The sequence below is a fragment of the Oncorhynchus kisutch genome, linkage group LG6 (assembly GCF_002021735.2).
Source record: "Oncorhynchus kisutch isolate 150728-3 linkage group LG6, Okis_V2, whole genome shotgun sequence".
In the NCBI taxonomy this organism is placed as follows: domain Eukaryota; kingdom Metazoa; phylum Chordata; class Actinopteri; order Salmoniformes; family Salmonidae; genus Oncorhynchus; species Oncorhynchus kisutch.
Genome location: NC_034179.2, coordinates 827,127 through 899,215, shown reverse-complemented (window position 1 = coordinate 899,215; position 72,089 = coordinate 827,127).

Genomic DNA, 72,089 nt, shown 5'->3' with positions numbered 1-72,089 from the left:
GCTCTAGTCTACATTCAGTCTACTGTTCTAGTCTACTGCTCTAGTCTACAGTCAGTCTCCAGCTCTAGTCTACAGTCAGTCTACTGCTCTAGTCTACAGTCAGTCTCCAGCTCTAGTCTAAAGTCAGTCTACTGCTCTAGTCTACAGTCAGTCTACTGCTCTAGTCTCCTGCTCTAGTCTACAGTCAGTCTACTGCTCTAGTCTCCTGCTCAAGTCTACAGTCAGTCTACAATGAGTCTACTGCTCTAGTCTACTGTCATTCTACTAGTCTAGTCTACAGTCATTCTACTGCTCTAGTCTACGGCTCTAGTCTACAGTCAGTCTACTGCTCTAGTCTACTGCTCTAGTCTACAGTCTGTCTACTGTCCTAGTCTACTGTCAGTCTACTGCTCTAGTCTACAGTCATTCTACTTTTCTAGTCTACAGTCATTCTACTGCTCTAGTCTACTTCTCTTTTCTACAGTCAGTCTACTGCTATAGTCTACTGCTCTAGTCTCCTGCTCTAGTCTACAGTCTGTCTACTGTTCTAGTCTACTTCTCTAGCCCATTGCTCTAATCTACTGCTCTAATCTACAACTCTAGTCTACTGCTCTAGTCTACAGTAAGTCTACAGCTACAGTCTACTGCACTAGTCTACAGTCAGTCTACAGCTACAGTCTACTGCACTAGTCTACAGTCAGTCTACTGCTCTAGTCTAAAGTCAGTCTACTGCTCTAGTCTACAGTCAGTCTACTGCTCTAGTCTCCTGCTCTAGTCTACAGTCATTCTACTGCTCTAGTTTACAGTCAGTCTACTGCTCTAGTCTACAGTCAGTCTCCTGCTCTAGTCTACAGTCAGTCTACTGCTCTAGTCTCCTGCTCTAGTCTACAGTCAGTCTACTGCTCTAGTCTACAGTCAGTCTACTGCTCTAGTCTCCTGCTCTAGTCTACAGTCAGTCTACTGCTCTAGTCTCCTGCTCTAGTCTACATTCAGTCTACTGCTCTAGTCTACAGTCAGTAAACTGCTCTAGTCTACAGTCAGTCTACTGCTCTAGTCTCCTGCTCTAGTCTACAGTCAGTCTCCAGCTCTAGTCTACAGTCAGTCTCCAGCTCTAGTCTAAAGTCAGTCTAATGCTCTAGTCTACAGTCAGTCTACTGCTCTAGTCTCCTGCTCTAGTCTACAGTCAGTCTACTGCTCTAGTCTACTTCTCTAGTCTACAGTCATTCTACTGCTCTAGTTTACAGTCAGTCTACTGCTCTAGTCTACAGTCAGTCTACTGCTCTAGTCTACAGTTAGTCTACTGCTCTAGTCTCCTGCTCTAGTCTACAGTTAGTCTACTGCTCTAGTCTCCTGCTCTAGTCTACATTCAGTCTACTGCTCTAGTTTACAGTCAGTCTACTGCTCTAGTCTATAGTCAGTCTACTGCTCTAGTCTCCTGCTCTAGTCTACAGTCAGTTTCCTGCTCTAGTCTACTGTCAGTCTACTGCTCTAGTCTCCTGCTCTAGTCTACAGTCAGTTTCCTGCTCTAGTCTACAGTCAGTCTACTGCTCTAGTCTACAGTCAGTCTACTGCTCTAGTCTACAATCAGTCTACTGCTCTAGTCTCCTGCTCTAGTCTACAGTCAGTCTACTGCTCTAGTCTACTGTCATTCTACTAGTCTAGTCTACAGTCATTCTACTGCTCTAGTCTATTGCGCTAGTCTACAGTCTGTCTACTGTTCTAGTCTACTGTCATTCTACTGCTCTAGTCTACGGCTCTAGTCTACAGTCAGTCTACTGCTCTAGTCTACTGCTCTAGTCTCCTGCTCTAGTCTACAGTCAGTCTACTGTTCTAGTCTCCTGCTCTAGTCTACAGTCAGTCTACTGTTCTAGTCTACTGCTCTAGTCTACAGTCATTCTACTGTTCTAGTCTACAGTCAGTCTACTGTTATAGTCTATTGCTCTAGTCTACAATCCGTCTACTGCTCTTGTCCACAGTCAGTCTACTGCTCTAGTCTCCTGCTCTAGTCTACAGCCAGTCTACTGCTCTAGTCTACACTGAGTCTACTGTTCTAGTCTACAGTCATTCTACTTGTCTAGTCTACAGTCAGTCTACTGCTCTTGTCTACAGTCAGTCTACTGCTCTAGTCTCCTGCTCTAGTCTACAGTCAGTCTACTGCTCTTGTCTCCTGCTCTAGTCTACAGTCAGTCTCCTGTTCTAGTCTACTGCTCTAGTCTACAGTCATTCTACTGCTCTAGTCTACAGTCAGTCTACTGCTCTAGTCTACAGTCAGAACTACTGCTCTAGTCTCCTGCCCTAGTCTACAGTCAGTCTACAGTCAGTCTACTGCTCTGGTCTACTGTCATTCTACTGCTCTAGTCTACTTCTCTTTTCTACAGTCAGTCTCCTGCTCTAGTCTATAGTCATTCTACTGTTCTAGTCTACAGTCATTCTACTGCTCTAGTCTACAGTCAGTCTACTGTTCTAGTATTTTGCTCCAGTCCACAGTCAGTCTACTGTTCTAGTCTCCTGCTCTAGTCTACAGTCAGTCTACTGCTCTAGTCTACAGTCAGTCTACTGCTCTAGTCTACTTCTCTAGTCTACAGTCAGTCTACTGTTCCAGTCTTCTGCTCCAGTCTACTGTTCTAGTCTCCTGCTCTAGTCTACAGTCAGTGTCCTGCTCTAGTCTACAGTCAGTCTACTGCTCTAGTCTACAGTCAGTCTACTGCTCTAGTCTACTTCTCTAGTCTACAGTCAGTCTACTGTTCCAGTCTTCTGCTCCAGTCTACTGTTCTAGTCTCCTGCTCTAGTCTACAGTCAGTGTCCTGTTCTAGTCTACAGTCAGTCTACTTATCTAGTCTCCTGCTCTAGTCTACAGTCAGTCTACTGCTCTAGTCTATTGCTCCAGTCGACTGTCCCAGTCTACTGCTCTAGTCTACAGTCAGTCTACTTTTCCAGTCTACTGCTCTAGTCTACAGTCAGTCTACTGTTCCAGCCTACTGCTCTAGTCTAACCCATTGAGCATGAATCATTTACGGAAATAGTTAACACTAGTTATTTAACGCAAACATAAGAAGTAAATACAGTAATATTGAAACTCTCATCTGTATATATTGTTGTCTTCGTACAGGAACTCTTGCACACTGTGCTTGACAGTATCCCCTGCATGTATTTAGCTTACTGTATGTATTGGCAAATGATGTGTGCATTATCATGAAATAATTCCAATGCATCTGCAACAGGCAAACCCAGACATGTGAGTGCTTTCCTTTTACCATTTTAACCCTAACCCATCCACCTACAGCATTTACCCTGTTTTCCTGACCGGAACATACTTGATCTTTATCCAGGCCTGTCTGTCTGTCCTGTCTGTGTCTGTCTGGTATTTTAACATCCTGTCTGTCTGTCTGTCTGTCTGTCTGTCTGTCTGTCTGTCTGTCTGTCTGTCTGTCTGTCTGTCTGTCTGTCTGTCTGTCTGTCTGTCTGTCTGTCTGTCTGTCTGTCTGTCTGTCTGTCTGTCTGTCTGTCTGTCTGTCTGTCTGTCTGTCCTGTCTGTCTGTCTGTCTGTCTGTCTGTCTGTCTGTCTGTCTGTCTGTCTGTCTGTCTGTCTGTCTGTCTGTCTGTCTGTCTGTCTGTCTGTCTGTCTGTCTGTCTGTCTGTCTGTCTGTCTGTCTGTCTGTCTGTCTGTCGTCTGTCTGTCTGTCTGTCTGTCTGTTCTGTCTGTCTGTCTGTCTGTCCTGTCTGTCTGTCTGTCTGTCTGTCTGTCTGTCTGTCTGTCTGTCTGTCTGTCTGTCTGTCTGTCTGTCTGTCTGTCTGTCTGTCGTCTGTCTGTCTGTCTGTCTGTCTGTCTGTCTGTCTGTCTGTCTGTCTGTCTGTCTGTCTGTCTGTCTGTCTGTCTGTCTGTCTGTCTGTCTGTCTGTCTGTCTGTCTGTCTGTCTGTCTGTCTGTCTGTCTGTCTGTCTGTCTGTCTGTCTGGTATTATAACATCCCTTTTGTCCTCTCCTGGCTTACGTCCAGCTCTGCCCTTTATTGCTGTGAAATTGATTTCCTCCCAGTGTCAATGTCACCCCAGACATGATGGTTTTCTGTTATAAAATCAGGGAAAGAGCTCTATTAGACTGAATACTGAGGATGATTATCAAATCACTGCTACCATTAGTCAGAATAGGTTGGAGGTTGGAATAGAACAGACTCAGACTCAGGAGAACTTTAAGTGCCTTTATGACGGGTATTAAGCTATTTCCTACTGGAGATTGTGTGTGTTGACATGTCAGCCTCAGGAGGCTAAACAAATTTGGCTTGGCACCTAAAACCCTCACAAACTTTTATATATGCACAATTGAGAGCATCCTGTCGGGCTGTATCACCGCCTGGTATGGCAACTGCACGACCCACAACCGCAGGGCTCTCCAGAGGGTGGTGCGGTCTGCAGGAAGGCCAAAAAGATCATCAATGACTATAACCACACGAGCCACGGCCTGTTCACCTCGCTATCATCCAGAAGGCGAGGTCAGTACATGTGCATCAAAGCTGGGACAGAGAGTCTGAAAAACAGCTTCTATCTCAAGGCCATCAGACTGTTAAATAGCTATCACTAGGCGGCTTCCACCCGGTTATGCTGCCCCATATACATAGACTTGAAATCACTGGCCACTTTAATAATGGAACAGGAGTCTAATATTTTTGCTTTACTCATGTCACGTTCTGACCATAGTTCTTTTGTGTTTTACTTGTTTTAGTGTTGGTCAGGACGTGAGCTGGGTGGGCATTCTATGTTGTGTGTCTGGTTTGTCTATTTCTATGTTTGGCCTGATATGGTTCTCAATCAGAGGCAGGTGTCTCTGATTGGGAACCATATTTAGGTAGCCTGTTTTGTGTTGGGTTTTGTGGGTGATTGTTCCTTGTCTTTGTGTCTATGCACCAGATAAGACTGTGTTCGGTTTTCACATTTATTGTTTTGTAGTTAGTTCATGTTAAGTGTCTCTTATTAAAGACCATGAACTCCCAGGAAGAAAGCCGTTACAGAATCACCCACCACAACAGGACCAAGCAGCGTGGTGACAGGCAGCGGCAGCAGGAGCAGCGCAAGGAGGAATGGACATGGGATGATGTGTTGGATGGCAAGGGTTGCTACACTTGGGAGGAGATCCTGGCGGGAAAGGATCGCCTCGAATGGGAAAAGGTGGAGGCAGCTAGGAGAGCAGAGGCAGCCGGAGAGAGGAGCCGGCAATACGAGGAAATATGGCTGGCAAGGAAGCCCGAGAGTCAGCCCCAAAAATGTCTTGGGGGGCGGCACACAGGAAGTGTGGCGAAGCCAGGTAGGAGACCTGCGCCAACTTCCTGTGCTTATCGGAGGGCGAGAGAGACCGGGCAGGCACCGTGTTATGCTGTGGAGCGCACGGTGTCCCCATTGCAGGTGCATAGCCCGGTGCGATACATACCAGCTCCGCGGATCGGCCGGGCTAAAGTGGGCATCGAGCCAGGTGTCATGAAGCCGGCTCTACGCATCTGGTCTCCAGTGCGTCTCCTTAAGGCCGGCGTACATGGCACCATCCTTGCGCATGGTGTCCCCGGTTCGCCTGCACAGCCCAGTGTGGGCTATTCCACCTCGCCGCACTGGCAGGGCGACCGGGAGCATTCAACCAGGTAAGGTTGGGCAGGCTCGGTGCTCAAGAGCTCCAGTGCGACTGCACGGTCCGGTCTATCCAGTACCACCTCCATGCATCAGCCCTCCGGTGGCAACTCCCCGCACTCGCCCTGAGGTGCTTGTCCTCTGCCCAGTACCACCAGTGCCGGCACCACGCACCAGGCCTACAGTGCGCCTCGCCTGTCCAGTGCTGCCAGAGCCTTCCTCCTCTCCAGCGCAGCCGGAGTCTCCCGCCTGTCCGGCGCAGCCAGAGCTTCCGCCCCTCAGTCCAGAGGCGCCAGAGCCCCTCAGTCCAGAGGCGCCAGAGCCCCTCAGTCCAGAGGCGCCAGAGCTCCTCTGTCCAGCGCTGCCAGAGCCTTACTCCTCTCCAGCGTTGCCTGAGCTGCCCATCTGCCCAGCGCCGCCTGAGCTGCCCATCTGCCCAGCACTGTCCAAAGCCGCTAGAGTCTCCCGTCTGTCCAGAGCCGCTAGAGTCTCCCGTCTGTCCAGAGCCGCTAGAGTCTCCCGTCTGTCCAGAGCCGCTAGAGTCTCCCGTCTGTCCAGAGCCGCTAGAGTCTCCCGTCTGTCCAAAGCCGCTAGATTCTCCCGTCTGTCCAGAGCCACTAGAGTCTCCCGTCTGTCCAGAGCCGCTAGAGTCTCCCGTCTGTCCAGAGCCGCTAGAGTCTCCCGTCTGTCTGAAGCCACTAGAGTCTCCCGTCTGTCCAAAGCCGCTAGAGTCTCCCGTCTGTCCAGAGCCGCTAGAGTCTCCCGTCTGTCCGAAGCCACTAGAGTCTCCCGTCTGTCCAAAGCCGCTAGAGTCTCCCGTCTGTCCAGAGCCGCTAGAGTCTCCCATCTCTCCAGAGCCGCTAGAGTCTCCCGTCTGTCCAGAGCCGCTAGTCTCCCGTCTGTCCAGAGCCGCTAGAGTCTCCCGTCTGTCCAGAGCCGCTAGAGTCTCCCGTCTGTCCAGAGCCGCTAGAGTCTCCCGTCTGTCCAGAGCCGCTAGAGTCTCCCGTCTGTCCAGAGCCGCTAGAGTCTCCCGTCTGTCCAGGGCCGCTAGAGTCTCCCGTCTGTCCAGAGCCGCTAGAGTCTCCCGTCTGTCCAGGGCCGCTAGAGTCTCCCGTCTGTCATCAGCCGCCAGAGCCGTCAGCATGGAGCCGCCAGAGCCGCCAGTCAGCCAGGATCCTCCAGAGCCGCCAGTCAGCCAGGATCTTCCAGAGCCGCCAGTCAGCCAGGATCCTCCAGAGCCGCCAGTCAGCCAGGATCCTCCAGAGCCGCCAATCAGCCAGAGCCGCCAGTCAGCCAGGATCCGCCAGAGCCACCAGTGAGCCAGGATCTACCAGAGCCAGCTCCGGACTGAGCTGCCCCTCAGTCCGGAGCTGCCCCTCAGTCCAGTGGGGCCCTTTGTTAGGGTTACTAGGCCAAGGTAGGTGGCGAGGGTCGCCACTCAATGGACGCTAAGGAGGTGGACAAAGACTATGATGGAGTGGGGTCCACGTTGGGTTTTGTGGGTGATTGTTTCTTGTCTTTGTGTCTATGCACCAGATAAGACTGTGTTCGGTTTTCAAATGTATTGTTTTGTAGTTAATTCATGTTAAGTGTCTCTTATTAAAGAACATGAACTCTAACAACGCTGCGTTTTGGTCTGCCTCTCCTTCCCAGGAAGAAAGCCATTACAACTCATCTCATACTGTATGTAGATACTGTATTCTATTCTACTGTATTTGAGTCTGTGCCACTCTGACATTGCTCATCCTAATATTTATATATTCCTTAATTCCATTCTTTTAGGTTGTGTGAAATTGTGTATATTGTTGTGAATTGTTAGATATTACTGCAGTGTTGGAGCTAGAAACACAAGCATTTCGCTACACCCGCAATAACATCTGCTAAATGTGTACGTGACAAATAAAATGTGATTTAATTTTGTCAGTAGTGTTATAGTGTTACATGTCAGTAGTGTTTGTGATGTTGTTTGTCAGTCAGATGACTGACGTCGTCAGCCAGTGAGTAGGGTCTGAGTTGACGTGAGGTATGTGGAGCTTTCGTGCTTTGTATCTGTATTAAGCCTGTTGATGTTTTTAATGTTATGAATATTCAGACCAGACATCGTTAAAACCAGTGGCCGCTGAGGGTAGGACGGCTCATAACAATGGCCGGAAAGGAGCAAATGGAATCAAATCAAATCAAATGTTATTTGTCACATGCTCAGAATACAACAGGTATTTCCGGCCTTAAAGTGACGTGCTTAAAACTTCTTTAGGATCGGTGTCCCTTCCACGGGACGGTTACGCTAACATAGGCTAATGCGATTAGCATGAGGTTGTAAGTAACAAGAACATTTCCCAGGACATAGACATATCTGATATTGGCAGAAATCTTAAATTTGTGTTTAACAGAAGCACTAATCAAGGTACTATGTGCATGGAGTCAATGTGACTATGCATAGATTATAAACAGAGAGTCGCAGCGGCGTAAAGAGAGTCTGGGTAGCCCTTTCATTAGCTGTTCAGGAGTCTTATGGCTTGGGGGTAGAAGCTGTTATTAAGGAACATTTTGTACCCAGAATTGGCACTCTGGTACCGCTTTCCGTGCGGTAGCAGAGAGAACAGTCTATGACTAGGGTGGCTGGAGTCTTTGACAATTTTTAGGGCCTTCCTCTGACACAGCCTGGTATAGAGTTCCTGCATGGCAGGAAGCTTGGCCCCAGTGATGTACTGGGCCGTACACACTACCCTCTGAAGTGCCTTGCGGTCGGAGGCCGAGCAGTTTCCATACCAGGCAGTGATGCAACTAGTCAGGATGCTCTCGATGGTGCAGCTGTAGAACCTTTTGAGGATCTGAGGACCCATGCCAAATCTTTTCAGTCTCCTGAGGGGGAATAGGTTTGTCGTGCCCTCTTCACGACTGTCTTGGTGTGTTTGGACCATGATTGAAAATGTCAGCAAAGACACTTGCCAGTTGGTCAGTGCGTGCTCGTAGTACATGTTCTGGTAAATCCATCTGGCCCTATTCCCCTCTGAATGGCACACATACACAATCCATGTCTCAATTAAACATTCTTCTTTAACCTGTCTCCTCCTCTTGTACACTGATTGAAGTGGATTTAACGAGTGACATCAATAAGGGGTAATACCTTTCACCTGGATTCACCTGGTCAGTCTACGTCATGGAAAGAGCAGGTGTTCCTAATGTTTTGTACAGTCAGTAAGTTGACAGAAGAGAAGCTGCATGTATTAAAGACAAGTTGACCAACAAATAGCCTCCCAAAATATCAGTCTATTCGCGGGTTAGGTTCGGATGCAGACCTCATATTTTCACTTTGTCACATGTAGTTTGGCCGTGGTGGCTGGTTTAGTAGCAATTGCGGGCGGGTGCGGGTGACCAAACAGATGACCCATGCACCACTAATGAGATCCACAGTGCTTACTTCACCCATACTCTACCAAGGTTGTCCAGCACACAGCTGTGACCTACTACAGTAGCTATGCTGGCCTATTGTACTGCAAACAATGTGTAGGCAGGTGCCTTACGATTCATACCCTCTTCAATCCATACTCTGCAGAGGAATAATAGATTTTACAGTGTCCTACTATTAAAATAATGTATATATATATATATATTTATCATTAGGCTGTATGTAATTTAAGATATAGGCCTATGGTAAATGTGTATTATTGTAGAGTCATCAACTTTATTGCTAAAAGAAATACAAATATACACAACTTTAAGCTCCATATTCATTTGACAGAGGCAATGAACTGCCCATTGATCAGCACAGCAATTGATAAAACAGGACCAAGTGTTTCTGAGTTTATATCAATATTACACAGGTAAGCTAATGGTTACAGAGATCAGGAATTGAGACAGGCTCTTGAGACAGGCTCTATAGTGACTGTGTTCACCACACCACCATATGGTGTTATGTTGGACACCTACTGACCAAAAAGTATGTTATGAAATAAAAGAAAAATTCTCAATGACAAGTATTGCTGAAATAAAGGTTTAAGGAAATGCAGGCAGGCACCACATTACTACAATACAAAACAGCTCAATCAATCCTGATGGTCTGGTAAGTAGAAAAGCTAAGCTTTCTTTCATTTAATTAAAAACAGCTTAAAAAGGTAGTGGAATGGGATTAGTGTGGTGTGACGAATCCAGTACACTCACTTGTATGTGGTACAAATCACATTATTGTGGAAGCACCTCCTCGAAGAGTGTGAATTAGCATGTTTCAGAAGATTTGAATCTTAAGCAACCTGAAAACATTGTAGGAAGTATAATAGACCAACATAGCTACTTTCTATTTTTATTCTGTACTTGTATTTATTCAGGGAAGCCCAATGAGACCAGGGTCTCATTTACAATGGTGCCCCGAGGACAACAATACAACACATTATGAATTATCCACACATGACAGAAACTACAGCTTCAAACACCACAAATACAATCCAAACATATTCAACATTGAAGTCCTAAACTGCCCTAGAGGCACCAGAGAGTCGAGATGTAGGGAGTTTGTAGGCTATTCCAAAAATGGGTGGCACTAAAACTGCAGATGTATCTAGATCAGTACGTACTAGTGGCACCTCCAGAGTTAACCATCCCTGTGAAGGTGTTGGGTGTATTGAATATTATTTTATTTTAACAGTGAAGAGAGGTAGGTTGGAAGCTTTTTCAGCAGAGCTTTGTAAACAAAAAGGGAGTAATGAAGTGATCTACTGGACTTTAAAGAGTACCAGCCAACCTTTTGATACAGGATGCAGAGCTACTGTAGTAGATAAAATATGTATGCTGGAAAACCTTGGTAGAACATGGTTGGAGAGGGCATTGTGGTGCTTGTGAATTTCCTCTCCTTTTCAGATTCAGATCAATGCCTACTTCTCACATAAAACAACGTTTTTAGTTTTGAATAGTATTTCATGGATGAGCGACCCTGTTTGGATTGGCTGCTCAACTGACTGAACTGTTCTCACAAATAGACAAACTGAAACTCTTCAGGCTCTGCTGTGAATAATGGATGCTCCTCACAGCACACAACTCTGACTACTGGCTGGAATAGAACAGTGTAACAGTAGAATATTCTGGAAGAGAACAAAATAGGACTAGAAGATTCTAGAATAGAACAGTAGAATAGAACAGAACAGTAGAACATTCTGGAATAGAACAGAACAGTATAACATTCTTGGAATAGAACAGTATAACATTCTGGAATAGAACAGTGGAACAGTAGACTAGAACAGTAGAACATTCTGGAATAGAAAAGTAGAAGCTCATTCAGTAACCTCTGCAGGGTTAGGCCCAGGCCAGGTGCTGTTTTATCCCTGCTATAAACACTATAACTCATATTGTAGGCTTCACTCAGCAGTTCACTAAAGTTGATCTACATCATACTGGCTGCCTTTTTCTCTTTTGAATAGGAGGATCCACCCCTCACAAGCTAACCTGATACAGATGTGTCTACCATTAGATCCTATCCTCTGTGAATGCAGCCATTCCTAACTCCCCAACATTTTTACTGCCTCTCCTTTATGTAGTCTTCAACTGCATTTTTATTGCTGAGGTAAGTGTTGCATTGGAGCGGATTTGGTCGTCTGAATTCCAGGGCTGGTAGATTGACTCCAGATGGAGGAGTGACACTGGTTAACATCGTAAATCTAGGCATTAAAACCTAGTGGTCCTTCATAAATTAGAGGTAACTATTTTAACACCATTTCTCCCTTTTTACCAAAGATTTATCATAAAAGACTTGAAGTTGTTTAAAGTTGCAAAGCTACACTGCCGCCGCAGTCTTACATCACACATCCTGCTGGTGTATATCATCCACATTACTCCTGTTAAAACCACTTCCTTCCCCTTCCCCCTCCTCCTCCACCTCCTCCTCCTCCTCACATGTGGGCCACTAGTGGTGTTCCTGTGACCCGGGATAGCAACAGATCCAGCATCATCTCCCTGGGGGATCCACAGCATCCCAAATTGCACCCTATTCCCTATTTAGTTCACAACTTTTGACCAGAGCCCTATGAACAAGTAGTGCATTATAGTAAATCAGGTTCCTAATGTCCCCGGTCACCTTTCCGTGTTTATAACTGAACTGAATGACATAGGGAATCAGGTTCCTCATGTCTCCGGTCACCTTGCCGTGATTATAACTGAACTGAATGACATAGTGAATCAGGTTCCTCATGTCCCCGGTCACCTTGCCGTGATTATAACTGAACTGAATGACATAGTGAATCAGGTTCCTAATGTCCCCGGTCACCTTGCCGTGTTTATAACTGAACTGAATGACATAGTGAATCAGGTTCCTCATGTCCCCGGTCACCTTGCCGTGTTTATAACTGAATGACATAGTGAATCAGGTTCCTCATGTCCCCGGTCACCTTGCCGTGTTTATAACTGAACTGAATGACATAGTGAATCAGGTTCCTCATGTCCCCGGTCACCTTGCCGTGTTTATAACTGAATGACATAGTGAATCAGGTTCCTCATGTCCCCGGTCACCTTGCCGTGTTTATAACTGAACTGAAAGACTACCGACCAGTAGCACTCACTTCCGTCATCATGAAGTGCTTCAAAATCCAGGTCATTGCAATGATGTTTTTTATATTTGGGTAGTAGATATATTTTCTTTCTTAGATAAATACATCGGCAAAAACTTCAACTTCAGTACATTAAATAACATCATAGTTGCTTTAACCAGCAGAATATCTATGTCTAAATTAATCCATGTCTGAATTCCTGTAGCACAGTGCTTTCCATGTCTTCCCTTTCTGGATATCGAGTTAAAAATCAGTTTTAAAATATATATGGCAAGGTAAACCATCCCGGATGAAATGAACACATCTACAAAGAGGTAAACTAGGAGAAGCCAATTGAAATTATATTTCCAGGCACTTGAATTTAGCACCATTCTAAATTGCTTTAGACATGATTCTTCTGCACCGTGTCTGAGCATAGAGATAAATATGGTGTCTCCAATACCCTGGAAGAGGTGGTCTCCACTGATATATCCCTTAAACAATGTAATATGGTGTCTCCTATTACCCTGGAAGAGGTGGTCTCCACTGATATATCCCTTAACCAATGTAATATGGTGTATTGTACTGGAAGAGGTGGTCTCCACTGATATATCCCTTAAATAATGTAATATGGTGTCTCCTATTGTCCTGGAAGAGGTGGTCTCCACTGATATATCCCTTAAAGAATGTAAATTATGCATTGGTTCTATAATAGCTCACACAATTTCTATTTATTGCAACATTTAAAAACAATGCAACGTGAATTCAAAATGGCATGCCCATACTAAAACTTTTCACAATAATGATTTTTACCTTTATTTAACTTGGCAAGTCAGTTAAGAACAAATTCTTATTTTCAATGACAGCCTAGGAACAGTGGGTTAAATGCCTTGTTCAAAAGCAGAAGGACAGGTTTTTGCCTTGTCAGCTCGGGGATTCAAACTTGCAACCTTTCGGTTACTGGCCCAACGCTCTAACCACTAGGTTAGGAGGGCGGCCCCAGTGGTCCAAATGTCCAAATCCGTACCCTTACCAATATCATGGACAATAATGGTTTGAGAACATTCCAACATTTGAAAGATACATACACATTACCAGACAATTTTCTACTTAATTAAGTCAGCAATGCAGGCCTATGAAGTCCCTTGGGAAACCCAACTACCGAAACCTCCAATGATGGGATTTCTAAATAAGGTGGATGGGGACTAAGGGGGAATGGGTCAGGGTTATCTTGGTATGCATTTATTAAAATAAATGATGTTGAAACAACGTTGATTCAATCAATGTGTCCTCCCTGTGACATGCTTAGCCCACTGGGGGAAAGAGCATTCAGCATTCCTGTGGGATCAGAGAGGAGCAGGGAAAAGACAGGGTTAAGCCAGCCAGCCAGCCGAATCTACATGGGCTGGCTACTTTATAAATGACCCTGTTCACAGGTGTTAGGGTTACGGTCCTGGGGTTAGTGGGGCTGTGGTTAAGGTTAGGGGGCTGGGGTTAAGGTTAGGGGCTGTGGTTAGTGGGGCTGTGGTTAAGGTTAGTGGGGCTGTGGTTAAGGTTAGGAGGTCTGGGGTTAATGGGTTAGGGGGCTGGGGTTAGTGGGGCTGGGGTTAAGGTTAGGGGGCTTGGGTTAATGGGTTAAGGAGCTGGTGTTAGGGGCTGGGGTTAGAGGGCTGTGGTTAAGGTTAGGGGGCTGGGGTTAAGGTTAGGGGGCTCGGGTTAATGGGGCTGTGGTTAAGGTTATGGGGCTGGGGTTAATGGGGCTGTGGTTAAGGTTAAGAGGTCTGGGGTTAAGGTTAGGGGGCTGGGGTTAGGAGGGCTGGGGTTAGGGGGCTGGGGTTAGGAGGTCTGGGGTTAGGAAGGCTGGGTTAGGAGGGCTGTGGATTTGAGGCTAGGGTTAGGAGGGCTTGGGTTACGGGGCTGGGTTTATGAGGGCTGGTGTTAGGAGGGCAGGGTTTATGAGGGATCGGTTAGGAGGGCTGGGGTTAGGAGGGTTGGGTTAGGAGGGCTGGGGTTAGGAGGGTTGGGTTTAGAAGGGCTGGGGTTAGGAGGGCTTGGTTAAATGGTCTGGAGTTAGGGTTTTGGGGTTAGGCTGGGGTTAGGGTTAGGAGGGCATGGGTTACGGGGCTGGGATTAGGAGGACTGGGTTTAGGAGGACTGGGTTTAGGAGGGCAGGGGTTAGGAGGACTGGGGTTAGGAGGGCTGGGATTAGGAGGACTGGGGTTAGGAGGGCTCAGGTTAGGAGGCTGGGGTTGGGTTTAGGAGGCTGGGGTTAGGGTGCTGGGGTTAGGGGGCTGGGTTTAGGGTTGGGAGGGCTGGGGTTACGGGGCTGGGTTTATGAGGGCTGGGGTTAGGGGGCTGGGGTTAGGGTTGGGAGGGCTGGGGTTACGGGGCTGGGTTTATGAGGGCTGGGGTTAGGGGGCTGGGGTTAGGGTTGGGAGGGCTGGGGTTACGGGCTGGGTTTATGAGGGCTGGGGTTAGGGGGCTGGGGTTAGGGTTGGGAGGGCTGGGGTTACGGGGCTGGGTTTATGAGGGCTTGGGTTAGGGGGCTGGGGTTAGGGTTGGGAGGGCTGGGGTTACGGGGCTGGGTTTATGAGGGCTGGGGTTACGGGGCTGGGTTTATGAGGGCTTGGGTTAGGGGGCTGGGGTTAGGGTTGGGAGGGCTGGGGTTAGGGTTGGGAGGGCTGGGTTAGGAGGGTTGGGGTTGGCGTTAGGTTTAGGGTTGGGGTTGGTGTGAGGGGTTGGGATTAGGGGTTGGGTTTAGGGTTAGGGGTTAGGGCTTGACATCACATGAAATGTTGAGAAACATCCTCAATAAGATATACAGCAGATCAATGACAGATGCAGAGAGAGGGCTCCATTCATCAACAGGGAGTAGTGTGAGTGTGGTTGTGAAAGTGCACTGGGCTTCAACTGGTTTCCAGGATGTTTTCACCTCAAATTAGAGAAAGTGCACTAGGCTTCAACTGGTTTCCACGGCCATGCAGTCCATTGTACTAGTGGTCTATTTGTCTGTTAAAACTCTAAAGAACAGCCTGACCTTTGACATATGATGTTGTGGAGGGTCAGGGAGAGAGTTGGAGAGAGTTTGGTGAGCCCAGGTCATTCACCAACCTCCTCCAGTGTGTTAGGTGTTGAGTGGTTTTCACAGACCTGTTCCTGGTTTCCACCGCTCTCCCCTCATGATTTAGGTTACGTACTAACCCAGTCAACAGCTGATGCTTGCTGTCTTTGCCCATACTTCCTCCAAAAAACTCTTCCCGTTTATTTCAGTTCCCTCCCTCCGTACTGCTGAATCTTTGTCCTCTGGCTCTGTCGATAAATATGTGCATAAAGCTCTGGTCAAAGGTAGTGCACTATACAGGGAATAGGGTGCCTTTTGGGACACAGTTTGGTAATAAGCTCCACTGTACATTTATATAATGCTATTGTCTTCTCCTCAGTATTGGCTGTTCTGTAGAGCTGCTATACCAGGCAGTTAGTCAGTCAGCCAGTCAGTCAGTCATTCCGTGAGTCAGTCAGTCAGTTAGCCAGTCAGCCAGTCAATCAGTGAACCAGTCAGTCAGTCAGCCAGTCAGCCAGTATGTCAGCAATCCTGCCAGACAGCCAGTCAGCCAATCAGTCAGTCAGAGCCAGTCAGTCATCAAGTCACTCAGCAAACCTGCCAGCCAGTCAGCCAGTCAGTCAGTCAGTCAGTCAGTAAGCCAGTAAGCCAGTCAGCCAGTCAGTCAGTCAGTTAGCCAGTCAGCCAGTCAGTCAGTCAGTTAGAACCAGTCAGTAACGCTTCTCCTCAATGTTCCAGCACCAGTCTAGAGCTGTAGCTATCTAGGTTCTGATTGATTCTCCTCCTGTTGACAGTGACACTGGGCTGCTATAACAGATGGCTCAGGTCTGAACTTACAGGCAGCACTCATTCATCAAATAAATACCGGACAACCAATCTATTCCCCGTTTCCTAAATGTGCTCTGGACACCCTCTGCCATAAGTGAAGATTTATTGAATTTCATATCAGTCCTTTTATTGAATGGGGCTGCAGATGGGGGAAGGAAGGTGTTCCTGATGAGACTAGCTGAACGTAGAAATACCAACCCTGACATTACTGCCTGTGTTTTATAGTACGTGAAGTGAACATGTCTGTTTCTGCATCTCTCCTCATCAATTTTCTAGCCTGGTACTGTAATTTAGTTTTTACTTGCAAGAGGAAATGACAACCATTACTCATAACAGTGAAATGCCGGGAGTGACTCTATCTGTGAATATTTCAGATTCAGTAGTAATGATGGAGGTCTATCTGTGACGACATTTCATATACAGTAGTAATGCTGGAGCTCTATCTGTGACTACATTTCATATTCAGTAGTAATGATGGAGCTCTATCTGTGACTACATTTCCTATTCAGTAGTAATGATGGAGCTCTATCTGTGACTACATTTCATATACAGTAGTAATGCTGGAGCTCTATCTGTGACTACATTTCATATACAGTAGTAATGTTGCAGCTCTATCTGTGACTACATTTCATATACAGTAGTAATGCTGGAGCTCTATCTGTGACTACATTTCATATACAGTAGTAATGTTGCAGCTCTATCTGTGACTACATTTCATATTCAGTAGTAATGCTGGAGCTCTATCTGTGACTACATTTCATATACAGTAGTAATGCTGGAGCTCTATCTGTGACTACATTTCATATACAGTAGTAATGTTGCAGCTCTATCTGTGACTACATTTCAGATTCAGTAGTAATGATGGAGCTCTATCTGTGACTACATTTAATATACAGTAGTAATGCTGGAGCTCTATCTGTGACTACATTTCATATACAGTAGTAATGTTGCAGCTCTATCTGTGACTACATTTCATATTCAGTAGTAATGCTGGAGCTCTATCTGTGACTACATTTCATATACAGTAGTAATGCTGGAGCTCTATCTGTGACTACATTTCATATACAGTAGTAATGTTGCAGCTCTATCTGTGACTACATTTCATATTCAGTAGTAATGCTGGAGCTCTATCTGTGACTACATTTCATATACAGTAGTAATGCTGGAGCTCTATCTGTGACTACATTTCATATACAGTAGTAATGTTGCAGCTCTATCTGTGACTACATTTCATATTCAGTAGTAATGCTGGAGCTCTATTTGTGACTACATTTCATATACAGTAGTAATGCTGGAGCTCTATCTGTGACTACATTTCATATACAGTAGTAATGCTGGAGCTCTATCTGTGACTACATTTCATATACAGTAGTAATGCTGGAGCTCTATCTGTGACTACATTTCAGATTCAGTAGTAATGCTGGAGCTCTATCGGTGACTACATTTCATAGACAGTAGTAATGCTGTAGCTCTATCTGTGACTACATTTCATATACAGTAGTAATGTTGGAGCTCTATCTGTGACTACATTTCAAATTCAGTAGTAATGCTGGAGCTCTATCGGTGACTACATTTCATAGACAGTAGTAATGCTGTAGCTCTATCTGTGACTACATTTCATATACAGTAGTAATGTTGGAGCTCTATCTGTGACTACATTTCAAATTCAGTAGTAATGCTGGAGCTCTATCGGTGACTACATTTCATATACAGTAGTAATGCTGGAGCTCTATCTGTGACTACATTTCATAGACAGTGGTAATGCTGAAGCTCTATCTGTGACCACAATTCATAGACAGTAGTAATGTTGCAGATCTATCTGTGACTACATTTCATAGACAGTAGTAATGCTGAAGCTCTATCTGTGACTACATTTTATATACAGCAGTAATGCTGGAGCTCTATCTGTGACTACATTTCATAGACAGTAGTAATGCTGGAGCTCTATCTGTGACTTCATTTCAGATTCAGTAGTAATGCTGGAGCTCTATCTGTGACTACATTTCAGATTCAGTAGTAATGATGGAGCTCTATCTGTGACTACATTTCAGATTCAGTAGTAAGGATGGAGTCTGGCAGTAAGAGCGGCCACACTGTAAAGGAACATTCAGACCTCATAAATAATACTTGCCAGATGCCCCGAAACAGCATGTTGTCAGTGAGAGCAGCTTTTCACATCCTACCATATGTGTCAGTCAGTGTTGGATTTCCTCTATATGATCTACTCATACATCATGCTGACATTAGACAGTCTCCTCCTCTATATGATCTATTCAGTCATCACGTTGGCAGTATCCTCCTCTATATGATCTATTCAGTCATCACGTTGGCAGTATCCTCCTCTATATGATATTCTGCAGTGGTAAATATTAATAGTGGGAGCTTTTGAAGAGGGATCTTCTGACTTCTGATATTATACAGGTTCTAGAAATCTCCTCTCATATCCACTGGCACTACGTAGTCTGTATGTTAATTTGATGTTAATCTGGAAAACATGTTGCAGAGATCCATGACATTACCAGAGGGCACAGAGCCTCATATAGACAGTTATTCAGGACAGTTATATGACCGAAATGGCTTACAGATGGAAGGATGCAGGGATTGATAGAATGTCATTGAGTTGATTCTGTAGACTGGAGGCAGCACAGCCAAGAGAGTTAGATTGGAGGCAGCACAGCCAAGAGAGTTAGATTGGAGGCAGCACAGCCAAGAGAGTTAGATTGGAGGCAGCACAGCCAAGAGAGTTAGATTGGAGGCAGCACAGCCAAGATAGTTAGACTGGAGGCAGCACAGCCAAGAGAGTTAGACTGGAGGCAGCACAGCCAAGAGAGTTCGACTGGAGGCAGCACAGCCAAGAGAGTTAGATTGGAGGCAGCACAGCCAAGAGAGTTAGACTGGAGGCAGCACAGCCAAGAGAGTTAGACTGGAGGGAGAACATAGTTAGACTAGAGGGAGAACAGAGTTAGCCTAGATGCAGAACTGAGTTAGACTGGAGGGAGAACTTAGTTAGACTGGTTGTTGTGGTATTATATAGTCCTGTTGGTTGTTGTGGTATTATATAGTCCTGTTAATTATTGTGGTACAGTATTATATAGTCCTGTTGGTTATTGTGGTATTATATAGTCCTATTGGTTATTGTGGTATTATATAGTTGTCATGATGTTGGCCTGGGGGTTAGGTTTATGACAGTCATAAATACCTCTTCCCCCCTTTTTCCTCTCTCTACCCTACTGAGGTTACATATGCAAAACCCCTTGGTTAACATATTGATTCTGGGAATGTCAGAATGTGGGGGGGAATGAACTATATTCTGGTATTCCGAACAATTGAACATATGCAGTGGGACTTAAGGCATATGATGTCAGTTCGGTTGTCATCTGAAACATTCTCATCAATGATAAGATGACATAAACTCTACAGTGGAAAGTCTACACATCAGAGTTATCGGATTCACATGGACTTGTTGTTCAATTTAAATGTTTGAATAGGAAATAATTTGTGATGGGATGAAATGTGATTTTAGCTTCTAAAATGAGAGATTTGGATTTTCATAAGATAGGGCTGCTCAATCAGTGGCCTGCCCTGTGAAGGGACATGGGGCGGCAGGGTAGCCAAGTGGTTAGAGCGTTGGACTAGTAACCGAAAGGTTGCAAGTTCGAATCCCCGAGCTGACAAGGTACAAATCTGTCGTTCTGCCCCTGAACAGGCAGTTAACCCACTGTTCCTAGGCCGTCATTGAAAATAAGAATGTGTTCTTAACTGACTTGCCTAGTTAAATAAAGGTAAAATAAAAAAATACAAATCTAACTTTTCAAACACGCCCTTCCTATATAAGCCCTTGACGACAACATAACTTCCTGTTCCGGGGAGGAAGGACAACGGTCCGATGTCAGAATGGTTCAAATAATAACTACAGAACGAACATCAGCGTGAGCTTTGGTTGCGAATGGTATGAACTTGGAACTCTTATTCACTACAGAAGTGATACCTCCTTGCCGTTGAGTTGGCGACCGCAGCTGCAAACGCAGGTTAGGAAGGAACAGACAGAGTATCCCATCTACCACACAATGACGTTAGTACAACATATCCAATTGACAACCAGAGACATTCTTCAAAGTACTCGGTTGGGCAACACGGTCTTCCATCTACCACCAACCTACTGAAGCGCAGCTCAGAGTAAATATTTATTGCATTTTCCTTTTCCAAATGGGTGGTAATTTAGAATGCATAAGGTACTGTATTTACGATAGCGCAGCTTCTCCCTGTGTTCCTCAGTCTTCCCGCTCTTTCACACAAACCCACCCCTTTTCCTTTGTTTAACAAGCTGTCATATCTGTTCCGCCCGCTAGGGACGTTTTCCTTTATGACGTCATTTGTACTCAAGTTATGATTAATTGTGTGTATGTGTAATTCTGTGTGATTAGTTAGGTATTTAATAAATAAATAATTAAACCCAATTTTGTATTGCTGATTCAAATTCTTAGCCAGGGTTCGTGCAGATAAAATGATGTACAACTTTCAGACGAGACTGAATTGAGGTGACGATTGATATTGACTATTGATGTAAAATATTACTAGGTCATTAAGAGTTTATTCGGAAGATAACAGCTCTATAAATATTATTTCGTGGTGCCCGACTCTCTAGTTAATTACATTTACATGATTAGCTCAATCAGGTAATAGTAATTACAGATAAATTATTTCATAGAATAGCATGTCATATCACTTAATCCGACATAGTCAAAGACACAACACAGTCCTGTTGGTTATTGTGGCATTACATTATCCTGTTGGTTGTTGTGGCATTATATAGTCCTGTTGGTTATTGTGGTATTATATAGTCCTATTGGTTGTTGTGGTATTATATAGTCATGTTGGTTATTGTGGTACAGTATTATATAGTCCTGTTGGTTATTGTGGTATTACTTAGTCCTATTTGTTATTCTGGTATTATATAGTCCTGTTGGTTATTGTGGTACAGTATTATATACTCATGTTGGTTATTGTGGTGTTATATAGTCCTATTGGTTATTGTGGTATTATATAGTCCTATTGGTTGTTGTGGTATTATATAGCCCTGTTGGTTATTGTGGTACAGTATTATATAGTCCTGTTGGTTATTGTGGTACAGTATTATATAGTCCTGTTGGTTGTTGTGGTATTATATAGTCCTGTTGGTTATTGTGGTATTATATTGTCCTGTTGGTTGTTGTGGTATTATATAGTACTGTTGGTTATTGTGGTACAGTTTTATATAGTCCTGTTGTTTCTTGTGGTATTATATAGTTCTATTGGTTATTGTGGTATTATATAGTTCTATTGGTTATTGTGGTATTATATAGTTCTATTGGTTATTGTGGTATTATATAGTCCTGTTGGTTATTGTGGTATTATATAGTCCTGTTGTTTCTTGTGGTATTATATAGTTCTATTGGTTATTGTGGTATTATATAGTTCTATTGGTTATTGTGGTATTATATAGCCCTGTTGGTTATTGTGGTATTATATAGTTCTATTGGTTATTGTGGTATTATATAGTCCTGTTGGTTATTGTGGTATTACTTAGTCCTATTTGTTATTCTGGTATTATATAGTCCTGTTGGTTATTGTGGTATTATATAGTCCTGTTGGTTATTGTGGTATTATATAGTCCTGTTGGTTATTGTGGTATTATATAGTTCTATTGGTTATTGTGGTATTATATAGTTCTATTGGTTATTGTGGTATTATATAGTCCTGTTGGTTATTGTGGTATTATATAGTTCTGTTGGTTATTGTGGTATTATATAGTTCTATTGGTTATTGTGGTATTATATAGTTCTATTGGTTATTGTGGTATTATATAGTTATATTGGTTATTGTGGTATTATATAGTTCTATCGGTTATTGTGGTATTATATAGTCCTATTGGTTATTGTGGTATTATATAGTCCTATTGGTTATTGTGGTATTATATAGTCCTATTGGTTATTGTGGTATTATATAGTCCTATTGGTTATTGTGGTATTATATAGTCTATAGGTTATTGTGGTATTATATATATTATATATTATATTATATATAAATGATGCAGATTAATCCATGCTTTTGTCACTTCTAGGTTAGACTACTGCAATGCTCTATTTTCGGCTACCCGGATAAAGCACTAAATAAACTTCAGTTAGTGCTAAATACGGCTGCTAGAATCCTGACTAGAACCAAAAAAATTGATCATATTACTCCAGTGCTAGCCTCTCTACACTGGCTTCCTGTCAAAGCAAGGGCTGATTTCAAGGTTTTACTGCTAACCTACAAAGCATTACATGGGCTTGCTCCTACCTATCTCTCTGATTTGGTCCTGCCGTACATACCTACACGTACGCTACGGTCACAAGACGCAGGCCTCCTAATTGTCCCTAGAATTTCTAAGCAAACAGCTGGAGGCAGGGCTTTCTCCTATAGAGCTCCATTTTTATGGAACGGTCTGCCTACCCATGTCAGAGACGCAAACTCGGTCTCAACCTTTAAGTCTTTACTGAAGACTCATCTCTTCAGTGGGTCATATGATTGAGTGTAGTCTGGCCCAGGAGTCGGAAGGTGAACGGAAAGGCTCTGGAGCAACGAACCGCCCTTGCTGTCTCTGCCTGGCCTGTTCCCCTCTTTCCACTGGGATTCTCTGCCTCTAACCCTATTACAGGGGCTGAGTCACTGGATTGCTGGGGCTCTCTCATGCCGTCCCTGGAGGGGGTGCGTCACCTGAGTGGGTTGATTCACTGTTGTGGTCATCCTGTCTGGGTTGGCGCCCCCCCCTTGGGTTGTGCCGTGGCGGAGATCTTTGTGGGCTATACTCAGCCTTGTCTCAGGATGGTAAGTTGGTGGTTGAAGATATCCCTCTAGTGGTGTGGGGGCTGTGCTTTGGTAAAGTGGGTGGGGTTATATCCTTCCTGTTTGGCCCTGTCCGGGGGTGTCCTCGGATGGGGCCACAGTGTCTCCTGACCCCTCCTGTCTCAGCCTCCAGTTTTTATGCTGCAGTAGTTTATGTGTCGGGGGGCTGGGGTCAGTTTGTTATATCTGGAGTACTTCTCCTGTCCTTTTCGGTGTCCTGTGTGAATCTAATTGTGCGTTCTCTAATTCTCTCCTTCTCTCTTTCTTTCTCTCTCTCGGAGGACCTGAGCCCTAGGACCATGCCCCAGGACTACCTGACATGATGACTCCTTGCTGTCCCCAGTCCACCTGGCCATGCTGCTGTTCCAGTTTCAACTGACCTGAGCCCTAGGACCATGACCCAGGACCACCTGACATGATGACTCCTTGCTGTCCCCAGTCCACCTGGCCATGCTGCTGCTCCAGTTTCAACTTCCACCTGACTGTGCTGCTGCTCTAGTTTCAACTGTTTATTATTCGACCATGCTGGTCATTTATGAACATTTGAACATCCTGGCCATGTTCTGTTTTAATCTCCACCCGGCACAGCCAGAAGAGGACTGGCCACCCCACATAGCCTGGTTCCTCTCTAGGTTTCTTCCTAGGTTTTGGCCTTTCTAGGGAGTTTTTCCTAGCCACTGTGCTTCTACACCTGCATTGCTTGCTGTTTGGGGTTTTAGGCTGGGTTTCTGTACAGCACTTTGAGATATCAGCTGATGTACGAAGGGCTATATAAATAAATTTGATTTGATTTGATTTGATAGTCCTGTTGGTTATTGTGGAAATATATAGTCCTGTTGGTTATTGTGGTACAGTATTATATAGTCCTGTTGGTTATTGTGGTATTATATAGTCCTATTGGTTATTGTGGTATTATATAGTCCTATTAGTTATTGTGGTATTATATAGTCATGTTGGTTATTGTGGTACAGTATTATATAGTCAGGTTGGTTATTGTGGTGTTATATAGTCATATTGGTTATTGTGGTATTATATAGTTATATTGGTTATTGTGGAATTATACAGTCCTTCTGGTTGTTGTGGTATTATATAGTCCTGTTGGTTATTGTGGTATAGTATTATATAGTCAGGTTGGTTTTTGTGGTGTTATATAGTCATATTGGTTATTGTGGTATTATATAGTTCTACTGGTTATTGTGGTATTATAAGGTCCTGTTGGTTATTGTGGTATTATATAGTCCTGTTGGTTATTGTGGAATTATATAGTCCTGTTGGTTATTGTGGTACAGTATTATATAGTCCTGTTGGTTATTGTGGTATTATATAGTCCTATTGGTTATTGTGGTATTATATAGTCCTATTGGTTATTGTGGTATTATATAGTCATGTTGGTTATTGTGGTACAGTATTATATAGTCAGGTTGGTTATTGTGGTGTTATATAGTCATATTGGTTATTGTGGTATTATATAGTTCTATTGGCTATTGTGGTATTATATTGTCCTGTTGGTTATTGTGGTATTATATAGTTCTATTGGTTATTGTGGTATTATAAGGTCCTGTTGGTTATTGTGGTATTATATTGTCCTGTTGGTTATTGTGGAATTATATAGTCCTTATGGTTGTTGTTGGTTCACCCCAGACCTGACTGCCCTCGACCAGCACAAAAACATCCTGTGGCGGACTGCAATAGCATCGAATAGTCCCCGTGATATGCAACTGTTCAGGGAAGTCCGGAACCAATACACGCAGTCAGTCAGGAAAGCTAAGGCCAGCTTCTTCAGGCAGAAGTTTGCATCCTGTAGCTCCAACTCCAAAAGGTTCTGGGACACCGTGAAGTCCATGGAGAACAAGAGCACCTCCTCCCAGCTGCCCACTGCACTGAGGCTAGGTAACACGGTCACCACTGATAAATCCATGATTATCGAAAACTTCAATAAGCATTTCTCAACGGCTGGCCATGCCTTCCGCCTGGCTACTTCAACCTCGGCCAACAGCTCCGCCCCCCCCACAGCTCCTCGCCCAAGCCTCTCCAGGTTCTCCTTTAACCAAATCCAGATAGCAGATGTTCTGAAAGAGCTGCAAAACCTGGACCCGTACAAATCAGCTGGGCTTGACAATCTGGACCCTCTATTTCTGAAACTATCTGCCACCATTGTCGCAACCCCTATTACCAGCCTGTTCAACCTCTCTTTCATATCGTCTGAGATCCCCAAGGATTGGAAAGCTGCCGCAGTCATCCCCCTCTTCAAAGGGGGAGACACCCTGGACCCAAACTGTTACAGACCTATATCCATCCTGCCCTGCCTATCTAAGGTCTTCGAAAGCCAAGTCAACAAACAGGTCACTGACCATCTCGAATCCCACCGCACCTTCTCCGCTGTGCAATCTGGTTTCCGAGCCTGTCACAGGTGCACCTCAGCCACACTCAAGGTACTCAACGATATCATAACCGCCATCGATAAAAGACAGTACTGTGCAGCCGTCTTCATCGACCTTGCCAAGGCTTTCGACTCTGTCAATCACCATATTCTTATCGGCAGACTCAGGAGCCTCGGTTTTTCGGATGACTGCCTTGCCTGGTTCACCAATTACTTTGCAGACAGAGTTCAGTGCGTCAAATCGGAGGGCATGCTGTCTGGTCCTCTGGCAGTCTCTATGGGGGTGCCACAGGGTTCAATTCTCGGGCCGACTCTTTTCTCTGTGTATATCAATGATGTTGCTCTTGCTGCGGGCGATTCCCTGATCCACCTCTACGCAGACGACACCATTCTATATACCTTCGGCCCGTCTTTGGACACTGTGCTATCTAACCTCCAAACAAGCTTCAATGCCATACAACACTCCTTCCGTGGCCTCCAACTGCTCTTAAACGCTAGTAAAACCAAATGCATGCTTTTCAACCGGTCTCTGCCTGCACCCGCATGCCCGACTAGCATCACCACCCTGGATGGTTCCGACCTAGAATATGTGGACGTCTATAAGAACCTAGGTGTCTGGCTAGACTGCAAACTCTCCTTCCAGACTCATATCAAACATCTCCAATCGAAAATCAAATCAAGAGTCGGCTTTCTATTCCGCAACAAAGCCTCCTTCACTCACGCCGCCAAGCTTACCCTAGTAAAACTGACTATCCTACCGATCCTCGACTTCGGCGATGTCATCTACAAAATGGCTTCCAACACTCTACTCAGCAAACTGGATGCAGTCTATCACAGTGCCATCCGTTTCGTCACTAAAGCACCTTATACCCCCCACCACTGCGACTTGTATGCTCTAGTCGGCTGGCCCTCGCTACATATTCGTCGCCAGACCCACTGGCTCCAGGTCATCTACAAGTCCATGCTAGGTAAAGCTCCGCCTTATCTCAGCTCACTGGTCACGATGGCAACACCCATCCGTAGCACGCGCTCCAGCAGGTGTATCTCACTGATCATCCCTAAAGCCAACACCTCATTTGGCCGCCTTTCGTTCCAGTACTCTGCTGCCTGTGACTGGAACGAAAAAGTTGGCGACTTTTATCTCCCTCACCAACTTCAAACATCAGCTATCTGAGCGGCTAACCGATCGCTGCAGCTGTACATAGTCTATTGGTAAATAGCCCACCCTTTCTCACCTACCTCATCCCCATACTGTTTTTATTTATTTACTTTTCTGCTCTTTTGCACACCAATATCTCTACCTGTACATGACCATCTGATCATTCATCACTCCAGTGTTAATCTGCAAAATTTTAATTATTTGCCTACCTCCTCATGCCTTTTGCACACATTGTATATAGACTCCCCCTTTGGTTTCTACTGTGTTATTGACTTGTTAATTGTTTACTCCATGTGTAACTCTTTGTTGTCTGCTCACACTGCTATGCTTTATCTTGGCCAGGTCGCAGTTGCAAATGAGAACTTGTTCTCAACTAGCCTACCTGGTTAAATAAAGGTGTTCTCAACCAGCCTACCTGGTTAAATAAAGGTGTTCTCAACTAGCCTACCTGGTTAAATAAAGGTGTTCTCAACTAGCCTACCTGGTTAAATAAAGGTGTTCTCAACTAGCCTACCTGGTTAAATAAAGGTGTTCTCAACTAGCCTACCTGGTTAAATAAAGGTGAAATAAAAAAAATAAAAAAAATAAAAATATAGTCCTGTTGGTTATTGTGGTACAGGTTTGTATAGTCCTGTTGGTTGTTGTGGCATTATATAGTCCTGTTATTCTTTCTGGTATTATATAGTCCTGTTGGTTATTGTGGTACAGGTTTGTATAGTCCTGTTGGTTGTTGTGGCATTATATAATCCTGTTATTCTTTCTGGTATTATATAGTCCTGTTGGTTATTGTGGTTTTATATGGTCCTGTTGGTTATTGTGGTATTATATTGTCCTGTTAGTTATTGTGGTATTATATAGTTCTGTTGGTTATTGTGGTATTATATAGTCCTGTTGGTTATTGTGGTATTATATAGTCATGTTGGTTATTGTGGTATTATATAGTCCTGTTGGTTATTGTGATATTATATAGTCCTGTTGGTTATTATGGTATTATATAGTCCTGGTGGTTATTGTGGTTACTTCATAAATACATTTGATTGATTGGTTGGTGGAGAAGAAACGAGACAAAGGGTTTCCAGGCAATCTCCTTCACCCTATCATGAACCCTGGTTAACACTTGAACCTCTTTAGGCCAATGGCCACTGACTTTGATTTTGTAAATAATCAAAATACCCCCTCCCCCATAAAAAGAAATGTCCTTCCCTGACTTTTCCTTAATGTTTGTATTTTTCTCTGCTCTGTCAGAATATAGAAATCACATACAGAAAATGATTTAGAGCCTTTTAACCTTTTCTTTGACACCTATTCCCATCTTAACCCACCAAGACAATGTGCTGTAAGACGTTGGTACCCAGCCAGGCTCCAAGACAATGTGCTGTAGGACGTTGGTACCCAGCCAGGCTCCAAGACAATGTGTTGTAGGACGTTGATACCCAGCCAGACTCCAAGACAATGTGCTGTAGGACGTTGGTACCCAGCCAGGCTCCAAGACAATGTGCTGTAGGACGTTGATACCCAGCCAGACTCCAAGACAACGTTCTGCAGGACGTTGGTAGCCAGACAGGCACTAACGTGTCTCTCTTTCCTCAGTGAATGAATGGCAAACGGATGAAAGGGCGATAATTGTGCACATTACTTTACAATTGAATTTAAATGAGGCCTAACTGAATGATAAGGATGGTGAAGAGGTTCTTTTAATTTACAAAGACAGTAGTGTAATGAGTTTGTGTTATTCCTGTATATCATCTTTGGTGCTCATGTTAATAATTTGACTTGGGAAACAAATAATGCTAGTCTGCCTGCACAGCCGGCCCATTGAAACTACACCTAAACTATACCAAAACTTATTCCAAACATAAAAAAGGTTTGCCTATACGCTTTAGTCATGCAGGTGCCATTTTGAAACGAAAGCGACCATTAGTGAGGTCGGGCTCTGATGTTGGGCGATTATAATCCTGGCTCGCAGTCAGCGTTCCAATTCATCCCAAATGTGTTCAATGGGGCTGAGGTCAGGGCTCTTTACAGGCCAGTCAAGTTCTTCCACATTGATCTCAACAAACCATTTCTGTATGGACCTCGCGTTGTCATGCTGAAACAGGTAAGGACCTTCCCCAAACTGTTGCCACAAAGCACAAAATTGTCTAGAATGCAATTGTACGCTGTACCTTTAAGATTTCCCTTCACTGGAAATAATGGGCCGGAACCATGAAAAACAGCCCCAGACCATTATTCATCCTCCACCAAACTTTACAGTTGGCACTATGCATTGGGCAGGTAGTGTTCTCTTGGCATCCGCCGGACTGCCAGTTGGAGAAGCGGAGAAGCGTGATTCATCACTCCAGAGTTTCCACTGCTCCTTAGTCCAATGGCGGCACCCTTTACACCACTCCAGCCGACACTTGGCGTTCTGCATGGTGATCTTAGGCTTGTGTTTGGCTGGTCGGCCATGGAAACCCATTTCATGATGCTCCCGACAAACATTTATTGTGCTGACGTTGCTTCCAGAGGCAGTTTGGAACTCAGTAGTGGGTGTTGCAACCGAGGAAAGACAATTTTTAGCACTCGGCGGCCCCATTCTGTGAGCTTGTGTGGCCTACCACTTTGCGGCTTAGCCATTGTTGCTCATAGACGTTTCCACTTCGCAATAAAAGCACTTACAGTTGACCAGGGCAGCCCTAGCATATATGCACAGTCACTTTAACTATACATTTATGTACATATGTACATCCGCACATTGGCTAACCGGGCTATCTGCATTGTGTCCCACCACCCGCCAACCCCTCTTTTACACTACTGCTGCTCTCTGTTCATCATATACGCATAGTCACTTTGACCATATCTACATGTACATACTACCTCAATCAGCCTGACTAACTGGTGTCTATATGTGGCCTCTCTACTGTATATAGCCTCGCTACTGTATTTAGCCTCTCTACTGTATATAGCCTCGCTACTGTATTTAGCCTCTCTACTGTATATAGCCTCTCTACTGTATTTAGCCTCTCTACTGTATATAGCCTCTCTACTGTATTTAGCCTCTCTACTGTATATAGCCTCTCTACTGTATATAGCCTCGCTACTGTATATAGCCTCTCTACTGTATATAGCCTGTCTTTTTACTGTTGTTTTATTTCTTTACTTACCTATTGTTCACCTAATACATTTTTTGCACTATTGTTGTTGTCTCACCTACAGTTTTAGCTACTGTTTTAGCTAGCTCTCCCAATTCAACACCTGTGATTACTGTATGCCTCGCTGTATGTCTCTCTCAACTGTCAATATGCCTTGTATACTGTTGTTCAGGTTAGTTATAATTGTTTTAGTTTACAATGGAGCCCCTAGTTCCACTCTTCATACCCCTGATACCTCCTTTGTCCCACCTCCCACACATGCGGTGACCTCACCCATTACAACCAGCATGTCCAGTGATACAACCTCTCTCATCATGACCCAGTGCCTGGGCTTACCTCCGCTGTACCCGCACCCCACCATACCCCTGTCTGCGCATTATGCCCTGAATATATTCTACCATACCCAGAAATCTGCTCCTTTTATTCTTTGTCCCCAACGCTCTAGGCGACCAGTTTTGATAGACTTTAGCCGCACCCTCATTCTACTCTTCCTCTGTTCCGCGGGTGATGTGGAGGTAAACCCAGGCCCTGCATGTCCCCAGGCACCCTCATTTGTTGACTTCTGTGATCGAAAAAGCCTTGGTTTCATGCATGTCAACATCAGAAGCCTCCTCCCTAAGTTTGTTTTACTCACTGCTTTAGCACACTCTGCTAACCCTGATGTCCTTGCCGTGTCCTGGCTCAGGAAGGCCAATAAAAAAAAAATTGCCTGCAAAGTAATGTCATACTTTCCAGGTCCATACCTGGAAAGTATGGTCCATAACAGTTTGAAATACAAATTTTGAAAATGACTCTCTCCAGAAATAAGTCTCTCACTGTTGCCGCCTGCTACCGACCCCCCTCAGCTCCCAGCTGTGCCCTTGACACCATTTGTGAATTGATCGCCCCCCATCTAGCTTCAGTTTGTTCTGTTAGGTGACATAAACTGGGATATGCTTAACACCCCGGCAGTCCTACAATCTAAGCTAGATGCCCTCAATCTCACACAAATCATCAAGGAACCCACCAGGTACAACCCTAAATCTGTAAACAAGGGCACCCTCATAGACGTCATCCTGACCAACTGGCCCTCCAAATACACCTCCGCTGTCTTCAACCAGGATCTCAGCGATCACTGCCTCATTGCCTGTATCCGCTACGGAGCCGCAGTCAAACGACCACCCCTCATCACTGTCAAACGCTCCCTAAAACACTTCTGTGAGCAGGCCTTTCTAATCGACCTGGCCCGGGTATCCTGGAAGGACAGTGACCTCATCCCGTCAGTTGAGGATGCCTGGTCATTCTTTAAAAGTAACTTCCTCACCATTTTAGATAAGCATGCTCCGTTCAAAAAATGCAGAACTAAGAACAGATATAGCCCTTGGTTCACTCCAGACCTGACTGCCCTCGACCAGCACAAAAATATCCTGTGGCTGACTGCAATAGCATCGAACAGTCCCGCGATATGCAACTGTTCAGGGAAGTCAGGAACCAATACACGCAGTCAGTCAGGAAAGCTAAGGCCAGCTTCTTCAGGCAGAAGTTTGCATCCTGTAGCTCCAACTCCAAAAAGTTCTGGGACACTGTGAAGTCCATGGAGAACAAGAGCACCTCCTCCCAGCTGCCCACTGCACTGAGGCTAGGTAACATGGTCACCACCGATAAATCCATGATTATCGAAAACTTCAACAAGCCTTTCTCAACAGCTGGCCATGCCTTCCGCCTGGCTACTCCAACTTCGGCCAATAGCTCTGCCCCCCCCGCAGCTACTCGCCCAAGCCTCTCCAGGTTCTCCTTTACCCAAATCCAGATAGCAGATGTTCTGAAAGAGCTGCAAAACCTGGACCCGTACAAATCAGCTGGGCTTGACAATCTGGACCCTCTATTTCTGAAACTATCCGCTGACATTGTCGCAACCCCGATTACCAGCCTGTTCAACCTCTCTTTCATATCGTCTGAGATCCCCAAGGATTGGAAAGCTGCAGCAGTCATCCCCCTCTTCAAAGGGGGAGACACCCTGGACACAAACTGTTACAGACCTATATCCATCCTGCCCTGCCTATCTAAGGTCTTCGAAAGCCAAGTCAACAAACAGGTCACTGACCATCTCGAATCCCACCGTACCTTCTCCGCTGTGCAATCTGGCTTCCGAGCCGGTCACGGGTGCACCTCAGCCACGCTCAAGGTACTAAACGATATCATAACCGCCATCGATAAAAGACGGTACTGTGCAGCTGTCTTCATCGACCTTGCCAAGGCTTTCGACTCTGTCAATCACCATATTCTTATCGGCAGACTCAGTAGCCTTGGTTTTTCGGATGACTGCCTTGCCTGGTTCACCAATTAATTTGCAGACAGAGTTCAGTGTGTCAAATCGAAGGGCATGCTGTCCAGTCCTCTGGCAGTCTCTATGGGGGTGCCACAGGGTTCAATTCTCGGGCCGACTCTTTTCTCTGTATATATCAATGATGTTGCTCTTGTTGCGGGCGATTCCCTGATCCACCTCTACGCAGACGACACCATTCTATATACTTCCGGCCCGTCCTTGGACACTGTACTATCTAACCTCCAAACGAGCTTCAATGCCATACAGCACTCCTTCCGTGGCCTCCAACTGCTCTTAAACGCTAGTAAAACCAAATGCATGCTTTTCAACCGTTCGCTGCCTGCACCCGCACGCCTGACCAGCATCACCACCCTGGATGGTTCCGACCTTGAATATGTGGACATCTATAAGTACCTAGGTGTCTGGCTAGACTGTAAACTCTCCTTCCAGACTCATATCAAACATCTCCAATCGAAAATCAAATCAGGAGTCGGCTTTCTATTCCGCAACAAAGCCTCCTTCACTCACGCCGCCAAACTTACCCTAGTAAAACTGACTATCCTACCGATCCTCGACTTCGGCGATGTCATCTACAAAATTGCTTCCAACACTCTACTCAGCAAACTGGATGCAGTGTATCACAGTGCCATCCGTTTTGTCACTAAAGCACCTTATACCACCCACCACTGCGACTTGTATGCTCTAGTCGGCTGGCCCTCGCTACATATTCGTCGCCAGACCCACTGGCTCCAGGTCATCTACAAGTCCATGCTAGGTAAAGCTCCGCCTTATCTCAGTTCACTGGTCATGATGGCAACACCCATCCGTAGCACGCGCTCCAGCAGGTGTATCTCACTGATCATCCCTAAAGCCAACACCTCATTTGGCCGCCTTTCGTTCCAGTTCTCTGCAGCATTTCACTGTGAGGTCTACTACACCTGTTGTATTCAGCATTTCACTGTGAGGTCTACTACACCTGTTGTATTGAACATTTCACTGTAATGTCTACTACACCTGTTGTATTCAGCATTTCACTGTGAGGTCTACTACACCTGTTGTATTCAACATTTCACTGTAAGGTCTACTACACCTGTTGTATTCAGCATTTCACTGTGAGGTCTACTACACCTGTTGTGTTCAGCATTTCACTGTGAGGTCTACTACACCTGTTGTATTCAACATTTCACTGTAAGGTCTACTACACCTGTTGTATTCAGCATTTCACTGTGAGGTCTACTACACCTGTTGTATTCAGCATTTCACTGGAAGGTCTACTACACCTGTTGTATTCAGCATTTCACTGTAAGGTCTACTACACCTGTTGTATTCAGCATTTCACTGTGAGGTCTACTACACCTGTTGTATTCAGCATTTCACTGTAAGGTCTACTACACCTGTTGTATTCAGCATTTCACTGTGAGGTCTACTACACCTGTTGTATTCAGCATTTCACTGTAAGGTCTACTACACCTGTTGTATTCAGCATTTCACTGTGAGGTCTACTACACCTGTTGTATTCAGCATTTCACTGTGAGGTCTACTACACTTGTTGTATTCAGCATTTCACTGTGAGGTCTACTACACCTGTTGTATTCAGCATTTCACTGTGAGGTCTACTACACCTGTTGTATTCAGCATTTCACTGTGAGGTCTACTACACCTGTTGTATTCAGCATTTCACTGTGAGGTCTACTACACCTGTTGTATTCAGCATTTCACTGTGAGGTCTACTACACCTGTTGTATTCAGCATTTCACTGTGAGGTCTACTACACCTGTTGTATTCAGCATTTCACTGTGAGGTCTACTACACCTGTTGTATTCAGCATTTCACTGTGAGGTCTACTACACCTGTTGTATTCAGCATTTCACTGTAAGGTCTACTACACCTGTTGTATTCAGCATTTCACTGTAAGGTCTACTACACCTGTTGTATTCAGCATTTCACTGTAAGGTCTACTACACCTGTTGTATTCAGCATTTCACTGTAAGGTCTACAACACCTGTTGTATTCAGCATTTCACTGTGAGGTCTACTACACCTGTTGTATTCAGCATTTCACTGTAAGGTCTACTACACCTGTTGTATTCAGCATTTCACTGTAAGGTCTACTACACCTGTTGTATACAGCATTTCACTGTAAGGTCTACTCCACCTGTTGTATTCAGCATTTCACTGTAAGGTCTACAACACCTGTTGTATTCAGCATTTCACTGGAAGGTCTACTACACCTGTTGTATTCAGCATTTCACTGTAAGGTCTACTACACCTGTTGTATTCAGCATTTCACTGTAAGGTCTACAACACCTGTTGTATTCAGCATTTCACTGGAAGGTCTACTACACCTGTTGTATTCAGCATTTCACTGTAAGGTCTACTACACCTGTTGTATTCAGCATTTCACTGTGAGGTCTACTACACCTGTTGTATTCAGCATTTCACTGTGAGGTCTACTACACCTGTTGTATTCAGCATTTCACTGTAAGGTCTACTACACCTGTTGTATTCAGCATTTCACTGTAAGGTCTACTACACCTGTTGTATTCAGCATTTCACTGTAAGGTCTACTACACCTGTTGTATTCAGCATTTCACTGTAAGGTCTACTACACCTGTTGTATTCAGCATTTCACTGTAAGGTCTACAACACCTGTTGTATTCAGCGTTTCACTGGAAGGTCTACTACACCTGTTGTATTCAGCATTTCACTGTAAGGTCTACTACACCTGTTGTATTCAGCATTTCACTGTAAGGTCTACACCTGTTGTATTCAGCATTTCACTGTAAGGTCTACACCTGTTGTATTCAGCATTTCACTGTAAGGTCTACAACACCTGTTGTATTCAGCATTTCACTGTGAGGTCTACAACACCTGTTGTATTCAGCATTTCACTGTAAGGTCTACAACACCTGTTGTATTTGGCGCACGTGACAAATAAACTTTGATTTGATTTGAATACAGTCACACAGGTTGGATGGGAGGGAAAGGTGTGTGTGTGTGTGTGTGTGTGTGTGTTTGTGTAGGTAAGTAAAGAAATAAAACAACAGTAAAAAGACATTTGAAAAAAGAGTAACAGAGCTATATACAGACACCTGTTAGTCAGGCTTATTGAGGTAGTATGTAGATATGATTAAAGTGACTATGCATATTTGATGGGCAGAGAGTAGCAGAAGCGTAAAAGAGGGGTTGGCGGTTGGTGGGACACAATGCAGATAGCCCGGTTAGCCAATGTGTGGGAGCACTGGTTGGTGTGGCCAATTGAGGTAGTATGTACTTGAATGTATAATTAAAGTGACTATGCATTTCAGATAAACAGAGAGTAGCAGCAGCGTAAAAGAGGGGTTGGCGGTGGGCACACAATGCAAATAGTCCGGGTAGCTGTCCAGGAGTCTTATGGCTTGGGGGTAAAAACTGTTCGGAAGCCTTTTTGACCTAGACTTGGCGCTCCGGAACCGCTTGCCGTGCGGTAGCAGAGAGAACAGTCTATGACTGGGGTGGCTGGAGTCTTTGACAGTTTTTAGGGCCTTCCTCTGACACCGCCTGGTGTAGAGGTCCTGGATGGCAAGCAGCTTTGCCCCAATGATGTACTGGGCCGTACGCACTACCCTCTGTAGTGCCTTGCGGTCGGAGGCCGAGCAGTTGCCATACCAGGCAGTGATGCAACCAGTCAGAATGCTCTCGATGTTGCAGCTGTAGAACCTTTTGAGGATCTCAGGACCCATGACAAATCTTTTTAGTTTCCTGAGGGGGAATAGGCTTTGTCGTGCCCTCTTCACGACTGTCTTGATGTGTTTGGACCAATCTAGTTTGTTGTTGATGTGGACACCAAGGAATTTGAAGCTCTCAACCTGCTCCACTACAGCCCCGTCGATGAGAATGGGGACGTGCTCGGTGCTCCTTTTCTTGTAGTCCACAATCATCTCCTTAGTCTTGGTTACGTGGAGGGATAGGTTGGGGGCGGCCTGTCAGGAAGTCCAGGATCCAGTTGCAGAGGGAGGTGTTTAGTCCCAGGATCCTTAACTTAGTGATGAGCTTTGAGGGTACTATGGTGTTGAACGCTGAGCTGTAGTCAATGAACAGCATTCTCACATAGATGTTCCTTTTGTCCAGGTGGGAAAGGGCGGTGTGGAGTGCAATAGAGATTGCATCATCTGTGGATCTGTTTGGGCAGTATGCAAATTGGAGTGGGTCTAGGGTTTCTGGGATAATGGTATTGATGTGAGCCATTACCAGCCTTTCAAAGCGCTTCATGGCTACAGACGTGAGTGCTACGTGTCTGTAGTCATTTAAAGGGTAGTTTAGCGGAAGGAATAAGGTAGCCCAGGTTGGATGGGAGGGAAAGGCTAGTTTAGAGGAAGGAATAAGGTAGCCCAGGTTGGATGGGAGGGAAAGGCTAGTTTAGTGGAAGGAATAAGGTAGCCCAGGTTGGATGGGAGGGAAAGGCTAGTTTAGTGGAAGGAATAAGGTAGCCCAGGTTGGATGGGAGGGAAAGGCTAGTTTAGTGGAAGGAATAAGGTAGCCCAGGTTGATGGGAGGGAAAGGCTAGTTTAGTGGAAGGAATAAGGTAGCCCAGGTTGGATGGGAGGGAAAGGCTAGTATAGTGGAAGGAATAAGGTAGCCCAGGTTGGATGGGAGGGAAAGGCTAGTTTAGTGGAAGGAATAAGGTAGCCCAGGTTGGATGGGAGGGAAAGGCTAGTTTAGTGGAAGGAATAAGGTAGACAGCTTTTTAAGAAGGCCTCTGGAATCAGTTGATGCATTACTCTTTATTCTAACTCAGCAATGGACACAAAGGGGTTTTATTGACAGTGTAAGTAAAAGGTAGCTGAATGGTAGGAATTGTCCAGTAAGGAAAGGGTTTCGCATTTCAGATAAATTAAATACTGGACCCAGGCCTATAGTGTAGGGGGAGAGAGAGGGAGAGGTGGGGGGAGAAAGGGGGAGAGGTGGGGGGGAGAGAGAGGGAGATTCTGGGGGGAGAGAGAGGGAGAGCTGGAGTGAGAGAGAGGGAGAGGTGGGGGGAGAGAGAGGGAGATCTGGGGGAGAGAGAAGGAGAGCTGGGGGAGGAAGAGGGAGAGGTGGGGGGAGAAAGAGGGAGATCTGGGGGAGAGAGAAGGAGAGCTGGGGGAGGAAGAGGGAGAGGTGGGGGGAGAGAGAGGGAGATTCTGGTAGGAGAGAGAGGGAGATCTGGGGGAGAGAGAATGAGAGCTGGGGGAGGAAGAGGGAGATGTGGGGGGAGAAAGAGGGAGAGGTGGGGGGAGAGAGAGGGAGATTCTGGGGGGAGAGAGAGGGAGAGCTGGAGCGAGAGAGAGGGAGAGGTAGGGGGAGAGAGGGAGAGAGAGGGAGAGCTGGGGGGTGAGAGAGAGGGAGAGCTGGGGGAGAGAGAGGGAGAGCTGGGGGGAGAGAGAGGGAGATCTTTGGGGAGAGAGTGGGAGAGGTCGGGGGAGAGAGAGGGAGAGGTGGGGGGAGAGAGAGGGAGATCTTTGGGGAGAGAGTGGGAGAGGTCGGGGGAGAGAGAGGGAGAGGTGGGGGGAGAAAGAGGGAGAGGTGGGGCAGAGAGAGGGAGAAGTGGGGGGAGAGAGAGGGAGATTCTGGGGGAGAGAGAGGAAGAGGTGGGGGGAGAGAGATGGAGACCAGGGGTGAAAGAAAGGTAAAGGTGGGGGTAGAGAGAGGGAGAGGTGGGGGGAGAGCGAGGGAGAGCTGGGGGAGAGAGAGGGAGAGGTGGAGGGAGAGAGAGGCAGAGCTGGGGGGAGAGAGAGGGAGAGCTGGGGGATAGAGAGGGAGAGCTGGGGGAGAGAGAGGTAGAGGTGGGGTGAGAAAGAGGGAGAGGTGGGGGAGAGAGAGGGAGAGGTGGGGGGAGAGAGAGGGAGATTCTGGGGGGAGAGAGGGAGAGGTTTGTCAGAGAGAGGGAGAGCTGGGGGGAGAGAGAGGGAGAGCTGGGGGGAGAGAGAGGGAGAACTGGGGGGAGAGAGAGGGAGAACAGGGGGAGAGAGAGGGAGAGTTGGGGGAGAGAGGGGGAGAGAGAAGGAGCTGGGAGAGTCTATGGCTTTTACCTCCAGTCCCTACAGTATGGTTAAGCAGGAGTTGGCATAAAGAGATTCATGTTCAATTTCACAGAGAGCAGCCAGTGCTCTAGAACCATTTTAACACTCCAGATAAATATATTGATTATAATAAACCATCAGTCATTAAAGATTGTCTCATGGGAAAAGCCTTTTAGTCTCCTGGTAGAATATATTTTCATATGGCAGAATAACTCCACAGTTCATCGAGGAGTCTAAGATGTGAAACTCATTTGTTTTACTGTTCAGGGAAAATGGTCTGGTTCCACTGGAATAACTAGAGATTATGTAATCAGATGTTATTCATGGTACTTCTGGACTGTAAGAAACAAGAAACCGGGCTTAAAGGACAAAAAGGTCTGGGACCTGGGCTAAAGGACAAACAGGTCTGGGACCTGGGCTAAAGGACAAACAGGACTACTGATCTGATTTGGTTAGGTAGTGAGGAGGACAAATCAAATCAAATTTATTTATATAGCCCTTCGTACATCAGCTGATATCTCAAAGTGCTGTACAGAAACCCAGCCTAAAACCCCAAACAGCAAGCAATGCAGGTGTAGAAGCACGGTGGCTAGGAAAAACTCCCTAGAAAGGCCAAAACCTAGGAAGAAACCTAGAGAGGAACCAGGCTATGTGGGGTGGACAGTCCTCTTCTGGCTGTGCCGGGTGGAGATTATAACAGAACATGGCCAAGATGTTCAAATGTTCATAAATGACCAGCATGGTCGAATAATAATAAGGCAGAACAGTTGAAACTGGAGCAGCACAGTCAGGTGGAAGTTGAAACTGGAGCAGCAGCATGGCCAGGTGGACTGGGGACAGCAAGGAGTCATCATGTCAGGTAGTCCTGGGGCATGGTCCTAGGGCTCAGGTCAGTTGAAACTGGAACAGCAGCATGGCCAGGTGGACTGGGGACAGCAAGGAGTCATCATGTCAGGTAGTCCTGGGGCATGGTCCTAGGGCTCAGGTCCTCCAAGAGAGAGAGAAAAAAAGAGAGAATTAGAGAGAGCATATGTGGGGTGGCCAGTCCTCTTCTGGCTGTGCCGGGTGGAGATTATATCAGAACATGGCCAAGATGTTCAAATGTTCATAAATTACCAGCATGGTCGTATAATAATAAGGCAGAACAGTTGAAACTGGAGCAGCAGCACGGCCAGGTGGACTGGGGACAGCAAGGAGTCATCATGTCAGGTAATCCTGGGGCATGGTCCTAGGGCTCAGGTCCTCCGAGAGAGAGAAAGAAAGAGAGAAGGAGAGAATTAGAGAACGCACACTTAGATTCACACAGGACACCGAATAGGACAGGAGAAGTACTCCAGATATAACAAACTGACCCTAGCCCCCCGACACATAAACTACTGCAGCATAAATACTGGAGGCTGACTGATGTGGTGAGGTAGTGAGGAGGACTACTGATCTGATCTGATGTGGTGAGGTAGTGAGGAGCACTACTGATCTGATGTGGTGAGGTAGTGAGGAGCACTACTGCTCTGATGTGGTGAGGTAGTGTGGAGGATTACTGATCTGGACTGATGTGGTGAGGTAGTGAGGAGGACTACTGATCTGATCTGATGTGGTGAGGTAGTGAGGAGGACTACTGTTCTTATCTGTTGTGGTGAGGTAGTGAGGAGAACTACTGATGTGGTGAGGTAGTGAGGAGGATTACTGATCTGATGTGGTGAGGTAGTGAGGAGGACTACTGATCTGATGTGGTGAGGTAGTGAGGAGGTCTACATATCTGATCTGATGTGGTGAGGTAGTGAGGAGGACTACTGATTTGATCTGATGTGGTGAGGTAGTGAGGAGGACTACTGATCTGACGTGGTGAGGTAGTGAGGAGGATAACTGATCTGATTGGATGTGGTGAGGTAGTGAGGAGGACTACTGATCTGGACTGACGTGGTGAGGTAGTGAGGAGGACTACTGATCTGATCGGATGTGGTGAGGTAATGAGGAGGACTACTGATCTGATGTGGTGAGGTAGTGAGGAAGACTACTGATCTGATGTGGAGAGTAGGTGAGGAGGACTATTGATCTGATCTGATGTGGTGGGGTAGTGAGGAGGACTACTGATTTGGACTGATGTGGTGAGGTAGTCAGGAGGACTACTGATCTGATGTGGTGAGGTAGTGAGGAGGACTACTGATCTGATGTGGTGAGGTTGTGAGGAGGACTACTGATCTGATCGGATGTGGTGTGGTAATGAGGAGGACTACTGATCTGATGTGGTGAGGTAGTGAGGAGGACTACTGATCCTATCTGACCTAGTGAGGAGGACTACTGATCTGATGTGGTGAGGTAGTGAGGAGGACTACTGATCTGATGTGGTGAGGTAGTGAGGAGGACTATTGATCTGATCTGATGTGGTGTGGTAATGAGGAGGACTACTGATCTGATGTGGTGAGGTAGTGAGGAGGACTACTGATCCTATCTGATCGAGTGAGGAGGACTACTGATCTGATGTGGTGAGGTAGTGAGGAGGACTACTGATCTGATGTGGTGAGGTCGTGAGGAGGACTATTGATCTGATCTGATGTGGTGAGGTAGTGAGGAGGACTACTGATCTGATGTGGTAAGGTTGTGAGGAGGACTACTGATCTGATGTGGTGAGGTAGTGAGGAGAACTACTGATCTGATCGGATGTGGTGAGGTAGTGAGGAGGACTACTGATCTGATGTGGTGAGGTAGTGAGGAGGACTACAGATCTGGACTGATGTGCTGAGGTAGTGAGGAGGACTACTGATCTGATCTGATGTGGTGAGGTAGTGAGGAAGACTACTGATCTGATGTGGTGAGGTAGTGAGGAGCACTACTGATCTGATGTGGTGAGGTAATGAGGAGGATTACTGATCTGGACTGATGTAGTGAGGAGGACTACTGATGTGGTGAGGTAGTGAGGAGGATTACTGATCTGATGTGGTGAGGTAGTGAGGAGGACTACTGATCTGATGTGGTGAGGTAGTGAGGAGGTCTACATATCTGATCTGATGTGGTGAGGTAGTGAGGAGGACTACTGATCTGATCTGATGTGGTGAGGTAGTGAGGAGGACTACTGATCTGACGTGGTGAGGTAGTGAGGAGGATAACTGATCTGATTGGATGTGGTGAGGTAGTGAGGAGGACTACTGATCTGATCGGATGTGGTGAGGTAATGAGGAGGACTACTGATCTGATGTGGTGAGGTAGTGAGGAAGACTACTGATCTGATGTGGAGAGTAGGTGAGGAGGACTATTGATCTGATCTGATGTGGTGGGGTAGTGAGGAGGACTACTGATTTGGACTGATGTGGTGAGGTAGTCAGGAGGACTACTGATCTGATGTGGTGAGGTAGTGAGGAGGACTACTGATCTTATCGGATGTGGTGAGGTAATGAGGCGGACTACTGATATGATGTGGTGACGTAGTAAGGAGGGCTAATGATCTGATCTGGTGTGGTGAGGTAGTGAGGAGGACTACAGATCTGGACTGATGTGCTGAGGTAATGAGGAGGACTACCGATCTGATGTGGTGAGGTAGTGAGGAGGACTACTGATCTGATGTGGTGAGGTTGTGAGGAGGACTACTGATCTGATCGGATGTGGTGTGGTAATGAGGAGGACTACTGATCTGATGTGGTGAGGTAGTGAGGAGGACTACTGATCCTATCTGACCTAGTGAGGAGGACTACTAATCTGATGTGGTGAGGTAGTGAGGAGGACTACTGATCTGATGTGGTGAGGTAGTGAGGAGGACTATTGATCTGATCTGATGTGGTGTGGTAATGAGGAGGACTACTGATCTGATGTGGTGAGGTAGTGAGGAGGACTACTGATCCTATCTGATCGAGTGAGGAGGACTACTGATCTGATGTGGTGAGGTAGTGAGGAGGACTACTGATCTGATGTGGTGGGGTAGTGAGGAGGACTATTGATCTGATCTGATGTGGTGAGGTAGTGAGGAGGACTACTGATCTGATGTGGTGAGGTAGTGAGGAGGACTATTGATCTGATCTGATGTGGTGAGGTAGTGAGGAGGACTACTGATCTGATGTGGTAAGGTTGTGAGGAGGACTACTGATCTGATGTGGTGAGGTAGTGAGGAGAACTACTGATCTGATCGGATGTGGTGAGGTAGTGAGGAGGACTACTGATCTGATGTGGTGAGGTAGTGAGGAGGACTACAGATCTGGACTGATGTGCTGAGGTAGTGAGGAGGACTACTGATCTGATCTGATGTGGTGAGGTAGTGAGGAAGACTACTGATCTGATGTGGTGAGGTAGTGAGGAGCACTACTGATCTGATGTGGTGAGGTAGTGAGGAGGATTACTGATCTGGACTGATGTAGTGAGGAGGACTACTGTTCTTATCTGTTGTGGTGAGGTACTGAGGAGAACTACTGATGTGGTGAGGTAGTGAGGAGGATTACTGATCTGATGTGGTGAGGTAGTGAGGAGGACTACTGATCTGATGTGGTGAGGTAGTGAGGAGGTCTACATATCTGATCTGATGTGGTGAGGTAGTGAGGAGGATTACTGATCTGATCTGATGTCTTGAGGTAGTGAGGAGGACAACTGATCTGATGTGGTGAGGTAGTGAGGAGGACAACTGATTTGATTGGATGTGGTGAGGTAGTGAGGAGGACTACTGATCTGGACTGACGTGGTGAGGTAGTGAGGAGGACAACTGATCTGATGTGATGAGGTAGTGAGGAGGACTACTGATCTGATCGGATGTGGTGAGGTAATGAGGAGGACTACTGATCTGATGTGGTGAGGTAGTGAGGAAGACTACTGATGTGATGTGGTGAGTAGGTGAGGAGGACTATTGATCTGATCTGATGTGGTGAGGTAGTGAGGAGGACTACTGATTTGGACTGATGTGGTGAGGTAGTCAGGAGGACTACTGATCTGATGTGGTGAGGTAGTGAGGAGGACTACTGATCTGATCGGATGTGGTGAGGTAATGAGGCGGACTACTGATCTGATGTGGTGAGGTAGTGAGGAGGACAACTGATCTGATCTGATGTGGTGAGGTAGTGAGGAGGACTACTGATATGATGTGGTGACGTAGTAAGGAGGGCTAATGATCTGATCTGGTGTGGTGAGGTAGTGAGGAGGACTACAGATCTGGACTGATGTGCTGAGGTAGTGAGGAGGACTACTGATCTGATGTGGTGAGGTAGTGAGGAGGACTACTGATCTGATGTGGTGAGGTTGTGAGGAGGACTACTGATCTGATGTGGTGAGGTAGTGAGGAGAACTACTGATCCTATCTGATCTAGTGAGGAGGACTACTGATCTGATGTGGTGAGGTAGTGAGGAGGACTACTGATCTGATGTGGTGAGGTAGTGAGGAGGACTACTGATCTGATGTGGTGAGGTAATGAGGAGGACTACTGATCTGATGTGGTGAGGAAGTGAGGAGGACTACTGTTTTGGACTGATGTGGTGAGGTAGTGAGGAGGACTACTGATCTGATGTGGTGAGGTAGTGAGGAGGACTACTGATGCTATCTGATGTAGTGAGGAGGACTACTGATCTGATGTGGTGAGGTAGTGAGGAGGACTACTGATCTGATGTGGTGAGGTAGTGAGGAGGACTATTGATCTGATCTGATGTGGTGAGGTAGTGAGGAGGACTATTGATCTGATCTGATTTGGTGAGGTAGTGAGGAGTACTACTGATCTGATGGATGTGGTGAGGTAATGAGGCGGACTACTGATCTGATGTGGTGAGGTAGTGAGGAGAACTACTGATCCTATCTGATCTAGTGAGGAGGACTACTGATCTGATGTGGTGAGGTAGTGAGGAGGACTACTGATCTGATGTGGTGAGGTAATGAGTAGGACTACTGATCTGATGTGGTGAGGTAGTGAGGAGGACTACTGATTTGGACTGATGTGGTGAGGTAGTGAGGAGGACTACTGATCTGATCTGATGTGGTGAGGTAGTGAGGAGGACTACTGATCTGATCTGATGTGGTGAGGTAATGAGGAGGACTACTGATCTGATGTGGTGAGGTAGTGAGAAGGACTACTGATTTGGACTGATGTGTTGAGGTAGTGAGGAGGACTACTGATCTGATGTGGTGAGGTAGTGAGGAGGGCTACAGATCTGATCTGATGTGGTGAGGTAATGAGTAGGACTACTGATCTGATGTGGTGAGGTAGTGAGGAGGACTACTGATTTGGACTGATGTGGTGAGGTAGTGAGGAGGACTACTGATCTGATCTGATGTGGTGAGGTAGTGAGGAGGACTACTGATCTGATCTGATGTGGTGAGGTAATGAGGAGGACTACTGATCTGATGTGGTGAGGTAGTGAGAAGGACTACTGATTTGGACTGATGTGTTGAGGTAGTGAGGAGGACTACTGATCTGATGTGGTGAGGTAGTGAGGAGGGCTACAGATCTGATCTGATGTGGTAAGGTAGTGAGGAGGACTACTGATCTGATGTGGTGAGGTAATGAGGAGGACTACTGATCTGATGTGGTGAGGTAGTGATGATGACTACTGTTTTGGACTGATGTGGTGAGGTAGTGAGGAGGACTACTGATCTGATGTGGTGAGGTAGTGAGGAGGACAACTGATCTGATGTGGTGAGGTAGTGAGGAGGACTACTGATTTGGACTGTTGTGTTGAGGTAGTGAGGAGGACTACTGATCTGATGTGGTGTGGTAGTGAGGAGGACTACTGATCCTATCTGATGTAGTGAGGAGGACTATTGATCTGATGTGGTGAGGTAGTGAGGAGGACTACTGATCCTATCTGATCTAGTGAGTAGGACTATTGATCTGATATGGTGAGGTAGTGAGGAGGACTACTGATCTGATGTGGTGAGGTAGTGAGGAGGACTATTGATCTGATCTGATATGGTGAGGTAGTGAGGAGGACTACTGTTCTTATCTGTTGTGGTGAGGTAGTGAGGAGAACTACTGATCTGATGTGGTGAGGTAGTGAGGAGTACTACTGATCTGATGTGGTGAGGTAGTGAGGAGTACTACTGATCTGATGTGGTGAGGTAGTGAGGAGGACTACTGATCCTATCTGATGTAGTGAGGAGGACTACGGATCTGATATGCGAAGGTAGTGAGGAAGACTACTGATCTGATGTGGTGAGGTAGTGAGGAGGACTACTGATTTGGATAGATGTGGTGAGGTAGTGAGGAGGACTACTGATCTGATGTGGTGAGGTAATGAGGAGTACTACTGATCTGATGTGGTGAGGTAGTGAGGAGGACAACTGTTTTGGACTGATGTGGTGAGATAGTGAGGAGGACTACTGATCTGATGTGGTGAGGTAGTGAGGAGGACTACTGATGCTATCTGATGTAGTGAGGAGGACTACTGATCTGATGTGGTGAGGTAGTGAGGAGGACTACTGATCTGATGTGGTGAGGTAATGAGTAGGACTACTGATCTGATGTGGTGAGGTAGTGAGGAGGACTACTGATTTGGACTGATGTAGTGAGGAGGGCTACAGATCTGATCTGATGTGGTAAGGTAGTGAGGAGGACTACTGATCTGATGGGGTGAGGTAATGAGGAGGACTACTGATCTGATGTGGTGAGGTAGTGAGGAGGAACACTGTTTTGGACTGATGTGGTGAGGTAGTGAGGAGGACTACTGATCTGATGTGGTGAGGTAGTGAGGAGGACTACTGATGCTATCTGACCTAGTGAGGAGGACTACTAATCTGATGTGGTGAGGTAGTGAGGAGGACTACTGATCTGATGTGGTGAGGTAGTGAGGAGGACTATTGATCTGATCTGATGTGGTGTGGTAATGAGGAGGACTACTGATCTGATGTGGTGAGGTAGTGAGGAGGACTACTGATCCTATCTGATCGAGTGAGGAGGACTACTGATCTGATGTGGTGAGGTAGTGAGGAGGACTACTGATCTGATGTGGTGAGGTAGTGAGGAGGACTATTGATCTGATCTGATGTGGTGAGGTAGTGAGGAGGACTACTGATCTGATGTGGTGAGGTAGTGAGGAGGACTATTGATCTGATCTGATGTGGTGAGGTAGTGAGGAGGACTACTGATCTGATGTGGTAAGGTTGTGAGGAGGACTACTGATCTGATGTGGTGAGGTAGTGAGGAGAACTACTGATCTGATCGGATGTGGTGAGGTAGTGAGGAGGACTACTGATCTGATGTGGTGAGGTAGTGAGGAGGACTACAGATCTGGACTGATGTGCTGTGGTAGTGAGGAGGACTACTGATCTGATCTGATGTGGTGAGGTAGTGAGGAGGACTACTGATCTGATCTGATGTGGTGAGGTAGTGAGGAAGACTACTGATCTGATGTGGTGAGGTAGTGAGGAGCACTACTGATCTGATGTGGTGAGGTAGTGAGGAGGATTACTGATCTGGACTGATGTAGTGAGGAGGACTACTGTTCTTATCTGTTGTGGTGAGGTACTGAGGAGAACTACTGATGTGGTGAGGTAGTGAGGAGGATTACTGATCTGATGTGGTGAGGTAGTGAGGAGGTCTACATATCTGATCTGATGTGGTGAGGTAGTGAGGAGGATTACTGATCTGATCTGATGTGGTGAGGTAGTGAGGAGGACAACTGATCTGATGTGGTGAGGTAGTGAGGAGGACAACTGATTTGATTGGATGTGGTGAGGTAGTGAGGAGGACTACTGATCTGGACTGACGTGGTGAGGTAGTGAGGAGGACAACTGATCTGATGTGATGAGGTAGTGAGGAGGACTACTGATCTGATCGGATGTGGTGAGGTAATGAGGAGGACTACTGATCTGATGTGGTGAGGTAGTGAGGAAGACTACTGATGTGATGTGGTGAGCGGTGAGGAGGACTATTGATTCTGATCTTGATGTGGTGAGGTAGTGAGGAGGACTACTGATTTGGACTGATGTGGTGAGGTAGTCAGGAGGACTACTGATCTGATGTGGTGAGGTAGTGAGGAGGACTACTGATCTGATCGGATGTGGTTGAGGTAATGAGGCGGGACTACTGATCTGATGTGGTGAGAGTAGTGAGGAGGACAACTGATCTGATCTGATGTGGTGAGGTAGTGAGGAGGACTACTGATATGATGTGGTGACGTAGTAAGGAGGGCTAATGATCTGATTCTGGTGTGGTGAGGTAGTGAGAGGACTACAGATCTGGACTGATGTGCTGATGGTAGTGAGGAGGACTACTGATCTGATGTGGTGAGGTAGTGAGGAGGACTACTGATCTGATGTGGTGGGTTGTGAGGAGGGACTACTGATCTGATGTGGTGAGGCAGTGAGTAGGACTACTGATCTGATGATGTGGTGAGGTAATGAGGAGACTACTGATCTGATGTGGTGAGGAAGTGAGGAGGACTACTGTTTTGGACTGATGTGGTGAGGTAGTGAGGAGGACTACTGATCTGATGTGGTGAGGTAGTGAGGAGGACTACTGATGCTATCTGATGTAGTGAGGAGGACTACTGATCTGATGTGGTGAGGTAGTGAGGAGGACTACTGATCTGATGTGGTGAGGTAGTGAGGAGGACTATTGATCTGATCTGATGTGGTGAGGTAGTGAGGAGGACTATTGATCTGATCTGATTTGGTGAGTAGTGAGGAGTACTACTGATCTGATTGGATGTGGTGAGGTAATGAGGCGGACTACTGATCTGATGTGGTGAGGTAGTGAGGAGAACTACTGATCCTATCTGATCTAGTGAGGAGGACTACTGATCTGATGTGTGAGGTAGTGAGGAGGACTACTGATCTGATGTGGTGAGGTAATGAGTAGGACTACTGATCTGATGTGGTGAGGTAGTGAGGAGGACTACTGATTTGGACTGATGTGGTGAGGTAGTGAGGAGGACTACTGATCTGATCTGATGTGGTGAGGTAGTGAGGAGGACTACTGATCTGATCTGATGTGGTGAGGTAATGAGGAGGACTACTGATCTGATGTGGTGAGGTAGTGAGAAGGACTACTGATTTGGACTGATGTGTTGAGGTAGTGAGGAGGACTACTGATCTGATGTGGTGAGGTAGTGAGGAGGGCTACAGATCTGATCTGATGTGGTAAGGTAGTGAGGAGGACTACTGATCTGATGTGGTGAGGTAATGAGGAGGACTACTGATCTGATGTGGTGAGGTAGTGAGGAGGACTACTGTTTTGGACTGATGTGGTGAGGTAGTGAGGAGGACTACTGATCTGATGTGGTGAGGTAGTGAGGAGGACAACTGATCTGATGTGGTGAGGTAGTGAGGAGGACTTACTGATTTGGACTGTTGTGTTGAGGTAGTGAGGAGGACTACTGATCTGATGTGGTGTGGTAGTGAGGAGGACTACTGATCCTATCTGATGTAGTGAGGAGGACTATTGATCTGATGTGGTGAGGTAGTGAGGAGGACTACTGATCCTATCTGATCTAGTGAGTAGGACTATTGATCTGATATGGTGAGGTAGTGAGGAGGACTACTGATCTGATGTGATGAGGTAGTGAGGAGGACTATTGATCTGATCTGATATGGTGAGGTAGTGAGGAGGACTACTGTTCTTATCTGTTGTGGTGAGGTAGTGAGGAGAACTACTGATCTGATGTGGTGAGGTAGTGAGGAGTACTACTGATCTGATGTGGTGAGGTAGTGAGGAGTACTACTGATCTGATGTGGTGAGGTAGTGAGGAGGACTACTGATCCTATCTGATGTAGTGAGGAGGACTACGGAACTGATATGCGAAGGTAGTGAGGAAGACTACTGATCTGATGTGGTGAGGTAGTGAGGAGGACTACTGATCTGATGTGGTGAGGTAGTGAGGGAGGACTACTGATCTGATGTGGTGAGGTAATGAGGAGGACTACTGATCTGATGTGGTGAGGTAATGAGTAGGACTACTGATCTGATGTGGTGAGGTAGTGAGGAGGACTACTGATTTGGACTGATGTAGTGAGGAGGGCTACAGATCTGCATCTGATGTGGTAAGGTAGTGAGGAGGACTACTGATCTGATGTGGTGAGGTAATGAAGGAGGACTACTGATCTGATGTGGTGAGGTAGTGAGGAGGAACACTGTTTTGGACTTATGTGGTGAGGTAGTGAGGAGGACTACTGATCTGATGTGGTGAGGTAGTGAGGAGGACTACTATGCTATCATGATGAGTGAGGAGACTACTGATCTGATGTGGTGAGGTAGTAGGAGGACTACTGATCTGATGTGGTGAGGTAGTGAGGAGGACTATTCTGATCTGATGTGGTGAGGTAGTGAGGAGGACTATTGATCTGATCTGATGTGGTGAGGTAGTGAGGAGGACTATTGATCTGATCTGATGTGGTGAGGTAGTGAGGAGGACTACTGATCTGATTGGATGTGGTGAGGTAATGAGGCAGACTACTGATCTGATGTGGTGAGGTAGTGAGGAGAACTACTGATCCTATCTGAATCTAGTGAGGAGGACTACTGATCTGATGTGGTGAGGTAGTGAGGAGGAACTACTGATCTGATGTGGTGAGGTAATGAGGAGTACTACTGATCTGATGTGGTGAGGTAGTGAGGAGGACTACTGATCCTATCTGATGTAGTGAGGAGGACTACGGATCTGATATGCGAAGGTAGTGAGGAAGACTACTGATCTGATGTGGTGAGGTAGTGAGGAGGACTACTGATTTGGACAGATGTGGTGAGGTAGTGAGGAGGACTACTGATCTGATGTGGTGAGGTAATGAGGAGGACTACTGATCTGATGTGGTGAGGTAATGAGTAGGACTACTGATCTGATGTGGTGAGGTAGTGAGGAGACTACTGATTTGGACTGATGTAGTGAGGAGGGCTACAGATCTGATCTGATGTGGTAAGGTAGTGAGGAGGACTACTGATCTGATGTGGTGAGGTAATGAGGAGGACTACTGATCTGATGTGGTGAGGTAGTGAGGAGGAACACTGTTTTGGACTGATGTAGTGAGGAGGGCTACAGATCTGATCTGATGTGGTAAGGTAGTGAGGAGGACTACTGATCTGATGTGGTGAGGTAATGAGGAGGACTACTGATCTGATGTGGTGAGGTAGTGAGGAGGAACACTGTTTTGGACTGATGTGGTGAGGTAGTGAGGAGGACTACTGATCTGATGTGGTGAGGTAGTGAGGAGGACTACTGATGCTATCTGATGTAGTGAGGAGGACTACTGATCTGATGTGGTGAGGTAGTGAGGAGGACTACTGATCTGATGTGGTGAGGTAGTGAGGAGGACTATTGATCTGATCTGATGTGGTGAGGTAGTGAGGAGGACTATTGATCTGATCTGATGTGGTGAGGTAGTGAGGAGGACTACTGATCTGATTGGATGTGGTGAGGTAATGAGGCAGACTACTGATCTGATGTGGTGAGGTAGTGAGGAGAACTACTGATCCTATCTGATCTAGTGAGGATGACTACTGATCTGATGTGGTGAGGTAGTGAGGAGGACTACTGATCTGATGTGGTGAGGTAATGAGGAGTACTACTGATCTGATGTGGTGAGGTAGTGAGGAGGACTACTGATCCTATCTGATGTAGTGAGGAGGACTACGGATCTGATATGCGAAGGTAAGTGAGGAAGACTACTGATCTGATGTGGTGAGGTAGTGAGGAAGGACTACTGATTTGGACAGATGTGGTGAGGTAGTGAGGAGGACTACTGATCTGATGTGGTGAGGTAATGAGGAGGACTACTGATCTGATGTGGTGAGGTAATGAGTAGGACTACTGATCTGATGTGGTGAGGTAGTGAGGAGGACTACTGATTTGGACTGATGTAGTGAGGAGGGCTACAGATCTGATCTGATGTGGTAAGGTAGTGAGGAGGACTACTGATCTGATGTGGTGAGGTAATGAGGAGGACTACTGATCTGATGTGGTGAGGTAGTGAGGAGGAACACTGTTTTGGACTGATGTGGTGAGGTAGTGAGGAGGACTACTGATCTGATGTGGTGAGGTAGTGAGGAGGACTACTGATGCTATCTGATGTAGTGAGGAGGACTACTGATCTGATGTGTGAGGTAGTGAGGAGGGACTACTGATCTGATTGGGTGAGGTAGTGAGGAGGACTATTGATCTGATCTGATGTGGTGAGGTAGTGAGGAGGACTATTGATCTGATCTGATGTGGTGAGGTAGTGAGGAGGACTACTGATCTGATTGGATGTGGTGAGGTAATGAGGCAGACTACTGATCTGATGTGGTGAGGTAGTGAGGAGAACTACTGATCCTATCTGATCTAGTGAGGAGGACTACTGATCTGATGTGGTGAGGTAGTGAGGGAGGACTACTGATCTGATGTGGTGAGGTAATGAGTAGGACTACTGATCTGATGTGGTGAGGTAGTGAGGAGGACTACTGATTTTGGACTGATGTGGTGAGGTAGTGAGGAGGACTACTGATCTGATCTGATGTGGTGGGGTAGTGAGGAGGACTACTGATCTGATCTGATGTGGTGAGGTAATGAGGACGACTACTGATCTGATGTGGTGAGGTAGTGAGAAGGACTACTGATTGGACTGATGTGTTGAGGTAGTGAGGAGGACTACTGATCTGATGTGGTGAGGTAGTGAGGAGGACTACTGATCTGATGTGGTGAGGTAGTGAGGAGGACTACTGTTTTGGACTGATGTGGTGAGGTAGTGAGGAGGACTACTGATCTGAGTGGTGAGGTAGTGAGGAGGACTATTGATCTGATCTGATGTGGTGAGGTTAGTGAGGAGGACTACTGATCTGATTGGATGTGGTGAGGTAATGAGGCGGACTACTGATTTGATGTGGTGAGGTAGTGAGGAGGACAACTGATCTGATGTGGTGAGGTAGTGAGGAGGACTACTGATTTGGACTGTTGTGTTGAGGTAGTGAGGAGGACTACTGATCTGATGTGGTGTGGTAGTGAGGAGGACTACTGATCCTATCTGATGTAGTGAGGAGGACTATTGATCTGATGTGGTGAGGTAGTGAGGAGGACTACTGATCCTATCTGATCTAGTCAGTAGGACTATTGATCTGATGTGGTGAGGTAGTGAGGAGGACTACTGATCTGATGTGGTGAGGTAGTGAGGAGGACTATTGATCTGATCTGATGTGGTGAGGTTAGTGAGGAGGACTACTGTTCTTATCTGTTGTGGTGAGGTAGTGAGGAGAGAACTACTGATCTGATGTGGTGAGGTAGTGAGGAGGATTACTGATCTGATGTGGTGAGGTAGTGAGGAGTACTACTGATCTGATGTGGTGAGAGGTAGTGAGGAGGACTACTGATCCTATCTGATGTAGTGAGGAGGACTACGGATCTGATGTGCGAAGGTAGTGAGGAAGACTACTGATCTGATGTGGTGAGGTAGTGAGGAGGACTACTGATCTGATGTGGTGAGGTAATGAGGAGGACTACTGCTCTGATGTGGTGAGGTAGTGAGGAGGACTACTGTTTTGGACTGATGTGGTGAGGTAGTGAGGAGGACTACTGATCTGATGTGGTGAGGTAGTGAGGAGGACTACTGATGCTATCTGATGTAGTGAGGAGGACTACTGATCTGATGTGGTGAGGTAGTGAGGAGGACTACTGATCTGATGTGGTGAGGTAGTGAGGAGGACTATTGATCTGATCTGATGTGGTGAGGTAGTGAGGAGGACTATTGATCTGATCTGATGTGGTGAGGTAGTGAGGAGGACTACTGATCTGATGTGGTGAGGTAATGAGTAGGACTACTGATCTGATGTGGTGAGGTAGTGAGGAGGACTACTGATTTGGACTGATGTGGTGAGGTAGTGAGGAGGGCTACAGATCTGATCTGATGTGGTAAGGTAGTGAGGAGGACTACTGATCTGATGTGGTGAGGTAATGAGGAGGACTACTGATCTGATGTGGTGAGGTAGTGAGGAGGACTACTGTTTTGGACTGATGTGGTGAGGTAGTGAGGAGGACTACTGATCTGATGTGGTGCGGTAGTGAGGAGGACTACTTATGCTATCTGATGTAGTGAGGAGGACTACTGATCTGATGTGGTGAGGTAGTGAGGAGGACTATTGATCTGATCTGATGTGGTGAGGTAGTGAGGATGACTATTGATCTGATCTGATGTGGTGAGGTAGTGAGGAGGACTACTGATCTGATTGGATGTGGTGAGGTAATGAGGCGGAATACTGATCTGATGTGGTGAGGTAGTGAGGAGGACTACTGATCTGATGTGGTGAGGTAATGAGTAGGACTACTGATCTGATGTAGTGAGGAGGACTACTGATTTGGACTGATGTGGTGAGGTAGTGAGGAGGACTACTGATCTGATCTTATGTGGTGAGGTAGTGAGGAGGACTACTGATCTGATCTGATGTGGTGAGGTAGTGAGGGAAGACTACTGATCTGATGTGGTGAGGTAATGAGGAGGACTACTGATCTGATGTGGTGAGGTAGTGAGGAGGACTACTGATGCTATCTGATGTAGTGAGGAGGACTACTGATCTGATGTGGTGAGGTAGTGAGGAGGACTATTGATCTGATCTGATGTGGTGAGGTAGTGAGGATGACTATTGATCTGATCTGATGTGGTGAGGTAGTGAGGAGGACTACTGATCTGATCTGATGTGGTGAGGCATGAGGAGGACTACTGATCTGATGTGGTGAGGTAGTGAGGAGGACTACTGATTTGGACTGATGTGTTGAGGTAGTGAGGAGGACTACTGATCTGATGTGGTGAGGTAGTGAGGAGGGCTACAGATCTGATCTGATTGTGGTAAGGTAGTGAGGAGGACTACTGATCTGATGTGGTGAGGTAATGAGGAGGACTACTGATCTGATGTGGTGAGGTAGTGAGGAGGACTACTGTTTTGGACTGATGTGGTGAGGTAGTGAGGAGGACTACTGATCTGATGTGGTTGAGGTAGTGAGGAGGACTATGATCTGATCTGATGTGGTGAGGTAGTGAGGAGGGACTACTGATCTGATTGGATTGTGGTGAGGTAATGAGGCGGACTACTGATCTGATGTGGTGAGGTAGTGAGGAGGACAACTGATCTGATGTGGTGAGGTAGTGAGGAGGACTACTCATTTGGACTGTTGTGTTGAGGTAGTGAGGAGGACAACTGATCTGATGTGGTGTGGTAGTGAGGAGGACTACTGATCCTATCTGATGTAGTGAGGAGGACTATTGATCTGATGTGGTGAGGTAGTGAGGAGGACTACTGATCCTATCTGATCTAGTGAGTAGGACTATTGATCTGATGTGGTGAGGTAGTGAGGAGGACTACTGATCTGATGTGGTGAGGTAGTGAGGAGGACTATTGATCTGATCTGATGTGGTGAGGTAGTGAGGAGGACTACTGTTCTTATCTGTTGTGGTGAGGTAGTGAGGAGAACTACTGATCTGATGTGGTGAGGTAGTGAGGAGGACTACTGATCTGATGTGGTGAGGTAGTGAGGAGGACTACTGATCTGATGTGGTGAGGTAGTGAGGAGGACTACTGATCTGATGTGGTGAGGTAGTGAGGAGGACTACTGATTTGGAGATGTGGTGAGGTAGTGAGGAGGACTACTGATCTGATGTGGTGAGGTAATGAGGAGGACTACTGATCTGATGTGGTGAGGTAGTGAGGAGGACTACTGTTTTGGACTGATGTGGTGAGGTAGTGAGGAGGACTACTGATCTGATGTGGTGAGGTAGTGAGGAGGACTACTGATGCTATCTGATGTAGTGAGGAGGACTACTGATCTGATGTGGTGAGGTAGTGAGGAGGACTACTGATCTGATGTGGTGAGGTAGTGAGGAGGACTACTGATCTGATCTGATGTGGTGAGGTAGTGAGGAGGACTACTGATCTGATCTGATGTGGTGAGGTAGTGAGGAGGACTACTGATCTGATTGGATGTGGTGAGGTACGAGGAGGACTACTGATCTGATGTGGTGAGGTAGTGAGGAGAACTACTGATCCTATCTGATCTAGTGAGGAGGACTACTGATCTGATGTGGTGAGGTAGTGAGGAGGACTACTGATCTGATGTGGTGAGGTAATGAGTAGGACTACTGATCTGATGTGGTGAGGTAGTGAGGAGGACTACTGATTTGGACTGATGTAGTGAGGAGGGCTACAGATCTGATCTGATGTGGTAAGGTAGTGAGGAGGACTACTGATCTGATGTGGTGAGGTAGTGAGGAGGACTACTGATCTGATGTGGTGAGGTAATGAGTAGGACTACTGATCTGATGTGGTGAGGTAGTGAGGAGGACTACTGATTTGGACTGATGTAGTGAGGAGGGCTACTGATCTGATCTGATGTGGTGAGGTAGTGAGGAGGACTACTGATCTATCTGATGTAGTGAGGAGGACTACTGATCTGATGTGGTGAGGTAGTGAGGAGGACTACTGATCTGATGTGGTGAGGTAATGAGTAGGACTACTGAACTGATGTGGTGAGGTAGTGAGGAGGACTACTGATCTGATGTGGTGAGGTAGTGAGGAGGACTACTGATTTGGACTGATGTGGTGAGGTAGTGAGGAGGACTACTGATCTGATGTGGTGAGGTAGTGAGGAGGACTACTGATCTGATGTGATGTAGTGAGGAGGACTACTGATCTGATGTGGTGAGGTAGTGAGGAGGACTACTGATCTGATGTGGTGAGGTAGTGAGGAGGACTACTGATCTGATCTGATGTGGTGAGGTAGTGAGGAGGACTACTGATCTGATGTGGTGAGGTAGTGAGGAGGACTACTGATCTGATGTGGTGAGGTAGTGAGGAGGACTACTGATCTGATGTGGTGAGGTAGTGAGGAGGACTACTGATTTGACTGATGTGGTGAGGTAGTGAGGAGGACTACTGATCTGATCTGATGTGGTGAGGTAGTGAGGAGGACTACTGATCTGATCTGATGTGGTGAGGTAGTGAGGAGGACTACTGATCTGATGTGGTGAGGTAGTGAGGAGGACTACTGATTTGGACTGATGTGGTGAGGTAGTGAGGAGGACTACTGATCTGATGTGGTGAGGTAGTGAGGAGGACTACTGATCTGATCTGATGTGGTGAGGTAGTGAGGAGGACTACTGATCTGATGTGGTGAGGTAGTGAGGAGGACTACTGATCTGATGTGGTGAGGTAGTGAGGAGGACTACTGATTTGGACTGATGTGGTGAGGTAGTGAGGAGGACTACTGATCTGATGTGGTGAGGTAGTGAGGAGGACTACTGATCTGATGTGGTGAGGTAGTGAGGAGGACTACTGTTTTGGACTGATGTGGTGAGGTAGTGAGGAGGACTACTGATCTGATGTGGTGAGGTAGTGAGGAGGACTACTGATGCTATCTGATGTAGTGAGGAGACTACTGATCTGATGTGGTGAGGTAGTGAGGAGGACTACTGATCTGATGTGGTGAGGTAGTGAGGAGGGACTATTGATCTGATCTGATGTGGTGAGGTAGTGAGGAGGACTATTGATCTGATCTGATGTGGTGAGGTAGTTGAGGAGGACTACTGATCTGATTGGATGTGGTGAGGTAACGAGGCGGACTACTGATCTGATGTGGTGAGGTAGTGAGGAGAACTACTGATCCTATCTGATCTAGTGAGGAGGACTACTGATCTGATGTGGTGAGGTAGTGAGGAGGACTACTGATCTGATGTGGTGAGGTAATGAGTAGGACTACTGATCTGATGTGGTGAGGTAGTGAGGAGGACTACTGATTTGGACTGATGTATTGAGGAGGGCTACAGATCTGATCTGATGTGGTAAGGTAGTGACGGAGGACTACTGATCTGATGTGGTGAGGTAATGAGGAGGACTACTGATCTGATGTGGTGAGGTAGTGAGGAGGAACACTGTTTTGGACTGATGTGGTGAGGTAGTGAGGAGGACTACTGATCTGATGTGGTGAGGTAGTGAGGAGGACTACTGATCTATCTGATGTAGTGAGGAGGACTACTGATCTGATGTGGTGAGGTAGTGAGGAGGACTACTGATCTGATGTGGTGAGGTAGTGAGGAGGACTACTGATCTGATCAGATGTGGTGAGGTAGTGAGGAGGACTACTGATCTGATGTGGTGAGGTAGTGAGGAGGACTACTGATCTGATGTGGTGAGGTAATGAGGAGGACTACTGATCTGATGTGGTGAGGTAGTGAGGAGGACTACTGATTTGACTGATGTGGTGAGGTAGTGAGGAGGACTACTGATCTGATCTGATGTGGTGGGTAGTGAGGAGGACTACTGATCTGATCTGATGTGGTGAGGTAGTGAGGAGGACTACTGATCTGATGTGGTGAGGTAGTGAGGAGGACTACTGATTTGGACTGATGTGGTGAGGTAGTGAGGAGGACTACTGATCTGATGTGGTGAGGTAGTGAGGAGGACTACTGATCTGATCTGATGTGGTGAGGTAGTGAGGAGGACTACTGATCTGATGTGGTGAGTCTGATGTGGTGAGGTAGTTAGGAGGACTACTGTTTTGGACGGATGTGGTGAGTAGTGATGAGACTACTGATCTGTGTGGTGAGTAGTGAGGAGGACTCTGATTTGGACTGATGTGTGAGTTAGTGAGGATGACTACTGATCTGTTATGGGTTTGGGTAGTGGGAGGTACTGATCTGACTGATGTGTGGATGTATGAGGAGGACTCTGATCTGATGTGGTTAGGTAGTGAGAAGGACTACGTGATTTGGACTGATGTGTTGAGGTAGTGAGGAGGACTATGATCTGATGTGGTGAGTGTAGTGAGGAGGGCTACAGATCTGATCTGATGTGGTAAGGTAGTGAGGAGGACTACTGATCTGATGTGGTTGAGGTAATGAGGAGGACTACTGATCTGATGTGTGAGGTAGTGAGGAGGACTACTGTTTTGGACTGATGTGGTGAGGTAGTGAGGAGAACTACTGATCTGATGTGGTGAGGTAGTGAGGAGGACTATTGATCTGATCTGATGTGGTGAGGTAGTGAGGAGGACTACTGATCTGATTGGATGTGGTGAGGTAATGAGGCGGACTACTGATCTGATGTGGTGAGGTAGTGAGGAGGACAACTGATCTGATGTGGTGAGGTAGTGAGGAGGACTACTGATTTGGACTGTTGTGTTGAGGTAGTGAGGAGGACTACTGATCTGATGTGGTGTGGTAGTGAGGAGGACTACTGATCCTATCTGATGTAGTGAGGAGGACTATTGATCTGATGTGGTGAGGTAGTGAGGAGGACTACTGATCCTATCTGATCTAGTGAGTAGGACTATTGATCTGATGTGGTGAGGTAGTGAGGAGGACTACTGATCTGATGTGGTGAGGTAGTGAGGAGGACTATTGATCTGATCTGATGTGGTGAGGTAGTGAGGAGGACTACTGTTCTTATCTGTTGTGGTGAGGTAGTGAGGAGAACTACTGATCTGATGTGGTGAGGTAGTGAGGAGGATTACTGATCTGATGTGGTGAGGTAGTGAGGAGTACTACTGATCTGATGTGGTGAGAGGTAGTGAGGAGGACTACTGATCCTATCTGATGTAGTGAGGAGGACTACGGATCTGATGTGCGAAGGTAGTGAGGAAGACTACTGATCTGATGTGGTGAGGTAGTGATGAGGACTACTGATTTGGACAGATGTGGTGAGGTAGTGAGGAGGACTACTGATCTGATGTGGTGAGGTAATGAGGAGGACTACTGATCTGATGTGGTGAGGTAGTGAGGAGGACTACTGTTTTGGACTGATGTGGTGAGGTAGTGAGGAGGACTACTGATCTGATGTGGTGAGGTAGTGAGGAGGACTACTGATGCTATCTGATGTAGTGAGGAGGACTACTGATCTGATGTGGTGAGGTAGTGAGGAGGACTACTGATCTGATGTGGTGAGGTAGTGAGGAGGACTATTGATCTGATCTGATGTGGTGAGGTAGTGAGGAGGACTATTGATCTGATCTGATGTGGTGAGGTAGTGAGGAGGACTACTGATCTGATTGGATGTGGTGAGGTAACGAGGCAGACTACTGATCTGATGTGGTGAGGTAGTGAGGAGAACTACTGATCCTATTTGATCTAGTGAGGAGGACTACTGATCTGATGTGGTGAGGTAGTGAGGAGGACTACTGATCTGATGTGGTGAGGTAATGAGTAGGACTACTGATCTGATGTGGTGAGGTAGTGAGGAGGACTACTGATTTGGACTGATGTGGTGAGGTAGTGAGGAGGGCTACAGATCTGATCTGATGTGGTAAGGTAGTGAGGAGGACTACTGATCTGATGTGGTGAGGTAATGAGGAGGACTACTGATCTGATGTGGTGAGGTAGTGAGGAGGACTACTGTTTTGGACTGATGTGGTGAGGTAGTGAGGAGGACTATTGATCTGATCTGATGTGGTGAGGTAGTGAGGAGGACTACTGATCTGATTGGAAGTGGTGAGGTAACGAGGCGGACTACTGATCTGATGTGGTGAGGTAGTGAGGAGAACTACTGATCCTATCTGATCTAGTGAGGAGGACTACTGATCTGATGTGGTGAGGTAGTGAGGAGGACTACTGATCTGATGTGGTGAGGTAATGAGTAGGACTACTGATCTGATGTGGTGAGGTAGTGAGGAGGACTACTGATTTGGACTGATGTAGTGAGGAGGGCTACAGATCTGATCTGATGTGGTAAGGTAGTGAGGAGGACTACTGATCTGATGTGTTGAGGTAATGAGGAGGACTACTGATCTGATGTGGTGAGGTAGTGAGGAGGAACACTGTTTTGGACTGATGTGGTGAGGTAGTGAGGAGGACTACTGATCTGATGTGGTGCGGTAGTGAGGAGGACTATTGATGCTATCTGATGTAGTGAGGAGGACTACTGATCTGATGTGGTGAGGTAGTGAGGAGGACTATTGATCTGACCTGATGTGGTGAGGTAGTGAGGATGACTATTGATCTGATCTGATGTGGTGAGGTAGTGAGGAGGACTACTGATCTGATTGGATGTGGTGAGGTAATGAGGCGGAATACTGATCTGATGTGGTGAGGTAGTGAGGAGGACTACTGATCTGATGTGGTGAGGTAATGAGTAGGACTACTGATCTGATGTAGTGAGGAGGACTACTGATTTGGACTGATGTGGTGAGGTAGTGAGGAGGACTACTGATCTGATCTTATGTGGTGAGGTAGTGAGGAGGACTACTGATCTGATCTGATGTGGTGAGGTAGTGAGGAAGACTACTGATCTGATGTGGTGAGGTAATGAGGAGGACTACTGATCTGATGTGGTGAGGTAGTGAGGAGGACTACTGATGCTATCTGATGTAGTGAGGAGGACTACTGATCTGATGTGGTGAGGTAGTGAGGAGGACTATTGATCTGATCTGATGTGGTGAGGTAGTGAGGAGGACTATTGATCTGATCTGATGTGGTGAGGTAGTGAGGAGGACTACTGATCTAATTGGATGTGGTGAGGTAACGAGGCAGACTACTGATCTGATGTGGTGAGGTAGTGAGGAGAACTACTGATCCTACTTGATCTAGTGAGGAGGACTACTGATCTGATGTGGTGAGGTAGTGAGGAGGACTACTGATCTGATGTGGTGAGGTAATGAGTAGGACTACTGATCTGATGTGGTGAGGTAGTGAGGAGGACTACTGATTTGGACTGATGTGGTGAGGTAGTGAGGAGGGCTACAGATCTGATCTGATGTGGTAAGGTAGTGAGGAGGACTACTGATCTGATGTGGTGAGGTAATGAGGAGGACTACTGATCTGATGTGGTGAGGTAGTGAGGAGGACTACTGTTTTGGACTGATGTGGTGAGGTAGTGAGGAGGACTACTGATCTGATGTGGTGAGGTAGTGAGGAGAACTACTGATCCTATCTGATCTAGTGAGGAGGACTACTGATCTGATGTGGTGAGGTAGTGAGGAGGACTACTGATCTGATGTGGTGAGGTAATGAGTAGGACTACTGATCTGATGTGGTGAGGTAGTGAGGAGGACTACTGATTTGGACTGATGTAGTGAGGAGGACTACTGATGTGGTAAGGTAGTGAGGAGGACTACTGATCTGATGTGGTGAGGTAATGAGGAGGACTACTGATCTGATGTGGTGAGGTAGTGAGGAGGAACACTGTTTTGGACTGATGTGGTGAGGTAGTGAGGAGGACTACTGATCTGATGTGGTGAGGTAGTGAGGAGGAACACTGTTTTGGACTGATGTGGTGCAGTAGTGAGGAGGACTACTGATGCTATCTGATGTAGTGAGGAGGACTACTGATCTGATGTGGTGAGGTAGTGAGGAGGACTATTGATCTGATCTGATGTGGTGAGGTAGTGAGGATGACTATTGATCTGATCTGATGTGGTGAGGTAGTGAGGAGGACTACTGATCTGATTGGATGTGGTGAGGTAATGAGGCAGAATACTGATCTGATGTGGTGAGGTAGTGAGGAGGACTACTGATCTGATGTGGTGAGGTAATGAGTAGGACTACTGATCTGATGTAGTGAGGAGGACTACTGATTTGGACTGATGTGGTGAGGTAGTGAGGAGGACTACTGATCTGATCTTATGTGGTGAGGTAGTGAGGAGGACTACTGATCTGATCTGATGTGGTGAGGTAGTGAGGAAGACTACTGATCTGATGTGGTGAGGTAATGAGGAGGACTACTGATCTGATGTGGTGAGGTAGTGAGGAGGACTACTGATGCTATCTGATGTAGTGAGGAGGACTACTGATCTGATGTGGTGAGGTAGTGAGGAGGACTATTGATCTGATCTGATGTGGTGAGGTAGTGAGGATGACTATTGATCTGATCTGATGTGGTGAGGTAGTGAGGAGGACTACTGATCTGATCTGATGTGGTGAGGCAATGAGGAGGACTACTGATCTGATGTGGTGAGGTAGTGAGAAGGACTACTGATTTGGACTGATGTGTTGAGGTAGTGAGGAGGACTACTGATCTGATGTGGTGAGGTAGTGAGGAGGGCTACAGATCTGATCTGATGTGGTAAGGTAGTGAGGAGGACTACTGATCTGATGTGGTGAGGTAATGAGGAGGACTACTGATCTGATGTGGTGAGGTAGTGAGGAGGACTACTGTTTTGGACTGATGTGGTGAGGTAGTGAGGAGGACTACTGATCTGATGTGGTGAGGTAGTGAGGAGGACTATTGATCTGATCTGATGTGGTGAGGTAGTGAGGAGGACTACTGATCTGATTGGATGTGGTGAGGTAATGAGGCGGACTACTGATCTGATGTGGTGAGGTAGTGAGGAGGACAACTGATCTGATGTGGTGAGGTAGTGAGGAGGACTACTCATTTGGACTGTTGTGTTGAGGTAGTGAGGAGGACAACTGATCTGATGTGGTGTGGTAGTGAGGAGGACTACTGATCCTATCTGATGTAGTGAGGAGGACTATTGATCTGATGTGGTGAGGTAGTGAGGAGGACTACTGATCCTATCTGATCTAGTGAGTAGGACTATTGATCTGATGTGGTGAGGTAGTGAGGAGGACTACTGATCTGATGTGGTGAGGTAGTGAGGAGGACTATTGATCTGATCTGATGTGGTGAGGTAGTGAGGAGGACTACTGTTCTTATCTGTTGTGGTGAGGTAGTGAGGAGAACTACTGATCTGATGTGGTGAGGTAGTGAGGAGGATTACTGATCTGATGTGGTGAGGTAGTGAGGAGTACTACTGATCTGATGTGGTGAGGTAGTGAGGAGGACTACTGATCTGATGTGGTGAGGTAGTGAGGAGGACTACTGATTTGGACAGATGTGGTGAGGTAGTGAGGAGGACTACTGATCTGATGTGGTGAGGTAATGAGGAGGACTACTGATCTGATGTGGTGAGGTAGTGAGGAGGACTACTGATCTGATGTGGTGAGGTAGTGAGGAGGACTACTGTTTTGGACTGATGTGGTGAGGTAGTGAGGAGGACTACTGATCTGATGTGGTGAGGTAGTGAGGAGAACTACTGATCCTATCTGATCTAGTGAGGAGGACTACTGATCTGATGTGGTGAGGTAGTGAGGAGGACTACTGATCTGATGTGGTGAGGTAATGAGTAGGACTACTGATCTGATGTGGTGAGGTAGTGAGGAGGACTACTGATTTGGACTGATGTAGTGAGGAGGGCTACAGATCTGATCTGATGTGGTAAGGTAGTGAGGAGGACTACTGATCTGATGTGGTGAGGTAATGAGGAGGACTACTGATCTGATATGGTGAGGTAGTGAGGAGGAACACTGTTTTGGACTAATGTGGTGAGGTAGTGAGGAGGACTACTGATCTGATGTGGTGAGGTAGTGAGGAGGAACACTGTTTTGGACTGATGTGGTGCAGTAGTGAGGAGGACTACTGATGCTATCTGATGTAGTGAGGAGGACTACTGATCTGATGTGGTGAGGTAGTGAGGAGGACTATTGATCTGATCTGATGTGGTGAGGTAGTGAGGATGACTATTGATCTGATCTGATGTGGTGAGGTAGTGAGGAGGACTACTGATCTGATTGGATGTGGTGAGGTAATGAGGCGGAATACTGATCTGATGTGGTGAGGTAGTGAGGAGGACTACTGATCTGATGTGGTGAGGTAATGAGTAGGACTACTGATCTGATGTAGTGAGGAGGACTACTGATTTGGACTGATGTGGTGAGGTAGTGAGGAGGACTACTGATCTGATCTTATGTGGTGAGGTAGTGAGGAGGACTACTGATCTGATCTGATGTGGTGAGGTAGTGAGGAAGACTACTGATCTGATGTGGTGAGGTAATGAGGAGGACTACTGATCTGATGTGGTGAGGTAGTGAGGAGGACTACTGATGCTATCTGATGTAGTGAGGAGGACTACTGATCTGATGTGGTGAGGTAGTGAGGAGGACTATTGATCTGATCTGATGTGGTGAGGTAGTGAGGATGACTATTGATCTGATCTGATGTGGTGAGGTAGTGAGGAGGACTACTGATCTGATCTGATGTGGTGAGGCAATGAGGAGGACTACTGATCTGATGTGGTGAGGTAGTGAGAAGGACTACTGATTTGGACTGATGTGTTGAGGTAGTGAGGAGGACTACTGATCTGATGTGGTGAGGTAGTGAGGAGGGCTACAGATCTGATCTGATGTGGTAAGGTAGTGAGGAGGACTACTGATCTGATGTGGTGAGGTAATGAGGAGGACTACTGATCTGATGTGGTGAGGTAGTGAGGAGGACTACTGTTTTGGACTGATGTGGTGAGGTAGTGAGGAGGACTACTGATCTGATGTGGTGAGGTAGTGAGGAGGACTATTGATCTGATCTGATGTGGTGAGGTAGTGAGGAGGACTACTGATCTGATTGGATGTGGTGAGGTAATGAGGCGGACTACTGATCTGATGTGGTGAGGTAGTGAGGAGGACAACTGATCTGATGTGGTGAGGTAGTGAGGAGGACTACTCATTTGGACTGTTGTGTTGAGGTAGTGAGGAGGACAACTGATCTGATGTGGTGTGGTAGTGAGGAGGACTATTGATCTGATCTGATGTGGTGAGGTAGTGAGGAGGACTACTGATTTGGACAGATGTGGTGAGGTAGTGAGGAGGACTACTGATCTGATGTGGTGAGGTAATGAGGAGGACTACTGATCTGATGTGGTGAGGTAGTGAGGAGGACTACTCTTTTGGACTGATGTGGTGAGATAGTGAGGAGGACTACTGATCTGATGTGGTGAGGTAGTGAGGAGGACTACTGATGCTATCTGATCTAGTGAGGAGGACTACTGATCTGATGTGGTGAGGTAGTGAGGAGGACTACTGATCTGATGTGGTGAGGTAATGAGTAGGACTACTGATCTGATGTGGTGAGGTAGTGAGGAGGACTACTGATTTGGACTGATGTAGTGAGGAGGGCTACAGATCTGATGTGATGTGGTAAGGTAGTGAGGAGGACTACTGATCTGATGTGGTGAGGTAATGAGGAGGACTACTGATCTGATGTGGTGAGGTAGTGAGGAGGAACACTGTTTTGGACTGATGTGGTGAGGTAGTGAGGAGGACTACTGATCTGATTGGATGTGGTGAGGTAACGAGGCGGACTACTGATCTGATGTGGTGAGGTAGTGAGGAGAACTACTGATCCTATCTGATCTAGTGAGGAGGACTACTGATCTGATGTGGTGAGGTAGTGAGGAGGACTACTGATCTGATGTGGTGAGGTAATGAGTAGGACTACTGATCTGATGTGGTGAGGTAGTGAGGAGGACTACTGATTTGGACTGATGTAGTGAGGAGGGCTACAGATCTGATCTGATGTGGTAAGGTAGTGAGGAGGACTACTGATCTGATGTGGTGAGGTAATGAGGAGGACTACTGATCTGATGTGGTGAGGTAGTGAGGAGGAACACTGTTTTGGACTGATGTGGTGAGGTAGTGAGGAGGACTACTGATCTGATGTGGTGAGGTAGTGAGGAGGAACACTGTTTTGGACTGATGTGGTGCAGTAGTGAGGAGGACTATTGATCTGATCTGATGTGGTGAGGTAGTGAGGATGACTATTGATCTGATCTGATGTGGTGAGGTAGTGAGGAGGACTACTGATCTGATTGGATGTGGTGAGGTAATGAGGCGGAATACTGATCTGATGTGGTGAGGTAGTGAGGAGGACTACTGATCTGATGTGGTGAGGTAATGAGTAGGACTACTGATCTGATGTAGTGAGGAGGACTACTGATTTGGACTGATGTGGTGAGGTAGTGAGGAGGACTACTGATCTGATCTTATGTGGTGAGGTAGTGAGGAGGACTACTGATCTGATCTGATGTGGTGAGGTAGTGAGGAAGACTACTGATCTGATGTGGTGAGGTAATGAGGAGGACTACTGTTCTGATGTGGTGAGGTAGTGAGGAGGACTACTGATGCTATCTGATGTAGTGAGGAGGACTACTGATCTGATGTGGTGAGGTAGTGAGGAGGACTATTGATCTGATCTGATGTGGTGAGGTAGTGAGGATGACTATTGATCTGATCTGATGTGGTGAGGTAGTGAGGAGGACTACTGATCTGATCTGATGTGGTGAGGCAATGAGGAGGACTACTGATCTGATGTGGTGAGGTAGTGAGAAGGACTACTGATTTGGACTGATGTGTTGAGGTAGTGAGGAGGACTACTGATCTGATGTGGTGAGGTAGTGAGGAGGGCTACAGATCTGATCTGATGTGGTAAGGTAGTGAGGAGGACTACTGATCTGATGTGGTGAGGTAATGAGGAGGACTACTGATCTGATGTGGTGAGGTAGTGAGGAGGACTACTGTTTTGGACTGATGTGGTGAGGTAGTGATGAGGACTACTGATCTGATGTGGTGAGGTAGTGAGGAGGACTATTGATCTGATCTGATGTGGTGAGGTAGTGAGGAGGACTACTGATCTGATTGGATGTGGTGAGGTAATGAGGCGGACTACTGATCTGATGTGGTGAGGTAGTGAGGAGGACAACTGATCTGATGTGGTGAGGTAGTGAGGAGGACTACTCATTTGGACTGTTGTGTTGAGGTAGTGAGGAGGACAACTGATCTGATGTGGTGTGGTAGTGAGGAGGACTATTGATCTGATCTGATGTGGTGAGGTAGTGAGGAGGACTACTGATTTGGACAGATGTGGTGAGGTAGTGAGGAGGACTACTGATCTGATGTGGTGAGGTAATGAGGAGGACTACTGATCTGATGTGGTGAGGTAGTGAGGAGGACTACTCTTTTGGACTGATGTGGTGAGATAGTGAGGAGGACTACTGATCTGATGTGGTGAGGTAGTGAGGAGGACTACTGATGCTATCTGATCTAGTGAGGAGGACTACTGATCTGATGTGGTGAGGTAGTGAGGAGGACTACTGATCTGATGTGGTGAGGTAATGAGTAGGACTACTGATCTGATGTGGTGAGGTAGTGAGGAGGACAACTGATTTGGACTGATGTAGTGAGGAGGGCTACAGATCTGATCTGATGTGGTAAGGTAGTGAGGAGGACTACTGATCTGATGTGGTGAGGTAATGAGGAGGACTACTGATCTGATGTGGTGAGGTAGTGAGGAGGAACACTGTTTTGGACTGATGTGGTGAGGTAGTGAGGAGGACTACTGATCTGATGTGGTGAGGTAGTGAGGAGGACTACTGATGCTATCTGATGTAGTGAGGAGGACTACTGATCTGATGTGGTGAGGTAGTGAGGAGGACTACTGATCTGATGTGGTGAGGTAGTGAGGAGGACTACTGATCTGATGTGGTGAGGTAATGAGTAGGACTACTGATCTGATGTGGTGAGGTAGTGAGGAGGACTACTGATTTGGACTGATGTGGTGAGTTAGTGAGGAGGACTACTGATCTGATCTGATGTGGTGGGGTAGTGAGGAGGACTACTGATCTGATCTGATGTGGTTAGGTAATGAGGAGGACTACTGATCTGATGTGGTGAGGTAGTGAGAAGGACTACTGATTTGGACTGATGTGTTGAGGTAGTGAGGAGGACTACTGATCTGATGTGGTGAGGTAGTGAGGAGGGCTACAGATCTGATCTGGTGTGGTAAGGTAGTGAGGAGGACTACTGATCTGATGTGGTGAGGTAATGAGGAGGACTACTGATCTGATGTGGTGAGGTAGTGAGGAGGACTACTGTTTTGGACTGATGTGGTGAGGTAGTGAGGAGAACTACTGATCTGATGTGGTGAGGTAGTGAGGAGGACTATTGATCTGATCTGATGTGGTGAGGTAGTGAGGAGGACTACTGATCTGATTGGATGTGGTGAGGTAATGAGGCGGACTACTGATCTGATGTGGTGAGGTAGTGAGGAGGACAACTGATCTGATGTGGTGAGGTAGTGAGGAGGACTACTGATTTGGACTGTTGTGTTGAGGTAGTGAGGAGGACTACTGATCTGATGTGGTGTGGTAGTGAGGAGGACTACTGATCCTATCTGATGTAGTGAGGAGGACTATTGATCTGATGTGGTGAGGTAGTGAGGAGGACTACTGATCCTATCTGATCTAGTGAGTAGGACTATTGATCTGATGTGGTGAGGTAGTGAGGAGGACTACTGATCTGATGTGGTGAGGTAGTGAGGAGGACTATTGATCTGATCTGATGTGGTGAGGTAGTGAGGAGGACTACTGTTCTTATCTGTTGTGGTGAGGTAGTGAGGAGAACTACTGATCTGATGTGGTGAGGTAGTGAGGAGGATTACTGATCTGATGTGGTGAGGTAGTGAGGAGTACTACTGATCTGATGTGGTGAGAGGTAGTGAGGAGGACTACTGATCCTATCTGATGTAGTGAGGAGGACTACGGATCTGATGTGCGAAGGTAGTGAGGAAGACTACTGATCTGATGTGGTGAGGTAGTGAGGAGGACTACTGATTTGGACAGATGTGGTGAGGTAGTGAGGAGGACTACTGATCTGATGTGGTGAGGTAATGAGGAGGACTACTGATCTGATGTGGTGAGGTAGTGAGGAGGACTACTGTTTTGGACTGATGTGGTGAGGTAGTGAGGAGGACTACTGATCTGATGTGGTGAGGTAGTGAGGAGGACTACTGATGCTATCTGATGTAGTGAGGAGGACTACTGATCTGATGTGGTGAGGTAGTGAGGAGGACTACTGATCTGATGTGGTGAGGTAGTGAGGAGGACTATTGATCTGATCTGATGTGGTGAGGTAGTGAGGAGGACTATTGATCTGATCTGATGTGGTGAGGTAGTGAGGAGGACTACTGATCTGATTGGATGTGGTGAGGTAACGAGGCAGACTACTGATCTGATGTGGTGAGGTAGTGAGGAGAACTACTGATCCTATTTGATCTAGTGAGGAGGACTACTGATCTGATGTGGTGAGGTAGTGAGGAGGACTACTGATCTGATGTGGTGAGGTAATGAGTAGGACTACTGATCTGATGTGGTGAGGTAGTGAGGAGGACTACTGATTTGGACTGATGTGGTGAGGTAGTGAGGAGGGCTACAGATCTGATCTGATGTGGTAAGGTAGTGAGGAGGACTACTGATCTGATGTGGTGAGGTAATGAGGAGGACTACTGATCTGATGTGGTGAGGTAGTGAGGAGGACTACTGTTTTGGACTGATGTGGTGAGGTAGTGAGGAGGACTATTGATCTGATCTGATGTGGTGAGGTAGTGAGGAGGACTACTGATCTGATTGGATGTGGTGAGGTAACGAGGCGGACTACTGATCTGATGTGGTGAGGTAGTGAGGAGGACTACTGATTTGGACTGATGTAGTGAGGAGGGCTACAGATCTGATCTGATGTGGTAAGGTAGTGAGGAGGACTACTGATCTGATGTGGTGAGGTAGTGAGGAGGACTACTGATGCTATCTGATGTAGTGAGGAGGACTACTGATCTGATGTGGTGAGGTAGTGAGGAGGACTACTGATCTGATGTGGTGAGGTAGTGAGGAGGACTATTGATCTGATCTGATGTGGTGAGGTAGTGAGGAGGACTACTGATCTGATGTGGTGAGGTAGTGAGGAGGACTACTGATCTGATGTGGTGAGGTAATGAGTAGGACTACTGATCTGATGTGATGAGGTAGTGAGGAGGACTACTGATTTGGACTGATGTGGTGAGTTAGTGAGGAGGACTACTGATCTGATCTGATGTGGTGGGGTAGTGAGGAGGACTACTGATCTGATCTGATGTGGTGAGGTAATGAGGAGGACTACTGATCTGATGTGGTGAGGTAGTGAGAAGGACTACTGATTTGGACTGATGTGTTGAGGTAGTGAGGAGGACTACTGATCTGATGTGGTGAGGTAGTGAGGAGTGCTACAGATCTGATCTGATGTGGTAAGGTAGTGAGGAGGACTACTGATCTGATGTGGTGAGGTAATGAGGAGGACTACTGATCTGATGTGGTGAGGTAGTGAGGAGGACTACTGTTTTGGACTGATGTGGTGAGGTAGTGAGGAGGACTACTGATCTGATGTGGTGAGGTAGTGAGGAGGACTATTGATCTGATCTGATGTGGTGAGGTAGTGAGGAGGACTACTGATCTGATTGGATGTGGTGAGGTAATGAGGCGGACTACTGATCTGATGTGGTGAGGTAGTGAGGAGGACAACTGATCTGATGTGGTGAGGTAGTGAGGAGGACTACTGATTTGGACTGTTGTGTTGAGGTAGTGAGGAGGACTACTGATCTGATGTGGTGTGGTAGTGAGGAGGACTACTGATCCTATCTGATGTAGTGAGGAGGACTATTGATCTGATGTGGTGAGGTAGTGAGGAGGACTACTGATCCTATCTGATCTAGTGAGTAGGACTATTGATCTGATGTGGTGAGGTAGTGAGGAGGACTACTGATCTGATGTGGTGAGGTAGTGAGGAGGACTATTGATCTGATCTGATGTGGTGAGGTAGTGAGGAGGACTACTGTTCTTATCTGTTGTGGTGAGGTAGTGAGGAGAACTACTGATCTGATGTGGTGAGGTAGTGAGGAGGATTACTGATCTGATGTGGTGAGGTAGTGAGGAGTACTACTGATCTGATGTGGTGAGAGGTAGTGAGGAGGACTACTGATCCTATCTGATGTAGTGAGGAGGACTACGGATCTGATGTGCGAAGGTAGTGAGGAAGACTACTGATCTGATGTGGTGAGGTAGTGAGGAGGACTACTGATTTGGACAGATGTGGTGAGGTAGTGAGGAGGACTACTGATCTGATGTGGTGAGGTAATGAGGAGGACTACTGATCTGATGTGGTGAGGTAGTGAGGAGGACTACTGTTTTGGACTGATGTGGTGAGGTAGTGAGGAGGACTACTGATCTGATGTGGTGAGGTAGTGAGGAGGACTATTGATCTGATCTGATGTGGTGAGGTAGTGAGGAGGACTATTGATCTGATCTGATGTGGTGAGGTAGTGAGGAGGACTACTGATCTGATTGGATGTGGTGAGGTAACGAGGCGGACTACTGATCTGATGTGGTGAGGTAGTGAGGAGAACTACTGATCCTATTTGATCTAGTGAGGAGGACTACTGATCTGATGTGGTGAGGTAGTGAGGAGGACTACTGATCTGATGTGGTGAGGTAATGAGTAGGACTACTGATCTGATGTGGTGAGGTAGTGAGGAGGACTACTGATTTGGAGTGATGTGGTGAGGTAGTGAGGAGGGCTACAGATCTGATCTGATGTGGTAAGGTAGTGAGGAGGACTACTGATCTGATGTGGTGAGGTAATGAGGAGGACTACTGATCTGATGTGGTGAGGTAGTGAGGAGGACTACTGTTTTGGACTGATGTGGTGAGGTAGTGAGGAGGACTATTGATCTGATCTGATGTGGTGAGGTAGTGAGGAGGACTACTGTTCTTATCTGTTGTGGTGAGGTAGTGAGGAGAACTACTGATCTGATGTGGTGAGGTAGTGAGGAGGATTACTGATCTGATGTGGTGAGGTAGTGAGGAGTACTACTGATCTGATGTGGTGAGAGGTAGTGAGGAGGACTACTGATCCTATCTGATGTAGTGAGGAGGACTACGGATCTGATGTGCGAAGGTAGTGAGGAAGACTACTGATCTGATGTGGTGAGGTAGTGAGGAGGACTACTGATTTGGACAGATGTGGTGAGGTAGTGAGGAGGACTACTGATCTGATGTGGTGAGGTAATGAGGAGGACTACTGATCTGATGTGGTGAGGTAGTGAGGAGGACTACTGTTTTGGACTGATGTGGTGAGGTAGTGAGGAGGACTACTGATCTGATGTGGTGAGGTAGTGAGGAGGACTACTGATGCTATCTGATGTAGTGAGGAGGACTACTGATCTGATGTGGTGAGGTAGTGAGGAGGACTACTGATCTGATGTGGTGAGGTAGTGAGGAGGACTATTGATCTGATCTGATGTGGTGAGGTAGTGAGGAGGACTATTGATCTGATCTGATGTGGTGAGGTAGTGAGGAGGACTACTGATCTGATTGGATGTGGTGAGGTAACGAGGCAGACTACTGATCTGATGTGGTGAGGTAGTGAGGAGAACTACTGATCCTATTTGATCTAGTGAGGAGGACTACTGATCTGATGTGGTGAGGTAGTGAGGAGGACTACTGATCTGATGTGGTGAGGTAATGAGTAGGACTACTGATCTGATGTGGTGAGGTAGTGAGGAGGACTACTGATTTGGACTGATGTGGTGAGGTAGTGAGGAGGGCTACAGATCTGATCTGATGTGGTAAGGTAGTGAGGAGGACTACTGATCTGATGTGGTGAGGTAATGAGGAGGACTACTGATCTGATGTGGTGAGGTAGTGAGGAGGACTACTGTTTTGGACTGATGTGGTGAGGTAGTGAGGAGGACTA